Source organism: Callospermophilus lateralis, unplaced genomic scaffold (genome assembly GCF_048772815.1).
Source record: "Callospermophilus lateralis isolate mCalLat2 unplaced genomic scaffold, mCalLat2.hap1 Scaffold_86, whole genome shotgun sequence".
Lineage (NCBI taxonomy): Eukaryota > Metazoa > Chordata > Mammalia > Rodentia > Sciuridae > Callospermophilus > Callospermophilus lateralis.
This window is the reverse complement of record NW_027516693.1, coordinates 2,137,086-2,209,174: the sequence shown is the minus strand read 5'-3', so window position 1 is coordinate 2,209,174 and position 72,089 is coordinate 2,137,086. Positions and strand designations below refer to the sequence as shown.

Genomic DNA, 72,089 nt, shown 5'->3' with positions numbered 1-72,089 from the left:
CCCTGCTACATTTTTGTGTGATTACTTCCTTGCATACCATATAATTTTCTTGTTTTTTTAAATCTTGGTCTCCTCCACTTCCCACTGGAGTATAAGCTCCAAAAGAACCAGGATTCTTGTCTGTTTTTTTGGCTGATGTGTTCCCAGCATCTAGATGGTGCCAGCTCAATAAATATTTGTAGAGTAAATGAATCCATTAGCACACTTGGAGTGTTTGCTGGTATGTGTGAACCCTGCATGTGCCCATCCGACACGACTGCTCAAACATCTTAGGAAGGCCGAGGCGCGAGCTGTTCCTTTTGCTTTCTCAAGTGTCTGGAGGAAGTGCTGCTGGTTCTGTTGGCTGCCAAATGTTAATAATTAAAGCAAACAGTGTATCAGAGCTAAATATTTCTTGGGCTGTTTCTCTCCCAATGGCTTCTGGTAGGAAGAAACTAGTATGAGATGGGTCAAGAATGAGGCCATGGCTGGGTGTGGTGGCGCAAGTCTGTAATCCAGGCAACTCCAGAGGCCGAGGCAGGAGGATTGTGAGTTCAAAGCCAGACTCAGCAACTTAGTGAGACCCTGTCTCAAAATAAAAAATAAAATAGGGCTGGGGATGTGCCTCGGTGGTTAAATACCCCTGGGTTTAATCTCTGGCACCAAAGGCAAAAAAAAAAAAAAAAAAAAAAAGAAAAAGGAGGACATTATACAAAGATGTTGCATTTTAGGTTGTTTTGTTTTTGTTTTTGTTTTTGTTTTTTTGTTGTTCCTAGGGTTCTTCCTCTCTAAGTTCCTAAGTTTTCAGAGAATGGAAGGTTTTGAGAGAGCATGTAGTAGAAATCATGGTGGTATTTTGGTGGGGGCAGGTCCTTGGAGTGAGTCAATGATGACCTACTGAAAAGAAGCATTCATGGGCACCTAGGGGGAAGTAAATACAGGTGAGGATACAGGGCCAGGCCCATAGTAGGAGCCTTAGGCAAGGAGTTGCAGCAAAGCCTGAGACCTCTGCTATTTTCATGGGTTGCTTCCAAACAATGAGGCCATAGATTTCTCTTCCAGTCTTTCCATTGAGGAATGTCTACTGAGTCTTTCTTGTATCCATAACCTGATGGGGTTTAGGAAGATCTGGCAGAGGTTGCAGTGTCGATGGATCAGAACTTGGGAAGTGGCTAGATCCAACATTCCACGCTTTACTTGATCTGTACCTCATATCAATCCAGTCCGTAGCTCAGAGGGCCTGGCCAAAGGGGGAAGCGCTTAAGTTAGGGAGCCCTGGTGTGAGTCACTGCACACGGGCTCCAGCAGGCTTCTGTAGCTGCTGCTGAGGGAGTTTGGACATTTATCTCCCTCCAGCAAGGCTTCTGCTGTGGCTTGAATATGGTTTGTCCCAGGGAAACCCCATGTGGAATGTAATTGCCCACGTAATGGTATGGCAAGGTGGTGAGTTAGGTCACGGGGAATCTACCCTCATGGAAGCATTTGTGTAGTTCCTGAGCAAGGGGGTCATGATCATGAGTGTTGGTTGTTGTAAAGTGGGTCAGCTCCTCTGTTTCCTTCTTCTCCTGCACTTTCTGCCTTTCTGACACGCATGGAACTGCATGGTGCCCTTGCCAGAAGCCAAGCAGATGCTGGTAACATGCCCTTGAACTTCTAGAACCATGTACCAAAAAACCCTCTTTCCTTTATAAGTTACCCAGTTTCAGGTATTCTATTATAGCAAACAGAAAATGGACTAAGACAGTTTCTAACTTGGCCTTAATACTATACAAAGTTACTTTGTAGTTGCTCTTCTGAATAACTGCTTCTTGATTTTAGAGAAAAAGGAGAGGCCCAGAGAGGGCAAAGTACTTGTCTAAAGTTGCACTGTTATTAAAATGTAAGCCTGGGACCTGTACTCTCCTTGAAAATCCAGTTTTTTGTCCATACTGCCCTTCAGGTCAGAATAATATCCACCCTATTTTCCTCTGGGACCTACCAATAAACTGTTCTTATGAATGAAAAAAAAGGGATTTTTTTAATCACCCCGTAGTCAATTATTACTAAAGTTGCCTCTGCAACTTAGAGGATGCTCAGAGGTCAGAGATGAGAATATGGGCTGTCTCGTGGGGGTAAAAAGTATGAGTTATTGTGTTTTTTTTACATATTCTAAATTCAAATTCCAAGACTGACATTTAAAGCATCTCTCCAAAGCCAAGTTCGGTGTAGTTCTCTGGTTGTAAATAGCAAAATTGACCTTCCCTCCTAGACTCACACTCTAAATTATTCTGAAGATTCTTCCTCCACACCACTCCAGACAACCCACCTGAAGCCGTCTCCAGGACACTCTTGCTGATTTACAACCGCAATATTGCTAAAAGGGAATGGAAAAAAGCCAGGCTGAGTTTCTGTTAGACAGAATTACTGGCATGAAATACCAACATCGCTCTGACCTGGCTATGACTGACTGGCTGGCCGTGTGGCTGCACCCCCATCCCCACCCCATTGCACTGAAATAGGTCATTTGTTGGAAAACTGAGGAAGCCTTGTTCCCCAATTCTGGTCCCCCAAAGAACCAAGGAGGAAGGCTATGATGGCGCTATGTAGCGTGTGCTTGCATGTAGCTCCCGACAGCCGGCCTTGGACTAGGAAGCCTCTGCTTGTTGGGTTTCCATGTCAGTGGTTTGTCTTTGATGAGTGTCTGTGACTGCTGTGTGTGGAGCCCTTCTGCTTCCTGCCTTTCCAGAAGGAATAAAGTCTACGAGGCAGAATGCAAGCCGTGAGCTCCAGCTGTCACTGGTTAAGATGCAATGATTAGCTGTGAATTAGCCATTTGGCTGAGGCAAAATATTATCTAAATGAAGGCGATCTCCTTCCCTTGTATTTATTCCCTCCCAGAACCTTGATCCAAGCTATCCATGCATCAAGGAAATATTTATTGATACCCTCCCCATTTTGCCCCAAATGCAGAGCTCAGTAAGATGTAAAAACCTTACAAGTTACTGAAGACTTAAGTTGGGGAAAAAAGGTATTTGTTCATCAAGAGTAGAAAACTCAGATGACTGTGGGGGCTCAGTGGGTAGTGTGAATGGATGAATGAAACTGTTTTATCATAGCATCTTAAGGTATATCCCCCCCCCCTCAAAGACATATCTTTCTTAAGTCAGGGGTAGTGGCATATGCCTATAATCCAAGTGATTGAGAGGCTAAGGCAGGAGGATTGCAAGTCTGAGGACAGCCTCAGCAACTTAGGGTCTCACCAAGTTGCTTCGGGTTTCACTATCTCAAAAAAATAAAAAGGGCTCAGTGGTAAAGCATCCCTGGGTTCAATCCCTGGTATTTAAAGCAAAAAAAAAAATATCCTCCTTGTATATTTAACATACAGGAATGTTCTTTCCTCAAGAATCAGAGCTTGCTGATCTATCTTTAGTTTTCATATTTTTTTTATAGAAAGTAGAGTATCTTCAATTTGTCCATACAATAAGCTGAGTGCCTGGACAGATGGCAACCAACACATGGTTTTAGTGTGAAGAGACAATTGGAAGTGAATAAGGAGTTGATGGGACTGTCTAGCTGGAGCACTTGTGGGCTGCTGGATGGGAACAGCTGCTTACTGTGTGACCCACTGCTTTGTGGCCAAGTGAGGACAGGGGCCCAGTGACACACTGTCTTCACAATCTTCTGAAGCATGAAGCTTCACCATACAAGTCATGTGCCACCTTACCATTTCTTCCTTTTATATTTCTTTACATTTTTCTTGTACTTCTGCTTCCCTCAAGTGGATAGGATGCTTGTCCCTGAAACCTAAACTGTTTCCCCCCATTTGTGTGCTTCCAGCTCTTTGCAAGTGGCTACTTACTATATCATCAGAGGACAGAGGACACCCTTCCTGTGGGCTGGTCAAACTTGGGCAGAATGTAATGCATTCATGCCTGAGTATTGATTTTTTTTAACCAGAGATTAAACCCATGGGTGCTTAACCCCTGAGCCACATCTCCAGCCCTTTTTTTTATTTAGAGACAAGGTCTTGCTGAGATGCTTAGGGCCTCATTAAGTTGCTGAGGCTGGCTTTGAACTTAGGTCCTTCTGCCTCAGCCTCCCTAACTGCCAGAATTACAGACATGCTCCACTGAGCCTGGCTATGAGTATTTATTATTAAGGAAAGCAGAGGAAATTTGCCAAATGACATGCAGGCTTCATACAGATAACCATGAAAAGGTCTCTAAGGTAGATTGCAAAATGGTCATATATTCCTCTTTGCTATCCTCCTACCAAAAAGTCTATTCTCCATTCCTTGATTCTGAATTTGACTCTGTGCCTTTGTTCAACCTCTAGCAAACATGATACAGGTAGAGACTTAAAGGCATTTGCACACTGAGGTTCACACACTCCTGCTGCACTAGATCCATGGGATCACCATGAAAATAAGCTCAAATCAACCCATTAGGAGGCCACCCAGAGGAGAATACACTTCAGATAGCCTGTTAACCCCAGACATGTGAGTGACACTTGGTCTAGACCAATCGTGGCTCAAAGGAGACCTCCAGAGGAACCACTCAACAGAATATAGTCCAAATTGCCAACCCACACACTCACAAACTAGTAGATGTAATTGTTTGAAATCAAATGAAAACTACAACATGCTACCCTGTCAATCCGACTGAAGGTCAGATTCTGCCCACTGCTATCCGTGTGCCCCATGCTGAGCAAGTGATGACCACACAGCAGTAGAGACCAGAGACACCCTGCATAAGGATACTGTCCCAGTTTCCTCTTCCTACACACCTGTTTGCCTCTGATTAAAAGGACTAGGAATCACTAAACAGGAAATTCAAGGTAGGAACTGTGCTGGTTATTGATTTCCAAGTCAGATTCTTCAGATTGAGCCTATTGGGGAATTGTCATAAATAGAGTACAAATATTAAAGGAGAAGAGATAGCCTGAAGGCATACTGTGTACAAGCCAGGCATTGGTGTCCATCTCAATTTAAGTAGCCCCTTTGTTTCCTAAGTCTTCCAGAATTGGGTGGTCTGCATAGGCAGCAAGCTCAAACTCTTCTTGCTCTTGCCTCCTTCTCTGATCTAATTCCCTTGTCCTCAAGACTTTTGCACCCCATCTTTCGGCAAACAAATCAGGTTTCCTGAAGTGAATGGAGCCTTAAGGTACGACCCAGCATGGAAACTTGTGAGTCGATTTCTTTTTAGTGAAAGGCAGAGAGGTCAAAGTGGGAAGAGTATTCACATGATGTTTTCTTGGATAAATACTGGCTGATTTGAGATTTGTGTTTTGATTAATACAACAAAATTTAATTACTTCTTTAGGTACAGTTCTAGATGTTATGAACACAAAAAATTAGTATTAAGTTCCTATAGTAAGAGCCCCACAGCCTAAAGAGCATCAGAATGGAGAGACTAACCAAATGGATGTGGGGAGTCAGGGAAAACTCCATCAATAAGTCACATACAAAATGAGACTTGAAGAAAAGTGGAATATCAATAGGCAGATCTGGAGTCATGGAAGAGCACGACGGGGTTGGAAGTCAGTAAATACTCTGTCTTGTCAAAGCATGGGGTATATTTACATAATGAGGGATGCCTCCTTAATATCGGTCTCAGTGCTATGGTCTAAACGTCCTCCAAAAGTCATGTGTTGGACTTCCTCTTAGTAGTCTACCAAATATCAATTCTAAGAGGTGGTACCTTTAGGGTGGATTAATGCAATCCTTGTGGGAGTCAGGTCACTGTCGCAGGAGTGTGTGACTTATGAAAGGATGTGATTGGTCCCCCTTTTGCTCTCTCTCTCACACTTTCTTGCTTTTCTGTCATGGGATAACCTAGCAAGGAGACCCTGACCAGATTCTAGACCCTTGATTTTGAACTTCTAAGCCTCCACAACTGGAAGCCTATATGCTATGTTCCAGTTATTGGGGGTTTTTTGTTTTATTTTTTATAAATTACTCAGTCTGTGGTATTCTGTTTTAGGCAGCCTAAATGAACCAAGACACTAGGAAGTTTAAAAATTGGAAATCTTACAGGTGATGGGAACCATTGAAGGATTTTAAACAGAAGAGGAAACCATTCTGATTTGTAATTCTTGAAGGTAACAAACTGCCACTCGAGTGTTTGGCATTGAAGGTGGGACAGTCAGCTTGGAGCTATTATAGCAGTCCAGAAGAATGGATGAACTGAAATGACAGTGGATGGACAGGACAGGATAAGTTTCATATGCTTGCAAATCTGAGTGGATAAGAGCTGGTGATGACTGGAGGTTGGGACTTGACTGAAGAGAAGAAGGAAGCTAAATTTGAGATGTCTTGTTTAGACATTCAGTTGAAGTAATTTAATGGAGTAGATCTCTACAAGTGGGTGAACTCTGTTAAATAAAATGATTCATTTTCAATATTACAATTCGCCATATCTGTGAATATGCAGTGGGTATTATGAAGGCGAGGAGTGGCCAGTGAATAGAAAAGATAATGGTTTAAAATAGTATAAAAGTGAATGCCAGCAGACTCAAGGACTTTTGGGAACTCCAACTAAAAATAGCAGTCTGGGCTGGACTGGCTGGATTGGCAAGCTCATGCGCTGTGGCTAGGTGGGGGCGCCATGGCTGTGAGCAGGCTGGGTGGATCCCCAGATGACCTTGGCCTATAGTTAGCTCTCACAATCAGCTGTGGCTGATTTCCAAAGCAGCAGCAATAGCAGCTGACCGCTTGTAAGTATATTTCCTTCTCTGTAAAGAAAAAGTGCTCAGGAGCCATAAATTTCCCAAGTGACTATTGCTTCTGGTTTGACTAAGGGCTTCCATGACTGAAAATATCCCTTTGTTTTCTATAAGATCATTAAAAATTTAATCACCTTTTTCTTGAGTCAAAATACCTTGAACCTCTGGGGTAACAGGAGAATCAAAGTGTAAGTTCTATCCCTGGGAAATATGTCAAAGAAATGCCTGCTTACATGCTTTAGTTCATTAGAGTATCTTTCCCACATCTACACAGCACAATAAAAGTAAATTAGAATACAAGAATTCAAAGGCAGGGAAGGAGCATAACTCTAAGAATAAGAAGTAAATGCCTCCTTTGGGGATCTGAGGTCAGAATACAAGATTTCACTAACTTGAGACTTTCAGATAAAAAAATTTTTTTGCAATCACCTAGAATTCAGGGCAAAATATCTGATGATAAGTTTGCTTTAGTATATGATATCTAGGGAAAATACTGAGAGACTGGGGAAAAAAAAAAAACTATTCTGTCTGTGAACTGAACTTTACATACTGTACTTTGTCTCAGAAACACTAGAGGGCGTGAGTCAGAGGCAGAAAGCTACAAAGGAAACCAGAGGAAGGCATTTTTGCATTTCACACTGGCACAACATTTTACTTAGTTAGACACTAATATTTATACTGGTGATCAAGTGACTTTATAGTGAAAATTCAGTATTAAAAACTTTATGATCTCTATGACCTGTTCAGAATCTTCAACAGTAAAGGACAACCATTTCTCTCTGACTAGAATCTATGTTCTGTCCATTTTAAACATTTTGAAAACCAATACAATACAGGCTCTGTGAGTCTTTAATTTTAGAGGATATATTATTTGGATGAATAACCTTTCACAGATATTGGATTTTTTTTTAACACAGCACAGTGGTCATACTTACAGTTCTTGTAGTGAATAGTAATGACACCAGGCATTTCAGACCCTTATAGGAATAAATTATACTCGCTATAGATAACCTGGATCCAAAGACCTCCCCTCTCCATTTTCTCCAGTATCCCCATGTACTACCTCTACATCAAAGCACCAGTGTGAATCCAGAAACACTTAAGTTACCTGTCCTAATACCATGCACATGTCAATGAGAACTGATATTTAATTTTCTTGTTTAAACTCCCAGTTCCTCAGTACCTTTGTGCCTCTTGAAAATGCCAAAAGAATTAATGAAGGCAAGTCTCCTCACTAACTTTTTTAATGAACATTAAAAAAGGTACACCATTGGCATACCTTGCTTGTCTGGCTTGCACCCATTCTTCTGTTGATGGGAATATGTTCATTGGCTCTCCTGCCACGGACATTCATCACCCGCTGCTCTGCATTCTTGAGGATCAAATGACATGGGATGTGCTGTATGTGAGGAGCAATATTTGAACATTCCTTTGATGTTGTGCCTTGTGACACTCAATGTTTAAATCCAAGCTTTTGCCATTTGACCAAATGCCAAATGTGCTAGTCTGAATAGCTATCATCTTACATATAGCTGGATGGAAAAATAGGATCAAACCACTGGGAAAAATTTCAAAACTATTTTGGAGAACTAATTAAAACAAAGCTTTGATTAATTGGAAAGTTAGTTGAGCAAGATTTTCTAGCTAATTATGAGCTAGGGAATGACACTGTAAAAAATCCATTTAATACATACTGAGGATCATCTGTATACATATGGTATTAAGTGTTGAAAGAAGGACAAAGGTTCATGTAGTCCTTCTATTCAAAGTGTCTTCTGGTTCTCTTCTATCAGGTTCTATTAGCTTCCAGGTTTTTAAAATGTTTGCTTTTTGTTGTAATTGTTACAAAGATGTGACTATACAGAATATATATACTTTGAATTCATTTTTCTTCATTTAAACACTGTAATAATTTAACCTATGTGTCATTCTGATAGGAGTTAAACATTCCCTTGTTTGCTTAAAATTTGGGTTGTTTCTACTGTTTTCTCCTCCATTATTTTTTATTTCCTATTGCAAACTTTCAAATATAGAACTATTAAACCTAAGAGGATAATTTTAAATGTTCATTATCAATATTCATTGCAATTGCTTTCCAAGGGCATTTACCATTTACACACTCATGAACATGTTAGCCTGTAAATTTCTCCTTACTCTCTCCGTCATCATCCATCACTTGTTTATTTATATATTTTTGCTTATGTGATAAAGTACTTTTTTGAGGTGGGGGGATCAAATTTATACCTGTTATCTTGCATTCACACAATAACCTTGCAAAGCCAATACAAATGAATGAATAGATACCAGGAAAGACTAAGTGACTTGTCCAAGTCCATACAAGTACTATCAGAACTGGAACTTGATCTTGCTTCTTCTAAGTCTACATCTTTTCCACTGTCCTACAGCTGCCCCCTCAAGTAACATGCTGTATCAAGGGTAATGAGACCTTTAAGATAAGCTTGAAGGGGTTCAGTAGTTGGTCTGTATCAAGATAAATAAAAAGGTCAGTGGCACATGCCTGTAATCCCAGGAGCTAGGGAGGCTGAGGCAGGAGAATCACAAGTTGAAAGCCAGCCTCAGCAACTTAGCGAGGCCCTAAGAAATTCAGTGAGGCCCTGTTTCTAAATAAAATATGAAACAGGGCTGGGGGTTTGGCTCAGTGGTTCATTCAGTGCCTCTGAGTTCAATCCCCAGACCAAAAAAAAAAAAAAAAAGTAGATGAGTGGGACCATAACCAAAACTTTCCCCCAAAAGAGCAAATAATTTTGATTAATTAGCTCATGTTGTTTCACCCTCCCACATGCACATTAAAAAAATTTAAAAAGAAACAAAGCATGTTATTCAATAATGCTGGAGAGTTGGAGTATTTTAACTAAACTCAGATATACGTGAGTAACTCCAGTTGGAAGTTGTTCATGCATATCTGAAGGCAGAATGTCTTCTGATATGCAGAAGACATTCTGTCCTATTAAACACAAGGAAATTCATAGTTAAAATTCCATTCCTAGCTCCCCAGCCATGATGGGAATGATCCGAGTCATAAAACATGATGGACAGGGCTGCCACCAGGCCCAATAATCTGTTGGTATTGTACAGTAGGGTGGTCCGGCCACAGTAAATCAAGGTCTCACCTTCATTTTTCAAAAAGGCAAATGGATTCAAGGTGTGTACATCATTCTTGACAGTGGGAAGACAGACAGGTTTTGCAAGAGGCTAGAGCAGGGCGTGTGGAGTAAATGACAAACACCTTTCAGTTGGAGGGTGTTTGGACTCTCCAGGTGTTCATTTGGAAGGTCATTTTGGGAAAATAATTTGGGACCAGATGCTGCCACTTTATTTGCAGAAAGGAGAAAGGAAAACCCAATTTGGAGGCCACAGTTGTGTAAAACAGCAGGATCTGCCAAACACTGGCTCCACAGAATGTGGCTTTGGGGGAAAGCAGTCTGTGCTTCATCTGAAAGCTCCTGGTGTTTAGAAGGCCCCAGGTGAGCTGGGCAGGAGGCTGAATAACGGGCACTGGCAAAACTCAGGGATGGGCTCACCTCCCTCACCATAAAATACCATTACATAATCAGACTACTCCTTAATGGAGATTAAAAGCAAAACAAAGCAACAACAAATCCCTAGTATTTGTTTTTCAAAGATGTGACTCTGAACAAAGATAGTAGGAAGAATGGCGAGTTACATCACCCTGTTCCTCTTAGATAATTGCAAAGAAGGCTGCTTTTTTTCAAGTGTTCAGACCATCTCCTCTGGAGACTTTTACAGGGCTGTGAAACTGCTCTGGGGCATCCTTCAGTGCTGAGATGATGATTTGGATTTGCCCTGCCTTTAAGGAGGAAAGCTAGAGGAAGCAGGATTTATCTGCAGAGAAGTGAACATCTCCCCAGGTCTCTTGTTTTATAGCTAGATTTTAAATTTAATGAGTGACAATCCTGAAAAACAATAACACTAAGCAGGTTGGAAGCAGTTTCAATTTCAAAGTCCTGTAATGATGTCTCCACCTCACCAATGTATTTTCACAGCTATTTGCCTGAAAACCCAGGCAATAAATGAATGCATTGTTAAGAGCTCTGCCTGAATTTGGACTCATTTTGCAGGCAGCATTAGAAAGAAAGCATGCTGAGTCGAGTTCTGGGGTATTTCCCCCAGTCTAATCTGCATGGTCATTCTCTCTGACATGACTGGAGTGTTTTCGGTCACCTCCAAACACTGCATGCTGTGATAACATTCATTTCCAAGGCTCCTACCCAATATGACACTCAGGAATGGGGAATTCAAGTGGGGTTGGTCAAGGTGGCTCTTCCACCCAGCCCTGCCCTGGTCTGGATGTGGAGCTGGGGAGAAGCTGACCCACGTTTGCCCTGTTGTATTTGGAAGGCTTTTCTTTAGGTATTTAACTTGTGGGTGGTCCTTGCATCTCCTACTACATTCCAAATATTTTCAAAACTTTCTGAGTGGTAGTAGCTCAAACAAATGAGCACACCATCCTGCCTGATAGGAGGAGGAGGTGAGTGCCCACCTCTTCCTTCACACCCTGCTTCTCTTTCAAGTCAGTTTGAATAAGGCAGAATTTGTGAATCTGAAGTCCTAAGATTCAGGCCACAGTAGATTTTTTTTATAGCCCATGTGGTTTAATGTCCAGTGGTTTCCAAGTTTTTTTAATTTTTTACCTGTTGTTGGACCTTTTATTTATTTATATGTGGTGCTAAGAATCAAACTTGGTGCCTCACACATGTTAGGCAAGCACTCCACCACTGAGTCCCAACCCCAGCCCAGTTTCCAAGCATTTTAGATAGTTCATCAGAATCGGTGAACAATTTTAAATGGATACTCCAAATCCTTGTTATTCATTTATAAATTATATACCTATGCTATTGAACCAACATTTCTAGTAATTAAAAAGAGAAACATTTTAAAGATGAAATGAATTTAATAATTATTTTCTTGATGGCAGAAAAAACAATTGGTGTTTTTACTGTCCTATTAAGTTTGTATGCTCATTTTGAATTTATGTGGGACTGAACTGAACAAGGACCATTTGAAAAACTGTCTTTAACACTTTATGATATGAATCATGAGTCTGTTTCCAAGTTCAGTTTTGTAAGAAAAGAACAGAATGAGGGAAATAGAGAGGAGACACAGCTCCACAGGCACAGGTTTAATCAAGGCACTTGCAGAGGGAGGTCCAGTGGAGGCTGGGGCCAGTCTGCCTACAGCTTGGGGTAGACATAGGAGTGTCTATGTCTACCCCAAGCTGTAGATAGAAGGATTTTGGTGGTTAGCCTAGGGAAGTTATTAGGGAAGGATCCTTGTGGAATAGCCTGGGGTGTTTTCAGGATTTCCTTTCTTACAATGATAGAGTAGGGGGTTCTTTGCATGATAATGGAGTATTGATGTGGTTAGGTAAGGCTGAGAATGACCCAGAAGTGACTCTTATCCTGAAATGGAGGATATGTTTCAAACAGTGATGCTTGTGTCAATTTCTTCCTAACAAGTTTATTTTTATACCTGGTTTTAATGACTAGCATAGCTCAAGACAATGCTACAGAGAGAATGCAGGAAGGGCCTTGTTGGTTGTATTGACAAATTGTGACTCATTTTTTTTTTAGTCACATCTATGTTTTGTAGAGATTTTGTTGAATGTTTACTGATTTCCATCTGCCTTGGCATCAATCAAATGATCTTATAATCTAATAAAAAAGTGTTTTTCTTAAGTGGTGTCTCCCACTGGCCAAACCTGGAGAAAACCAGAAGACAAAGATGTCCTGTCCACAGCTGGGAGGGCTGAGGCAGGAGTACCTCGAGCTCAAAGGCAGCCTCAGCAACTTAGTGAAGACTTAAGCAACTGATTGAGGGCTTGTTTCTAAATAAAATATGAAAAATGGCTGAGGATGTGGCTCATTGGTAAACACCCCTGGGTTCAATCCCTGGTACCAAAAAGAAATCTGGTCCATTCAAAGACATTTAGCATTTAGATAATGGATATGTTCAAAGCTCTTTGAAATCATATATTTGCAATATTTTTAAATAATTTAGAAAAATACCATTTCCCATATTTCAATCTCAGAATTTTTAAGAAATGAAATCATTTTCAGAAAAAAATTTATACAGGGGGTGGAAACAGTTCTAAATACCTGCTTCAAAGTGTTCTCTCCATAGCATGCATTTCTTTTTTAAAAGCCATCGCTATCTCTCTCACTCATCCAGTGTTAATGTTACTTGGCTGGACAGACTTGGTGTCATTTTTGCAGAGATACCTGCTGGGTTGCATATTCCAATAGCTTCTAGTCACCATGTAAATTTCAGAGACATGCTCTTTATCCAGTAATGTGGCAGAAGGAGGTGCTCACTTGATGACCTGATCTGGTTTGTTTCTGTCAGTACGAGAACACTTTAGGAACAGCTTGGACACATTTTGAGGGAAACAAATGAATCCATCTAAGTTTCTGCCAGTAACACCTGGTGGGCTGGCTCAAGGAGATGGAGAAGAGTTTAACAGAGACAGTTACCAATGCCTGGGTGCAGTTCAGTAAGCCAGCAGTGACAGGGAAGGAGGAACAAGGAGCCCTTACTTCTCTCCCGAAGCCTGGCCCCAGCCTAGGGTGAGAGCTCTTATTCCACAATGGGAGCACGATGGTGGCTGTAGTGGCAGAGGGCCATCTTGATCTACTCAGGCTCCCGTGAGAGCTCAGACGCCAGAAGCCCATTTTCCGACAGTTCTGAAATCCAAGGTTAAGGTGCTGGCCATCTTCTCCCTGTGTCTTCACATGGTCACCTCTGTATTTGTCTCTGGGTCCATATTTCCTCTTCTTAAAAGGCCACCAGTCTAATTGATCTTCCTTGAGCCTAATTACCTCCTTAAAGGCCCTTTCCCAGATTCAGTCATGTTCTGAGATATGGGGGGTTACAATGTAACGTGTGAGTGGGATGGGGTGCAATTTAGCCCATGACTGGACACTGTCAACCTGTGGCCTGTAGGGAGGGTGCCCAAGCAGTCACACCTTAACAGCTGCTGCTTCTGATCTGCCTGGCAGTGGCTGGTCTGCCAGTACCTTTCACTGGCCACACCTAAATGGTGGGAGCCCGAGACAAGCCAGCCTGTTTGCTGCCACCCTGAGAGATGGTCAGCCTGCTGGGGTCTGGAGAGGAAAAGGAAGAAACATACAGGAATAATATTTTACAAAGTCACTGTGCTGAACTTAGAAAATAGAGATTTACAACTGTTAGGATTTAACAAAGAAGAAAACAAAACTAATGGTCAGAATGGGGTGGCTAGTTTTGTAGGTTGCACAGGGTCGTTAGTTTTGGAAACTGCTGTTACTAGGTTCAGCTCTGTGTGTTGTAACAGTGTGAACATCATGCATAGAATTAGTCCTTGTGAGAATTAGAAGTCTTCCCTCTGGGCAGACAAATGAGAAAACGTGCCTTCCACCAGGCTGAGCAGTCTTTTGGGTGCATACTTTGGTGGATTCCCTATTCATCTTCATAGGCCAAATGTGTATGACCTGAGGTAGCAACACTTTGTGACCTCAGGTTGACAGTCCACACTCCACAGTCTTCAGTACCCCAGCCCCCAGGGTCACAAGCAATTGAAGGATACATTTCAATGTTGTGTCTGCCATATTCTTGCCATGCTCTGAAAACTGGAGGAAGAAAATTATTAAGCCATAGCAAAATTAAAACCTGTCACTTAAATCATTCAAGCCTTATCTGGCTAGTAGTTTCTGGATGAACTTAAATAAGTGTTTAGTGGATCTTCCTCCTAGAGGGAGTAACTAATTTAGATCACTTGTTAACACTTTGGGCAACTCTATTTTCAAAAAAAATGTTTTAGTTGTAGATGGACACAATATTTTTATTTTTATTTATTTATTTTTATGTGGTGCTGAGGATCGAATCCAGAACCTTATGCCTGCTAAGCAAGTATTCTACCACGGAGCTACATTCCCAGCCTGGGTCATTCTATTTTAAGAGTTTAGGATTATTGGCAAACACGAGTATAAGCACTGGGTCTAAGCATTGGGTTGTCTTTATCCATCCAGTAGCCTGTGGGTTATGGTGAGGAAGCTGCACACTGTATAGCTTCAGGGGTACCGGGCCATTCTACAGTCATTGTAGACCTGTATGGCCTCTCTGACAACTCTCTGGTAGATAGTAGTGAAACTTTCAAAGAGCAGGTGTCTCCTCCATCTCCAACTGATGGGAAGTTGCAGTGTGAGTAAGTGGCAGGCTAGGTACCTAGGTGAGGCACTGGGGATGGTGCTGGGGAAAGGGAAGGACCTGGTGAAGATTAGCACATGGCCCTAACTCCTCAATAATGTGAAGGAGATAGATGGGCACCTTAGTCCCAGTTTTAAAATAACACTCAGATGTACTGCCTTCCCCATATCCCCTCCCTGGCTCTGTTGGTGAGCCAAGAATGGAAGGTTGGCAAGGAGAATGAGCTGCCACCTACTCCAGCAGTGGCCACATTAGAATACAGAGGCTTTGGGTTTGAAGGGATGAGATTGTGAGACACCCACAATTGCCACTGCCAGGCCAGGAGAGGGAGGAGAATTACTGAGGTCCAGGGACGTGGGGTGGATGGTAAGCAGTGGCTGCACCAGCAGCAACCTGGCCTGGTCCATGGTTGCTGCAGCCATTGGTGGAAGCCATGAAACAATATCCAAGGAACCAGAGATCTGTGCCATAAACTGCATCCTGCCTTAGATAAACCCAGCTCCTTTTCAGAACAGAGAAGAGCAAATGAAATTCTATGTGAAAGCCATTGATACTGGTTGTACTCTAGGCCTGGCACCTTCCCTTCCCTTTCCCTTTCTTTGAGGGCCAGTCTTCTGTCAGCTGTCACTCACTGCTCATCTTTGCCAATATTTACCCTCCAACTCCCCGGTCTCTAATGACTGCACCCCATATGCCAGGTGGAGGTGTTCATTGTAAAAGATAGAGACAGACAGATGCAGAGATTTCCTCTAATCTTACGGTGATAAACACTTTGAAAACATTTTGGCATTACCTTGTAAACCTAAAGCCAGGCCTGTCCAATGATCTAGCAGTCATACTTCAGGGCATGTCCCCTACAGGAAAACATGCATAGTTGTCCCAGTAGACACATGAAGACATGTTCATCACAGTCAAAGACCAGAAAGAGAACACGTTTATCAACTATAAAGTGGTATACAATGGATTACTGTGTGACAAAACAGATAGGTTATAGATATGCCAAAATGTGAATAAATGTTAAAGATTGAGCAAAAGAAGTCGGATGTAACAAATATTTAATGCATGATTTTATTTTTGTACAGTTTAAGTATGGGCAAACTAAAGTATATTTTAGGGATTCATATTTTAGTGGTAAATCATGAAAAAGGCAAGAAAATGAATACTGTGAAGACTGCAGAGTAGAACTTCCTGAATGAAAGGAGGGTTTTATGATTTTGAAGAGACACCCATGCGGAGTGGTCTGTGGAGGTGCCCCTGTTTGATTCTTGACTTGGGTGTGAGTCAGAAGGGTGTTCATTTGGTAAAGGTACATCTGTTTTATGCACTTTTCAAAGCTTATTATGTTTCACAAATTTGAAATAGTTAGCATGAAACTGCTCACTGCCTGTTAATTCTCAGGAAGATTAGGTATGGAGATGAAACTTACAGGATAAATAGGGGTTCTCTTGGTAGGGGAGAATATTCTAGGAGAGAGACAACAAAGTGCAAAAGTCCAGAGCAGAGAACTCTTCTGAGGTCTTAAGAGTTCATGATGGGATATGACTGGGGATTAGGCTTCAAAGGCAGTAAAAATGAGTCATGGGGGAGCCACGCACTTAGACTTGGTGGGGCTTGTCTCAGGATTTGAAACAAGGGAATGAAATTATAAGAATTGGAGAGCCCACAGGAACACATAGCAAAGAGGTCATTGAAATATGACTTCTTCAGCAGGGTCATTTGACTTGAGAACAGGAAGTTCCCTGTCCCCCCTATAGTATCGGCCAGTGCTATAAACTAAAAGTGGCCAAGTGGAAATGCAATGGGTGAGGTATGGATTAGGTTGGGAAATCCACAATTTCCCCATTCTAAGAGGTTGTAGCTCTTTTCATTCTCAAAAACTCAAAAGAATTTATTTTAGAGACATAAAAATTAACTTGGTTTTCCAGGTTGTTTTTCACCCTTCCTATCCCTCCAATGTAATGAGGTATAATTGACAAATAAAAGTTGCATATATTTTAAAAATAAATAATTCATGGTTAACAAGATAGTTCAACTGGAATGTTGATGCTCTATGAGACTAGATGGGTTTCTCTTGGAAGGTGCTTGAAAAACTACCAGGAAAATCAGGTATTTCTGCAGAATCAGTTTCTAAAGCATATCGAACAGAGATGGCAACTTCCAGCTGACATCTTAGAAACCTCATTTTGTCCTTAATTTAATACACACCAAAGCTGGTGGCTGAGAACTTATTTGCCCTCAGGGGACAGATTTAGAAAGTGGTTTATTTTATCTTCTTTTCCTTCCATACTTTTTCTTACTTTTATTTATTTTTCTTTCTGTGTCTTTTCTACTTCCTTTCTCTTTCTCCTTCATGCCATCTGCTCATTTCTATCTCCTTTCTGGTTTTCCACTGCCACAGCCTTCCTGATTGTCAATTTTACCATGCTCCATGTGACAACGGGAAAGCTGACTGCATGAGCCAAAATTATAAGATCACAAGAAACCTCGTGTTTTGGAGGGTACCTGCCCTCTTAGGGCCAAATCTCTCCTGCTCCTTGTTACACCCTGACTGCTTCAGGAGACAGAATAGAAGGAGAGCAGCTTCCTCACACTTGAGGCCACACAGTGGGAGATAGCAGATTCTGAGCAGGGTGAGCCAGGCTAGGCATCTTGCACAGGAATGTGTGTGACGTGGTTACATGTAGAGATACTACCCTGCAATCTATCAGATCATAATGGAATGAAATTAGAAGTCAATAATAAAATAAAATATAGAATCTACTATAACACCTGGAGACTAAATAATATGCTATTGAATGATGAATGGATAGCAGAATAAATCAAGGATAAAATAAAAAATACTTAGAAGTAAGTGAGAATACCATACAACATAGCAAAATCTCTGGAATACTATGAAGGCAGTGCTAAGAGGAAAGTTCATTGCATTGAGTTCATTTATTAAAATATTAGAAAGTCAATGAATAAATAACCTAAGATTACATCTCAAAGCCCTAGAAAATGAACAAATTTACACCAAAATCAGTAGAAGACAGGAAATAATTAAAATCAGAGCTAGAATCAATGAAATTGAAAAAAAAGAAATAATTCAAAAAAATGACAAAACAAAAAGATGGTTTTTTGAAAAAATAAATAAAATTGATAAATGCTTAGCCAAGCTAATGAAGAGAGAGAGAAAACTCAAATTACTAAAATTCATGATAAAAAATGAAATCACAATGGATACTACTGAAATACAGAAGATAATTAGAAACTATTTTGAAAATTTATATTCCAGTAAAATAAAAAATCCCCCAAACATCAACAAATTTCTAGAGACACTTGACCTAACCAAACTGAATCAGGAGACATACACAATTTAAACAGATCAATTTCAAGCAACAAAATAGAAGACATCATCAAAAGTCTACCAACCAAGAAAAGCCCAGGACCAGACAGATTTTCAGCAGAGTTCTACAAGACCTTCAAAGAATAATTATCACCAATACTCCTCAAATTATTCCATGAAATAGAGTGAGTTTGAAAGCGTCCTTTCTTTTCTACCAGACAAGTATCACCCAGATACCAAAACCAGACACATCAAGGAAAGAAAACTTCAGACTAATATCACTGATGAACACAGATGCAAAAATTCTCAATAAAATACTGGCAAATCATTCAAAAACTTATTAAAAAGATAGTGCACCACAATCAGATGGGGTTCATCCCAAAGATGCAAGGTTGGTTCGACATACAGAAATCAATAAGCGTAATTTATCACATCATTAGACTTAAAGACAAGAATTATATAATCATCTCAATAGATGCAGAAAAAGCATTTGACAAAGGACAGCACCCCTTCATGTTCAAAACACTAGAAAAATTAGGGATAGTAGGAATATACCTCAACTTTGTAAAAGCTTGCTAAGCTCAAGGCCAACAACATTCTAAATGGAGAAAAACTGAAAGCATTCCCTCTAAAAACTGGAGCAAGACAAGAATATCCTCTTTCACCACTTCTATTTAACATAGTTCTGGAAACTCTAGTCAGAGCAATTAGACAGATAAAAGAAATTAAAGGGATACAATTAGGAAAATAATTCAAACTCTCACTATTTGCCAATGACATGATTCTATATTTAGAAGATCCAAAAAATTTCACCAGAAAACTTCTAGAACTAACAAATGAATTCAGCAAAGTATCAGAGTACAAAATCAACACCCATAAATCAAATGCATCTCTATACATCAGTGCTGAATCACTGAAAGAGAAATTAGGAAAATTATCCCACTCGCAATAGCCTCAAAATAAAATAAAATACTTGGGAGCCAATCTAACAAAAGAGGTGAAACACCTCTACAGTAAAAGATATAGAACACCAAAGAAAGATATTGAAGAAGACCTTAGAAGATGGAAAGATCTCCCATGCTTGTGGATAGGCAGATTTAATATTGTCAAATGACCATACTACCAAAAGTGTAATACAGATTTAATACAATCCCTATCAAAATCATAATGACATTCTTATAGAATTAGAAAAAGCAATTATGAAATTGATTTGGAAAAATAAGAGACCTAGAATAACCAAAGTATTCCTTAGAAAGAAAAGTGAATCGGGAGGATGACTATTCCAGACCTTAAACTATACTACAGAGGCATTGTAACAAAAACAACATGGTATTGGGACCAAAAAAGACACATGGACCAAGAAGACACAGAGAAAACCCACATACAGACAATTATCTTATACTGGATAAAAATATCAATAACATACATTGGAAAGCGGGCATGGTGGCACACACCTGTAATCCCAGAAGCTCAGGATGCTGAGACAGGAAGATAGTGAGTTCAAAGCCAGCTTCAGCAATGCCGAGGTGCTAAGCAAGTTGGTGAGACCCTGTCTCTACATAAAATACAAATTAGGGCTGGGGATGTGGCTCAGTGGTCGAGTGCCCCTGAGTTCAATCCCTGGTATCCGCCCCCCGCAAAAAAAATACATTGGAGAAAAGATTGCCTCTTCAAGAAATGGTGCTGGGAGAATTAGAAAGCCATATGTAACAAAATGAAATTGAACCCCATCTCTCACCCTGCACAAAACTCAATTCAAAGTGGATCAAACCCTTAGGCACTGGAAGAGAGTCTCTGCGCCTAACAGAATAAAAAGTAGGCCCCCAAATCTTCACCATGTTGGCTTAGGAACTGACTTCCCTAACAAGACTTATAAAGTGCAAGAAGTAAAACGAAGCATAAATAAATGGTTAGAAATGATGGTGGAATGCGATGGTCATCATTATCTAAAGTACATGTATGAAGACATGAATTGGTGTGAATATACTTTGTATACAACCAGAGATATGAAAAATTTGTGCTCTATATGTGTAATATGAGTTGTAATGTATTCTGCTGTCATATATGAATAAAAAATTCATAATAAAAAAGAAAAAGAATAAATACATCGGGTGGATTCAAACTAAAAACTGCTTCTCAGCAAAGGAAATGACCAATAATGTGAAGAGAGCCTACAGAATGGAAGAAAATCTTTACCACATGCAGATAAAGCATTAATCTCCAAAATATAAGAACTAAAAAAAAAAACAACACCAAAAAAACAAATAACCCAATCAATGAATGAGCTAAAGAACTGAACAGTCTTCTTTTCTTCACAAAAGAAGAAATATAATGGATCAACAAATATATGAAAAAATGTTTAACATCTCCAGCAATTAGAGAAATGCAAATCAAAACTACTCTCATTTCACTCCAGTCAGAATGGCATTTATCAAGAATATAAGCAACCATAAATGTTGGTTAGGATGTGTGGGAAAAGGTACATGCACACGTTGCTGGTGGGACTGCAAAGTGGTGCAACCATTGTGGAAAGCAGTATGGAGATTCCTTGGAAAACTTGGAATGGAACTACTATTTGATTCAGCTATCCCACTCCTCAGTTTATACCCAAAGGATTTAAAATTGGCATACTATAGTGGCATAGCCACATCAGTGTTTATAGCAGCTCAATTCACAATAGCTGAACTATGGAACCCACCTAGGTGCCCTTCAACAGATGAATGAATAAAGAAATTGTGGTAAATATACACTCTGGAATATTACTCAGCCTTAAAGAAGAATGAAATTATGGCATTTGCAGGTAAATGGATAGAGCTAGAGAATATCATGCTAAGCAAAATAAGCCAGTTCCCAAAAACCAAAGGCTAAATGTCTTCTCTATGCGTGGATGCTAATTTGCAATGCAGTGGGGCTAGGGAAAAATAGAGGTACCTTGGATTAGGCAGAGGGGAGTGAAAGGAGGTGGGATATGGGGGTAGGAAGAATAGTACAATGAATTGGACATTATTACCCTATATACACACATGATTATGCACTTACACAACCAGTGTGATTCTACATTATGTACAACCAGAAGGATGATAAGTTACACTCCGTTTATATAAAATGTGTCAAAATGCATTCTGAACAAAATTAGAACAAAAACAACAAAAAAGCTAAAACAAACAAACAAACAAAAAACCCAAAACAAAAAGGCTGTCGGACTTGTGGCCTGTATCTCTCTCTTTTTTATTGTTATTATTTTTTATTTGAGGAGCTGAATATGAAAGTGAAAGAAGGATCTGGAATACTTGTGCTGTTGTAGAACAGCAAGGACTTTTGAAACTATGAAATGTCACTGACATCTATAATCAAATACAAGCAATAAAATTTAAGAACTAAAAAATACTCAAAAGAAATAACTGCTTAGGCCTACCTCCTGAGCTAGGAGGATTTGGTCTGTGGAAACAGGGAGGGCCAGCAACTTGTCCCAGCACAAAAGAAAATAGACTCTGAGGTAGATAACTGATCATACATAGCTGACCAGACAAGTACACAGTTTTGGAAGACAACTTAATTTACCATTGCTTTGAAAACATATGCAATTACCTTAATAAAAGACTTTTAATAACAGTGAATCATCTCATATGTACTAAAGTAGAAATAACTGTGTTTTTATGAATCAGGAATTTCATAGTTTCAAAATTGGTTTTCTTTACACTTGAACACTTGTAGTGATGATGTAAAGTGTGGCACTGCTTGGATCCAAATCTTCCCTCATGCTTTTTGTTTGTTTGTTTGTTTGTTTGTGTGTGTCCATACATCAATTAAAATTATAAAACCTATATTCAAAGGTACAAAAAAGGCACATTCTCCTAACCGCAAACTGGTCCGGCAAAAATAAAGAGCACAGAAGATGTGATGCTGAGACAAGTTGGAGCTATTGGTTACTGGCTCTTAGGTCTTTGGTGAAGTTACCTTTAAAAGTGCCAAGTCATTTTTACTTTTCAAATTTACCTAAGAGAGAGAGAGAGAGAGAGAGAGAGAGAGAGAGAGAGCTAGTAGCCAATCGTTTCGCTTCTATTCATATCTCAGCTTATGTTTGAAGAGAAATCCTTACTTTTAGCTTTTGCCATTTAGTTGCAATAGCAACATATTTTTTTTTTTTTTCGGTTTGCCAGATCGCAGGCATAATTCTCATTCTAAAGCACTATCATTAGTATAAAGGAAGGACAAAACATTCGGTGACTCCCCTCCCCCACCCCCCTCCCCCAGCCCCAATGCTACCTAACACTAAATCTAGAACATCAAGTTAGTTTTTTTTTCTTCCTGAAAAAAGGCAAAAAAGACTTTACATTGCATCATACAGCAGATATCCTACATCAGTCAAACTATCAGAGGAAACTGTCGGAATACAGCCTTACAAACGCTTTAACCCTACTAAAAGTTCCCCAGTCAGAAAATGTGTTTCACACAAAACAGTTTTTCCCTTCTTGCATTTCACTACCTTACACATTATGTGAACAATCATTAAAAACACCTACTACATATTTAAAAAAGCCAAAATTTCAGCAACTTTAATTGACTACCTTTTAAAAGCCCTATGCTGCTGTTTTACAAGGCATAATAGACCAGCTCATTTGGTCAAAGCATTCTACATCATTAGTTTGAACTAACTTTTACTGAAACAGCTACAGCATCAAAAGAGTTAAGGCAAATTGGAATTCATAGAAAAGGATAAGACACTTCACACTATGTTGAAAGAAAAACGGAAAGCTAAGGAAAGAGACGTGACGGCAACACTGAGTTACAGCAACACTTGCACAGCAAGCATGGAACACCATGGGTGAAGTCGGACTAGTTAAACTTCAGAAAGCCCATTTCATACAGCTCAAAAAAACACAAATTAAACACAAAATGAACAAAACCTCAAAAATCCGGTCATGCACTTGAATAAGTCTTCATGGTCTTTGTGCATACCCAGGAAATTGAAGTTTTCTTTTTTTTTTCTTTTTTGCATCATAACATTTGATAAAAATCTTTTTTGTTTTTTTTTTTTCTTTTTTTTGTTTTGTTTTTTACTAAAATAAACCTGTTCAGGGGAACAGCTACTAGATGAATTTAAGGGTTTTATGCACCTTATAGAACTTATAGCAAAAATAGTTTTAGTTGATTTCATTATAAATAACGTTTTCAAGAACCTGTGCAAAACTGTCAATAATTTCCTAAAGCACAATTGATCAGAAAAATCCATGATTGTTCAGCCTTCACACCCTTCTTAATGTAAGAACACCCTTCTGTACATCTGCAAGAGAAAGATAAAAGACAAGTACTTTTGTGGTCTCGATATAATACACCATAGAGCTTATAATCTTATTTAAAGAGAGATGTATTAGAAAAAGGCTGTGCTCATCACTGATGTTTCACGGAGAGATGCAAACTCTGGACCTGATGTTCACTTTCAATGTTTTGAATCTGCCTTTCAATCTGGGACTTGCAAAGTACTTTCCTCTCTAAGGGAATCAGAGCCAAATACATATGGGTCTCCAAAGATCAAGGGTGACTTTATAAAAACCAACAATACATATTGTCACTAGGGCAATCCAGAAACCAGGTTCCATATAGATATTTTACTATAATATACATGGTAAAGTAAAAAAAAAATGGTACTTGTGGGAATACAATCTTTTAATCTAAGGATACTGACACTAGCAATATCTTGGCTCTGAGTTTTGACTAATCTTGTAATGCTTGATAAAGCAACATCTGATGCTAAATTGCCTTTAGTTTTGAGTACTAGAGAATACAGTATAGGATACTTATATAATAAGTTTGATACATGATGTTCTATGATGTTATAGATCTTACTTTTTTTGAGGGTTCGAGGAGTGTGTATATATGTGTTTGATTTCAATATAAAGTGTTATTCTTTTTGCATAGAACAGTGAATCCGCAAACTAACAAAATCATTGATTTTAACATTTTAACAAGATTGGATGCCCTGGCTATAATGAAATCAAGTATGATCGATCTGAGTTATTCTAAGCATCATTTTGATAAGGGAACCACAGACTGCCTGATTGGCGCCTTGGTAATGGAGACCTTTCTCTCATACCTCACAGTTACTTATTGGGTTGAAAGGAATATGGAGAATGGTCATTAGACATCTCTACAGCCACCTGCTGCTGACCACTCGCCTCCTACAACAAAGCAGAGCAGATGAAATGTGTTAGTGGTAAAATCTTAACTCTGCTACTTGGGTCTAAGTCAAAGGCATACACCTGAAAATAAGCAGTTTTTAAAATGAATTTCTTAATATTATGCAGAGCTTTTTAGGTCATTCCCTCAAGTAGCTGAAATGGCTGATAGACACCAAGCACCTCGCATCCGAATCTTTGACTTCTCTATTCTGATCAAGCTACATTTATCAAACAAATTTCTTAATCTGTTTTTCCCTGGGGTCAGATGTGATTTAGAATTCATCATTTTCAAGGTTCAGAATCTGAGACATGGTATGAAATATGCTGTATATCATATAATACCCTCAAGTAGGGCTTAGGGATGTCCCTCATAATCAAACATATCAGTAATTCTGTATAGAACCGAGTGCATAAACACAGTAACTGGGACAAATGTATCACCTTGTCTCAGTTCAAGTTGGGTTTTTTGAAAGGTCAGAATTTTTGCTAAGAAGTTAGTCACAAAGAGAATTTTTATTTTCAAAGTTTTTGGAGGGTTTCAATATTGCTGATAAGGAATTGTGGGCTCCGATAACTGCGGTTCCCACAATCGCACAATGAAAGGCAAATAATAAGAAGGCATGATTCTTTGGCCCTTTTTGGAAATGGGAGCCTTTGGGTTCTGCCCAGTGCCTACTGGGAAAGAGCAAGTGAGCTGAGTATTTTCCTTGGAATTTTAAGGATACTCTGACGGAAAATGCTGTTTCCTGTCCAATCATAATCAGATGCCAGACTTCTTCCATACCAGCTCCAGTGACAAGAACCAAGAGTTATTTAGCTACACTAACAGCCTCTATAAAAATAGGTATGGCTTCTCTCCCATGTCTGCTACATCAGCTTTCCTTTTTCATTTACTATCTGAATTATGACTGACTTCTTTTTGTGAGTATCACCATTGATACAATCTTTAGGACTAGGATTACAAACTCCAATTTTATCTCATTTTAGGGGTGACAAGATAGAGCTCTGGAGGGGTGAAAAAGGTGCTACAAGCTTGGAAAATATTTCTAGGAGTTCTTGGGAATGTGGCCTGGATGTTGTTATCCTAATTTGTAACAATTATATTTTATAGTCCCAAATAACATATTCCCTCTAAAGTCAATCCTTTTATGCAAATATTTGACTTTTGATAGATTTTGCTTTCAGTTTTACTTAATTCACCCATTTTTGAAACTACCTATTGCCAGAATGGCCATTTAATACTCTGCACCAACCTTGACAGGAACCGCCGTCGTCTGCATGTGTGTATACTGTGGCAAGTAGGCTCCTTGCATAGCTGACGTTGCAGGCATGTACTGAAAAGGAGGAGGAGGTCAGGATGGACAATGGAAAACCATGAAAAATGGGGATTACTCAGGGAATTTTGAGCTGGATATAAAATATATGAAGTTCTCCAAGAAGAAATTTAAATACGCTACCCTCAAAGGTTTATTAGTCCATGTAAATATGTCATATGGAAGGAATTTGTCAAACTATAAATTCCATGTTGTCTTTGGATTTCCTAACAAAGAAACACACAGGTGAAGATCATTAAAGTCTGTCATCGTCAATAATTCAATATCACTAATGCATCATTCTAGATGATCTTTTCTCAGAAGACCTTGTTATCATCTAGCAACTCCCTGAGTTGTTACCTAGTACTGTTTCTACAGGTGGAGACCTAAATGTGGATGACTTATTGGACCTATCATTGAAGATTAGGCCAGGGAATCCTGATTTCCTGATGCTGAAGTCACTAACTCTTAAAGGCAGGAGGAATTTCTGGTCCATCTCAGGCTGTGTCTGGCTCTGGCTTAGTCTGCACAAGAAGTTGCTGCTGGTTTTGAGTGTAAGAGGGGAAAATGCACCACCCTTTGTTCTTTTGAGCCACTATAGATACAGGCTGCATCAAACTCCTGTGGGCATCTCTTACAATTTAAACTATAAACAAACCAACATGGATCTAGTACCAGGTCAACCTCATTACTCTACCAAGTCCCCTGGACTCTAGTGAAATAAGTCACGAATATCATGATTCAGTGCTCTCAAATTCTAAAACAGAAGGAATAGGTGAGGGAATATTTCCTATTTTTGCTACCATGTGTCACCTTCATCCTTTGCTGCATGAAATGGTACTTCATGATATACCAGTGACATTAGTTGAAGAAGCTAGATGTGGCCATGTGTGAGTGCTAAATTTTGCAAAGGGGAAACCTAGAGAACAGATTTTCAGTTTTTCACTTAATCAAGAAATATCTGAGTTTCTTCTTTTTGGAAGGCAATGTGGGGTGGGGCTGGGGCCAGGCATAATAACTGTCATCATCGAACCTGTGATTCTATAGGGTAGGCACAGGGGTGCATTAATTGACCCTCCTCTATTTGCAGAGACACATGATATTAATTTGCCACCTACTGTTCCGGTGCTGCCTGGTGAAAGATGACTCATCTGCTGGGCCAGAGGGCTGATCATAGATGCAGGCTGTAGTGACATGGTATGCTCCATTGAGGGAGTTAACACGGCACCCTGTGGATGGGAGACAGAAGCAACAAAGGATAAAATGAGAGTAGTTAAGATTCTATAATTACCTTTTGCAAAGGAAATCCCTTTGTGAGTAATGTGAAGCAAAAATAACATCTTTCAGACTGGCAAGGGGTATCAATAATAAATAAGGTTCAGAAGTCTTAATAGATTGCTTTTCTTGAGACTTTGTAAGAGTGTTAGGGGAAATGGTATTTTGATATTCACTTCACAAAAATTCCTGCATTAACCACTACCCTCACTTAACTGGGAAGCTAGTCCAGCAGGAGGAGCTATAATAGCAAGCACAGATTACAGACTCTCCTTGGCTGGCAAAGGTATAAAATGCTTAAAAAAGACAGGTGATGTTTTCTGTAGCTGCAAAAGAATAGGACCAATAATAATCATCTGTTTAAAAATGTTCTATAAAGAGAGCCCTTTGTTTCAAGATTAAATTGTTGGGATCAAGAGCATTCTTCACTCACTCGGTGGTTCTCAGAACTTTTTGTGATTCTGGTGCCAAAAGAGGGAACATTAACCAACCAATTCCAAGTTCTTCCATTTCATTTAAAAAATATTGGTCAGTAAAAATCAAAATTTTTAAAAAAATTTGGGGTACTGGAGATTGGACCTAGGTATGCTTTACACTGAGCTAAATTCCTGGCCCATTTTATTTAAGACAGGATCTCACTAAATTGTTGAGGCTGGTTTGCAACTTGCAATCCTCCAGCCTCAACCTCTGAGCTGCTGGAATTACAGGTGTGTGCTACTGCTCTGGACTAAATTAAATATATTTAAGAAAACAGGGAAGAAAAAAAATCACTTATAATCCAGCCTCTCCCATAACAACCACAATGTGCCCCTTCCTGCCTCTGCATGTTTCTCCATAGTTGCAATCAGAGAACATGAAGAATTTCACATCTTGGGTTTTTACTTTTAACTTAGCATTGCACTAAAAAAATTAACAGATTGCACAGTTGTCACTGTCATCATTTTTAATGCTTGGATCATGGTTCACTGACCATCTACATCAAAATTAGTTATTTTTGGACTTTAATTGTTCAATTTTTTCTATAAACTGTGGATTTTATCATTCCTCTTTTGCATTTCGCCAATTACCTGATGGAGCAAGTATTCTAACATACTCCACAAGTACTAATGTACATTCTGGCATCATTGTAACTGATATCCTTTAAATAAGTTATTTGTTTTACTGATAATCTAATTATTGATATGCACAGTTGTGGGCAGAGGTATGTGCGCAGGCAGGCAATTTGGATCTGGGTGGGAAACGGTAATGAATTCTCAGCAACGTTCTATATACATTCCTCATGTCTCCTGAAAGATGATAAACTAAAATATGTGCAATCTTTGTCTCTAAAAGTTGTCAAAGGGGGAAAAAAGATACATTCTACTTCTAATGTGCATTATCAAAAGCACAGAGTAAGATGAACATGACTCAGAAGTCCAGAAAATGGGGAAGGAGTTTCCTGATCTTTTTGCTCATGTACACATAATACACATCACAAATCCACACATGGCCATGAATATGTGCACGTATGTGTCCCAGTATGAAATGTGTATATACCACATAATACATGTGCATTCATAAGCATCAAAGATGTATTTTCCTGTGTTATAAATATCAACCTGTTTTATTAGCTTCCTAAAGGTCATCTCAAGCATTTCTTGTTCAAAACTAGTTATGCCTGGATTGCTATTTCATACATACAGTCATATAGTACAGTGCCCACTTTAGGAGAGGTATTCTGAGATGAATTTCCATCTCATCTTAAGACCAAGAGCCAAGTTCTCTTCCTAAGCAACAGATCTATGTTTATCTCACAAACTCTTTAAACTGATTATCAGGATCCCCATTCTGCACTTGTCACCAGAAAGCTGAGGTCCAAATCTATGGCTTTCTTAACAGTAAGCATGCAGGTCAGTGTAGGCATGCTTAGCTTTGTGATTTCATCTGAAGAATAGCTCATTTAGAAAAAGTAGTACTAGATACACATTAGATCAACAAGTGTTCAAGTCACCAAAGAAATCACATTTGTTATTTATCAGAGTGCATTATACTACACTGTACCTGATTTCCAAAGAGGCGAATAACACAGATGAAAATCTCCATCTTTACTTTAGGGTTGCATTAAACAGAGTAAAAACATGAGTGTGGTTTTATCAAATATTGTAAAACATTGTGACTCAAATATCCCCCCAGAACTGATGTGAGCAAGAAATTGTGTACTGCCCTCCAACGGAGTATGTTTTAAATTCTTATGAACAAATTTATTTAATGCTTACTACTGATTCATTTTAAACTTGTGCACTTTCATATTCCATGCTTAAAATTTCCCAAGTCCCTTATCACCTTTGGCAAGGGGTTTTAACCTGAAGAGTACACACATGGCTTACTTGCAGGCAGAACATTAGGCCACTGAGGTGAACAACTTACGGGTTGCTGCAGGATATATGGTTGAGGTTGCATCCAAGAAGGACTTTGCACCTAGAAAAGGGAGAATTTTAAAGAAACAATGATTTCCATTGTAATTATTGCCTAGTTCTCTTTTAATTGTGTTAAAAATCTACAGAAGGAAAATAAGGAAACAATACTATCAATGAGTAAAAAGATTATAAGGCAGTTAGCATTCTTGGCAAACTGGTCACTCTGAATGGGATGAAATAATTATTTAGAACCAATTTCTATTGGCCCACTCAAGAAGTATTTGTTGAGTATCAGGCAACAAAGAGAAAAAGATGAATAAGACATGGGACCCACCCTCAATAAATTTACTGTCTAAAGCAGAGAAGTTAAGTATGTAAAACATCTCAAATTAGTGAAAAGTGTTACAATCAATGTATGAACTAGGTGCTTTAGGATATGGATGAAAGAGGATTAATTCTAGAGCATCTGATTAGAAACTAACCCTCAAAGTATGGGCTGACTTAATAAAATAACCAAATTCAATCTCTCTTTGATATTCAGGACATTAGGTTTCAAAAATCTTACATAGTAGTTAATAATTTCTACTTAGTGAGGAAAACAAATATCTGAAATTCAGATTGAAGAAATTAAACTTTAGTAACTATATCTGACATCTACAGTTAAAAGGGCATCCACACAGAAAAAAGACCCTCTGAACTGAGAAATAAGATGTGAGGGTCAGGCTTGTGGCAGGAATTCTGGCTTGTGTCGTTTGCCACTTGGGAGAGGGATACATCAGTCCCTTTTTGATGCCCAGGGATTTCCAGAGTCTATGTAGTTAAAAAATGTTTCAGTTTCCAATTCTTAACACAACCTTCTTGTATCCTGTCCCCTAGTTTTAACTTCAGAGATTATACAGAGAGAATATGGGGAAGAGTCATGGGGGAAGAATGCATTGTGATTTACCTTGATAGCAGAGCCCCAATACTTGTTTTCTCTGGTTTCCTTTGCCACCTAAGGCAGACCAAAGTTAAGTGCTTCTGCCTTGTTAACATTTCAGTTATCTGGAGTGCAGCCTTTCCCCGTTGGGGTACTGGTGGTTTCTTGCAGATGCTAATAATTTCTCAAATCCAACTACATAAGCATACGGTGATTTAGTAGGGAAAGGCCCACTCCAACAGGAGTGGTGGGCCCTCCCTGGATAAATCACAGGGAGGCAAGCAGTTCCCTGTACATCCCAATGTGGGCCAAATGCACTCAGTTTTGATATGCTTCGGTCTTTATAATCTAGTCAGGTACAGCATTATGAGGTTAAGGGCTGTGAATCCTAATCCAATTTTCTCTCTTAAGCATCAAGCCAGCTATGGTCGATTTCTATTCCTCAATGTTCCCTAATTAGAAAATGGGAATAATAACCTATGCTTTTTAAACTCTTTGCCACTGGTTCTTAACCATCTTGGGGTCACAGATCCCCTTGAAAACCTAATAAAGAAAGAGACTGCCCCCACCCCCACTAATTGCACACACACAAGTGATATTCTGCAGCACAGGTCACTTAAAGCTCATTCACTGGCCCTACCTGGTCCCTGAACGTATGGGGTTAAGAATCCGTCTGAGATGTTATGGCACTGAGTGTCAGGGAAAGGGAATGGAATTCCACAGGTATCTTAGTATACAGAATGCCCAGGAGAGGAAATCAGGCCTTTGAAATGATAATGTTGTTTCCAGTTAGCTATATCAAATTTATTACCAAACTGGCCTTCTAATTTTTTATTCTATGAAATGATTCTGAAATGCACATTGATTTCATATTAAAGAAGGGAAAAGGTAGTGGAGAAAAACCATAATAGCTGAAATATCTATAGCAGCATATGTTGAAATTAATATGTGCAATCTTTCATTTGCCTAAGAATAAGCTTATACATGCCCCTATTTTTAATGATATATAAATGATAGATTTCTAAGTTCAGATAGTTCAAAATTATCTCTTAACATCAGACATAGTAATTATTAGGGAAAATGCAAGGAAAATATAGAAATCTTAAGTACTACACAATTAAAGAGGCATTAAGTGACTTCTATACCCAGCAGGTTGAACAACCATGGTAAGTATAAACGACTCTCAGAGAACAAAGAAAAGGGAAAATGACTGACAATCAGGGGAAGGAACATACAATAATCTAAAGGCTGAGAGAGGTGGTGATGACTACGTTAAAATTTCAGTCTTAGGGCTGGGGATGTAGCTTAGTGGTAGAGTTCTTGCCTCGCATGTGCAATCCCCAGCAACACAAAAAGACAACAAAACCCCAACAACCCCTTCAGTTTTAGTGCATCTAGTCACTTTTTTTGTTATTCAAAGCTACTTTTATGTTTTTTAGACAGAACCAGCTTTGACATTGGCTTAGGTTAACCAATGTATTCTTTAAGAAGTATAACTAATATATTTTTATTATAAGCCAGCTACTGATGATAATAGTAATCACAGCTAATATTTCGAGTGCTCATTAACACTTTTCATAGACTCAGTCCTGTAACTTTTCCAAACCTATGAGACAAACTATTATTATACCCATTTTAAAGATGAAGAATCTGAGGTTACAGAAGTCAAATAACACAGCTGTTACATTAGATATTGTAGTCCTCTAAGATCAGAAATCAGGACTACAACATCTAATTCAATTGTTGTTAAAACAAGAATACACCAAAGTTTAGTTTAGTCCCATAGAATACCAATAGTCAAGAGAAGAGAACTCTCTCTCTCTCTGCAACTGAACTCCATTAGAAGCTACTGTCTGGACTGGGCAGTCAACATCTGGAGGGGCTCTGATGCAGGGGAGAGGGCACGTGCACTCTTGGGGTCATGTAAAAGAAGAGCTATCCCTGAAGTATAATCAGATTGACCTTATGATAGTGCTTAATAGATTTCCTCAGTTGGGAATTTAAGGTAAAGCCTCTGCACAAAATAACATATATAAAATAGAGCTGCCTCTATTTTTTTTTCTTTCTTTTGGTGGGCAGACCCCAAATCTCATCTGCACTGTTTACTGAATGTAACCTAACTGACACACCTTCGTGTATAAGCATATTTACTTCTTTTATTAGTTTCTGCTGACAAAGAAATAAAAGCAAGATACACACCTATTCTGTATTTTACCTAATGGCATTTCTCTTAAATTTCAGTTTTTGGGACACCTGGCATCTAAAAGCTGGGCGGATAGTGGAGGAAGTATGTGGGTTTGTCTCAGTTCTAAATTGCCATGTTTCCAAGGACAGATAATGGGCAACCATTTCCCTGGCTTTATATATTTTCCTAAACATAAAAGCAAATTAGTCTACCAAATCAAAAGCAGCTTATTCTAAATTGGGTACCCAAAAGCTGCATAAAATGAGTTAAATTTCATTATAAATATTCAGATTTTTAAGACACATTAAAAAATGCAGCAGAGATTCACGATCATAAGTTGTTGCACTACTGACAAATCCTAAAGGTACAAACCTGGTAGGAAGATACAGGAGATGCAATATAGGGTGTAAAAGAAGTTTGAGTGATCATTCAGTTTGTAGCAATACTGTATGGTGAAGGATAAAATCTAGAATAAACACAAAAGCCTGTATTAAGTAATCCTTTAAGTGGAATAATTCATGGAAAAATGATATTTTCCACCTTTAATTTCCCTCAAGCCATTACGCATTTATCATAACAACATACCCGTTCTGTATAGCAGCTGTGGTCGGGTCGTAAGGGAGTGTCATTCCAGCCTACAGGAAAGAGAAGGACATAAACGTTCAGCTGGAAAGGCATGATTTGATAATGCTATTTCTTAGACATTGCAACATAAGACAGTAACAGTAACATTTGATAAAATTTTTTTTTTGCTATAGCCAAGCATAATTGTAAGCTCAGTAAGAGAATTAAGCTCTAGACCTGTTGCTTGTCCCATATGGTAGCCATTAGCCACATGTAGCTATTTAAAATTAAATAGAAAAATTCAATCTCTCTAGCAAAACAGATACATTTCAAGTGTACACATGGCCACAAGTGGCTAGTGATTATCACTGGATGGTCCAGATTCTAGAACATTTTCTCCAGACATTCTGGGACCTGTATGCTATTTTTAAAAATTATGTTAACAATTCATTGAAAAGAAATATAGAGAAGTGGAGGCCCAATAATTTATTAAGAAATTGAAGGTTAAAAAAAAACTATTCAAAAGAACAAGATTAAATAAACATACACCCCCCCCCCCAAAAAAAAACCCTCAATGACAAATACATTTATTTTAATGTTATTTAGAATACTTTTTGAATATAATAAATGTAAACCCTTCTAAATGGTCATACCTAAACCATGGCATAAAAGACCTTCAAAACACTCTTGCAGTTCCATAGCAATTTAGAGCCTCCTACTTAGGCAGCTTGCTGGGGAACACAGCTGTTTGTACCATCTATGTGGAGAACTGTCACTTTGTGAGCACCCCCCCACACACACACAGAGGGAAGGGTCTCAGTCTGAGCATTACTTGAATGAAAACGTGGTGGCAGAAAGGTGTGACCCAGGCAGCTGAAGGGAGATGCCTGTGTGACCTTTCGGAGCTGCCCACGACTGCATACCCACACTGAAGTTAAGAAAGGACTTACAAGTCTCACCTCTCCTTCTCGGTGCCATAGTCTTCCATTAGGGATGTATTTGTTTGGGTTCTGTCTCTTCTTCTGTCCTCCATCCGCAAATTTGCAAAATAAAGGTTCTGTAGGAGCTGAGTGATCGGGCAAAAATATTACAAAACCACAACCGTGCGCACGCACAGGTGACAAGCGTAACGGGATTTCTTTTTTAGTGGGAGCAGCGTGAGAGCTGGAAGGGAACTAATAGAACACTGCAAGGCAGAAGCTTCTTCAGACCCTTAGAAAATCAGCCACTGGTGAAAGATCTTAGTATAGAATAATACATTGGTTATTATTTCCAAACCAGGGCATCATGAAAACATCTGAAGGGCCATTTTGTTGAAGAAGCAAAGGAATCTTCCCATTCACTTTGGTGCTTTTTTTTTTTTTAAACGGGCACTTCTTTGCCTTCTGGCTTCTCTACAATTCTGCCTTTAAACAGTCACCCAAATAATCTTCAAATGAAAATAGGATTGTGCCACCCTGCACTCCTCCAGCTGCAAATGCCTCTGGAGCTTTCCATTAACATTCCTCAGAGGGACCTCCACTCCTCCTGGTGGAAAACAAGTCCCCCCTTTGTAGCACATACCCCTATTTGTAATTGCAGCATTTCTAAGTCTGTGTTCCCTGATGCCTGCTTTTCCTTCCTGTGTGCTCCGTCATCACTGCATCCCCAGTGTCTAAGCAAAGGGCACTTGGTAAGTGCTTCTTACCTAGAGGCTGAATCAATGAATGGATACACACAGACCTCATTTGTTCCTGGGACACAGGAGTGAAGTCTGTCATCGTGAGAAAGCTTCCAACACCTGCCCGTCCCATTTAAAGACTTTTCTGTACCTGAACCATTCCACTTGGCGAGTTTTTTTTTTTCTTTTTTTTTTTTAACCAAGTGTCCGTCTCACAAAAATGAGACAAAGGGAAACCCAAGCAACAAATGTAGAAAAGATGCAGAGATTCTTTGAAAGGAGACACATTCATTAGAACTAAGAGACATAATAACAAACCATAGGCAGCACAATAGGCCACCCCTGACTTCCTTTTTCAATTTGCTTTTCTGAGATAAAAGCAGCAGCGCATTCCTGGAAGTTGTGCATTTTTCTGCATGCGTCTTGTTAATATAATAAAGGCACTCACACCTTCCCGACTGGTTCCCACATTCCATCCTTTGTCTACTGTAGAACCATGATTACTACTTTCAAGTTCTGTTTCAAACTTAAATAACCATGAAGAGAAAAATATTACTTGTGGAAAATTTACTCCTTTCTCCTTTGCCGCTTATTATCCTAATTCATCTCTTATTTTATATCACTATTATCCACCCGTTTATGACAGGGTAGAGGCAATAGTGTCTCTCAACATTTCTCTGCCAAAACACAAAACACCGAACTGTATGTGATTCCATCTCGGTGAGCTGTCTAGGCTGTTGGCTGCTATGCTTTTCCCTTCCTGGGTTGAACCACTCCTGAAGGATGGGTTGGAATGGGAGTCATTTCTGAATGGCAACTGTACTCTGGGTATGCTTCGGTTTGGATATGATTTCCTAAATAAATAGTTCACATGTTGGAAGCTTGGTCCCTAGTGTGGCAATGTTTAGGTGAAGCACACAGGAAGGTCCTTAGGTCAAACCTAAGAAGGAGTGGAGGTAGTTCTTGCAGGATCCTGTGTTCTTACAAGAGCAAGCCCAAACCCTGAATTGCTCTCTGGCTTGGTCTTGTAATAATGCTCACGTAGAGATACAACCTATCATGTGGCTCTCACAAGAGGCAAGCTGATACTGGCACTATACCTTTGAATCCCTAGAACTATAAGCTAAATAAACCTCTTTATTAAGTCATCCAGCCTCACACATTTTGTTATAGTAATGAAAAAATGGACTAATACAGGTAGTAGTTGTTCAAAGTAAAAATGTTAGGTGTCTGGTGAGAATTTTAGTGTTCCTTTGTTTACCTTCTTGTCTCCAATACCTCCACCTGAGCTTTCCTGAATATGGAACTTCCATAGAAGGCAAACTGGGTATGATAGAAGATGGACTGCAGCCAAATCCCAGAATACAAATGAACCATACTACTTGTCTTTTCAAAAAAATTGTGTTTTTAGAAATTGTACCTTTACCAATTACAGACAGTGAACAGATACAATGAAGCAAGAAAGTTTTATAATCACTGATATTAATTCTACTACAGGGTCATTAAGGGACAGGTAGAAACTAGGCCTGAGAAATAGCATCCAAGTAGGAAGGAATAAAGGACAAAATCTTCTGCAAATAAGGACTTTTTATACCTGGAATCTTTCAAAGGTACTCACCTTTGTGGGCAAATGCTACTTAAAATTCTAGCACTGAAACTCTCCTCAGGCTCCTGGGTCAATGTGAAAGCGTGTTAAGTGCAGGCCTGAAATGCAGGTTGTGTGTGTGTGTGTGTGTGTGTGTGTGTGTGTGTGTGTGTGTGTGTGGTGGGTGGTGGTGGCCTCACTTAACAATGATGGACAGAACAAGAACTCAGATGAAGAAAGGCAAGATCTCACTCTCTGCACATCTAGAAAGGGCCTCATAGTAGAATGTTTTCTCCAATGATATTTAAGGTTATAAGGTCTTGCTTCCATATATTCCTGTAGGGCAAAGGAGTATAATAAACTCTGTGGAGCTGGCACTTTGTGGCAGACACTTTTATCTAGAGGGTTTATAAAAACTAGCACCTAGACTGAAATTTAACTAATTTTTATAAAGCGCTTCCTGTGCTCAGTGATTGATACAAACTGTTTTCCTCAATTAGTATAATTCTTTCCAGGGAAAGAAGGTGACCAGGTTGCTCATTCTGGAAGCTTCCCTTGGGCTGTCTCGGCGGGCAGGTGTGAATGAAGGCAGTTTGGTAGCAAGACCCTGATGCATGTTGAAGCTCACTTGTTAAATAAATGGCCAATGTTGCTATTTGGATGTAATGTGCTTCTAATGTGCTTTCATCTAGATTCTGTCCTGTCAGAAAAAAGCAGATCTCAGGTAAGAATGAAGTCTGCTAAAATATGTGGTAAGGGCATGTTTGCAAATACATATGGTATTTAAAATAAAACACACACACACACACACACACACAGAGAGAGAGAGAGAGAGAGAGAGAGAGAGAGAGAGAGAGAAACACATGGAACAAGATGTAGTTGAATCTTTCAAATATGAATTATATTTACCACCTGATTTTTGTGCTGCCATTAAGATATGTTATTTTCCTCTAAAAGCAAAAAGGTAAGTAGTAGAAACTGTGTACTGGCAGTAATTTCTTAGGCCAAACAAATTTCTTGTTTTTAAAGAATGTAACCAGTGGAAATGACCCAGTTTTTACATGTTGCTGGCTCCTTGTTTCAGTGAACTAGGAGTGCCCAAGTCTTGCTTGTGAAGCAATATAAAATTCTAACAGCTTTTTTCTTTTATCAAAATTCTCTCTGGTCTCCTTATCAGTTGAAGTTTTAATGCCCTACTATGTGGCAGGGACACAAGAGCCAGTGGTACAGTGGCAGATCTGAGTTGTTGCCTCCAGGGGGCATGCAATTTAATGGGGAAGAGAATATTTCCAATCTTATGAAAACTCATTTAGTCATTTACAGGACAAAGTACTGTTTTTAGAGAGATTTGTTCTAAATAGAAATGTTATGTGGAAGCAAAGTACTGACGTGGGGACAGAGGCTGTCTGTCTTTCACAATCACTGCTCCATTGACTTGGAGAGTGTGGCGAGAAAGAATGCATGCCTGGAATTTAATGTTTCTCTGTGTGCTCTGGAAAAGCAAATTAGGTGAAGACTTACAGGTGTTGTAGGTGGCAAATGGGCTTAATTTATTTTATCTGACACCATGATGCTAAGCAAGGGTAAGAGGATTTCAGTTAGATTTTTGCACAGAAAAACAAAACACCCAGTTCTGTACCATGAAGCCACTTATTTTTCAGTGTGTGCAAGCTTGTTAAAAATTGAGAGATCTTTGGTTAATTAGTCTCTCCTGTGATTCCTTCAAAATGAAGGGATGTCTTCAGTTTGCTTCTGGGAGCCTAATGTGCAGGCTACAGGCTGAAGGGAGATGGTGTGGGATGTTGGCATATTCTACAGAGGGGTCCTCCAGCTAGCCTCTTTGGTTGTGTTTTAGAAGGCAGATACTGAGAACAGGAAGTGCCATAAAAGCTAGTAATAGGGCTATGAGCGAAGCTTGGGCATATTTACTTTGCAAAATTAGTGTGTGACAATCTCTCTTTTTTTATTTTGGTGGTGGTGCAGGGGATTGAACCCAGGGCCTTGTGCATGTGAGGTAAGCACTCTACCAACTGAACTATATACCCAGCACCAGTGATAATCTCTTATGTGGTCATTTTTCTATATTAGCAACTCTTTATTGTTCAAAACAATAACTGCAAAGAGTTCTAACATGATTTGTGATTTGAGACACATTCCTGAAATTAAAGTGATATAAAAAGTATATAATCTACCCCAAATTGATTATTTTGCTAATTATGCACAGTGTTCTAGGCTGAATTTCCCCTTAATAAGGGTAAATCTCAGATGTCTCATGAGGTATGTCAGGTTCTTTTACTCATCAACTGATAGAGAAGTTATTTTCTTCCTCATCAGAACCAACAGGAACATGCATCCTCAAAGCCTGACAACCATGGTGTGACCGTGACCTTGCACACTTGTGAGAAGCCCAAGGCAACACCTCAGATGCAAACACTGATCATAGGTAGTATCCGCTGAAGAGCCATCTATGATCATGGCATTACTGGACTCTTCAATATGCCCTCAACCAAACTTGAGAGAGGGATGATATTTTACAAATGCCTGATTGCACATCTCTGCAGTTTCCTTAACCTGTCTTTTGAGCTCAGACTCTACAGTGATTTGGGCTCAGATGTTGAAATGGACCTTTCCTCAGCCTGTCCTATGTGAGGTCTTAGTATTGTCATGTCTGATGATGAAATGCACAAACAGATGGAATGACCTCTCTTTCCAAAGTACCATTTTTTGTAGTTAGGCAGTATTTTATCTCAATTAACATTCTGCAAAATGTAAACTGCCCTCGATAGAAGTTTCTCCCATCAATTTTGGAAAACCATATCACTCAGCAACCATCATTAGCTTTCGTACTGAGGCATTTTTAAAGTAAAATTATCACAAACAATATGTAAGGAACTACCTGGTAAAAATTTCAACCTAAGGAACCAATAAATATTAATTTATTAAGATTAATTTTTTATGTGAACAACACCATTTCCTGTTTTAGCCCCTCTGTCCTATCCAATGGGCACAGCTATACTTTCTGTGAACACTTCTCCCCGGGGGGCTTTGATGGAATTTGGTCTCTCCTCCTTTACTATGCCTTACACAGTGTTGCTGGCTACCATTCAGGTTGAGAAGAGTACCGTTTGCAATTTTTTCATATCAGCTTCATTTCTGCATGGTTCAATTTTGGTTCTTTCACCTCTCTTCCCAACCCACCAAAGAAGGGTCACTAAAAGAACAATGTGACAATAGTAAAATCATGTTAAATAGAAAACAAAAACTCAATATCCTCTATTGCCCCCCATAAATATTTTAATATTCTATTTTCACTGCTTTTCCAAGTCATTTATTTTTCACATTTGTGATGACAGATACTTTTCTTCTACCATTTCTGTTGTGGATCTTTCCCTATCTTTTTATACAGTCATTTGTCAATGGTTACATAGTATTCCATTTGAAAAGGAGTCATGCTACTAGGAATTGAACTCAGGGGCACTTTGTCACTGAGCTACACTCCCAGTTCTTTTTTTTTTTTTTACTTTGAGATAGGGTCTTGCTAAGTTGCTGAGGCTGGCCTTGAATCTGAGATCCTTCTGCATCAGCCTCCTGAGTCTCTGGGACTGCAGGCATGTGCTATTGTACCCAGTTTTCTTTATTCTTATAACACTTTATGGACATTTCTGTATCTTATTTATCTTTTTAAAATCACTGTCAATCTGATCGTACTGCATGATGGCCAGGGCACTAGCTTCAGGGTTAGTGTCCCTGAGTTTGAAATTTATGAGCTAGTGACTCTGCAAATTATTTAATGTCTCTGGTTTCAAAATCAATGAAATGTGGATAATAGTACCTACTTCAAAGTATTGAAATTATTAACATAAAAAGTGCTTAGAATAAGTAAGGCAGGAGGATCACAAGTTCAAGGCCAGCCTGGGAAAATCAGGAAGACTCTACCTCAAAATTAAAAATAAAAAGGGTTAGGGTGTAACTTAGTAGTAGAAAGCCCCCAAGTTCAATTTCTAGTGCCCCTCCTCCCCCCAAATGCTTACAGTGTCTCAATGAGTTTTCAGCTATTCTTTTTATTGCTGCATCAATTGGCGGAGCTCAAGTTTTGAATGTTGGCTCCTCTCAACACTTTTGAATTATTAAGATCAACTGTTAGTTGAGGGACTTGTGGTTCAGAAGGTTCAGAAGTTTTTAGGAATTGGCCTGCCCTCCACAGGATTTGATTCTGAGGCATCTAGCAGGCTGGCTAGGTTGCTTCTCTTCGAATGAAGAAATGCGCAAGTTACAGTTAATGATGAAATTACTGCCAAACACCATTTAGAAAACCCCCACATCTACCACCAAGATCCTTGTGCTTTGATAAAATTCCTCCATTATTTATTGCTCCTCACTGGCAGAGTCTGATAAAGCTCAGAGATGCTCTTGGTGAGCTGGGTGTGGTCGATGGTAATAGCAGCTCCCTGAGGGCAGCCCATCACAAACCTGGCATGGCACTCATGTCCCCTGGGGGTGACACACTGCTAATCTCTCCTTGTGGTCCCTTATCACTATTTAAAACAAGCTTTCTCTCTGTGGTACAGAATATGGCTGAGGTTTGGGTCTGCTAGACAGCCCCTGCCCCACTGGCCACCCAGAACTCTTTGGCACTTTTGCTCCCCTGGCAATGATTCCTTGTTAGAGCAGCCCTTGAAGGGCACCTCTCACCACATGAACATGAGACCCTGCTCTCTTGCGACAGTGGGTGAGGAGGGAGATGTGACAAGACTACAGTTCAGGAGGTATGATCGCATCGTCCTACAGGTACCAGGGGCACAGCACATGTCTTCATGTGTATAGCTGTCTCTCAGGATCTGCTAGGGTCTAGTTCTAGTGTGTGCCACAGACAGGCTGCGTACGATAGGTTAGCATTAACGCAAATTTCTCAATAAAACCCAAAATGCATTTAACTTGGTTTTTAACTTGGCAGTTGAGTGGCCTTCTCTGCTTTGGCCTGGATCAGTCTTCTCTTCTTTCTCCCTTATGCATATCTTCTGCTCTACTTTAAATCATTACTTGATGATGTTTAACACTCCAGTCAGTATAGATACCATATAAGTAGCTGGTACCCTGTATTGTTCAGGGAATAATGATTGGGAAAAAAGTCTGGATGTGTTCAGTACAGAAGCAATTTTTTTTTCCTGAATATTTTCAATCCATAGTTGGCTAAACTGGTGTGTATGGAACCATAAAGAGGGCTGACTATATTTTGTCTTGAGAGCTGCCAGAATTTTCTGTTTGTACAGAGTAGCAATGCTTAAGATGAATATTAAGGGAACAGATGGACAACAGAAACCTCTGAAACATCTCTAGGCCTTTTCCCAAAATTGTAATTCTTCCTTCACACATTACCTGTTCTGTCTCCTGGCATGGGAACATGCCCTGATAAGATTGCTATAGAGAGAGCCTTGAACTGTGGGCGAGAGTGTCTGTCAAGCTTGGGTGGGCACATGCCCAATCTGAAAAGTCAAAGGAACACAGACAGCAGATGCAGAACAGGCTCAAGACTGGACGCGGCCTGCCAGCCGTCACATCCGCACTTCACTGGAGCGCCATCAAGACGCAGGCCAGATCTGAGCACTGCGGCAGAGTGTACACCAGCAGGACACTGAGAATCCAACAAGCTCCTGCAGGCGCCGGGACAGGACACTTAGAAACATACTCCGCCTTTAGCACACAGACTACTCCTGACTCCACTAATGCCATGAAGAGGTTCCCAGACATGGCAGTCACACCATCTCCTGCAGTGCTGAATCACTGTGGGCCTTTGTCTTGAGGAAGTGGGAGCAGTGACATGTGGGGCAGATGGAGTGATGAGGCTGTTCTCAGCTCTGGGAGAGTCCCAGCTAATACACCACACCCACCGGTCTTCCCAGAGACTGTTCTCTCTTACAGGAAGGTACTGGAAGTGCATTTTTAGACAAATACCTGAATCATCATGGCGACCCTGTTATTTCTGCCTGGGGCCACGTTTCCTAGTTTGGACACTGATTCTATGTAACTAAAATTTCCAGCCTTGTTTCTAACAGTCACTGTTTCGAAAACTGGTACATATTATTTCCTCACAATGGAATTTTTAATTGAGCAAGTATTAAGTAGTTATTGAAAATCTCTATGGAATGAACCTAAGTTGTGTGAGAAAGCAGCTGTGGGTCGCTTCATCCTGGCTGGGAACTTTTTAAGCAAATCTGACTTATTGCAAACCATCCCTGACTCAAAACCAAGGCAAATCAAAATAAAGAACAATGCTCCAACATTTTCAGGGAACAAAGAGGGATTGGGTGAGGAAAGAGGAGACATCTTATGAACAATCCTTTTCTTCAACAAACTGTAATGTACATTTAAAGAAGCATCTGCTCTAAGAGAAGACAAAGCCTCTTTCAAATAAGGTAACACCAGACATAAAAGCACCAGATTTTCAAAAAGCCTTTCGGAAACAGACTGCATTAAAAGTTGTGGTATGGAACCTTAGATTTTTCGTAGAAGTGTAAAAATGCACAACACGTTGTGCACCATGCCTCAGGTTGGGTGGCAGGGTGTGTACGGCTGCCATGCTGAAACCCAGCCATGTCACCTGAGTATGAAAGGTGTATTGGCAGGAAGGTGGGTGATGTAGAAGTGACTACTCATGTGTGCAGCTGATCTCCTTCCACTTAGTCTTCTGGAGACCTCCTTGAGTTCACTGTTCAGTTTATTTTCAGAAAGTGTCTTTGGGGACTGTGTGTAAGGCGGCTTCCTTTTTTTAGTTGTAGTTGGACAGGATACCTTTATTTTAATGTGGTGCTGAGGATTGAATCCAGAGCTTTACCTGTGCTAGGCGAGTGCTCTACCATTGAGCCATAACCCCAGCCCGTGGGTTTCCTTTTTTTTTAGGGGCATGTTTCTGACCTAGGTACTAACTGGGGAACTGATTGCCTCCACCAGTGAATCATGTTCAGCAGATCCTCTCCAAGGACTCCAGCACATCAGGACAAGAGCCATGTTGGGATGTGACTCGCGTCTCGGGAAAGTGGGTTTCTTTTCTATACTTGGCTCCAATGTCATAGGCGAAGTGCCAAACATGCAAGAATCCAAGTACTCTGACAGGAACCATCCCGGGTAATTCTGCTTATGCCTGCTAGACAACATGCATCATTAAATAAACCATCCTCTGACTATATTTATGAAATGATATGTCTGCCTAGTAATGAGCCTATATTATTTAAACATTCAAGTGGAGGCTCATTCAATTTACTCTTTTTTTAAGATAGAGAGGGGGGAGAGAGAGAGAGAGAGAGAGAGAGAGAGAGAATTTTAATATTTTATTTTTTAGTTATCGGCGGACACAACATCCTTGTATGCACGTGGTGCTGAGGATCGAACCCGGGCTGCACGCACGCCAGGCGAGCGCGCTACCACTTGAGCCACATCCCCAGCCCTCAATTTACTCTTGCCTGCCAATATTTTTGTTTTTCATCTACTTGTGCTGATCCTACTCACATGTAGTCCATGGAGAAACTTAAGCTATGAAGCAGTCATTCAAGTAATAAGAGAGAAGAAGACAGTATCTAATAAACTGACAAACATTCAAAGATAATTCTCATGTTGTGTGTACAGGAAAAAAAATAAATCTAGAGAAGTTGAAAACTATTTCAAATTCTTTGTGGATACTGGGGACTTGTTTTGGGGAAAAGGTGAATTCCAAAAGAGAGTGCTTCCAAGTTTTGCAATGTACATTTCAAATTTACCCTAAAGGCAGTTCAACCTCACTGATGTGCAGAAGGTATCCAAAGTATTCCTCAAAATAGCCATAATTATTGAGATGATATCTACATGAAAATGCTCTATGAAACTACACGGTAACTTCTGCTGGTACAGGGTAATGCACAAAATTAAACCTAAAACACACCTCCCACCCCTAAGAACTTGCAACCTAGTTGGGAACTAAGACTAAAGCACAGCGCAGATCATTAAGCATTTAGAAATAGCATGAAATTGGGATTGGGGTTATGGCTCACCTAGCACATGCAAGGCCCTGGTTTGGTCCTCAGAACAACATAAAAATAAATAAAGTTATTGTATCCAACTATAACTACTATATATATATATATATATATATATATATATATATATATATGTGTGTGTGTGTGTGTGTGTGTGTGTGTGTGTGTGTGTGTGTGTGTAGTTGTATATAGATAGATAGATAGTAGTTAAAAAAAATATATATATATTTTTTTTAGAGCATGAAATTAAGACCTGATTCAGAACATAGGGAATGGCTTGAGTGTAAAATTGTACAGTGATACAATCTATATGGAATTTGTTTCTTGGGTCCCACTGCCACTTGGCAGAACTTGGAAGAAACTGCTCTCTACCAGCTACAGTGGTGTATAGGTTCCTACCATCATTGACATGTGGTTTGGAAATTGAAGTATTTTTTTTTTTCTCCTTGAAAGGACATGGCCAGCAATCTGTGAACCCACTTCAAAGAAAACAGTCAATGGATACTGTTAAGTTCTTTGGAGAAAATAAGAAACCTGTCCAACCTCAATCTGTGGCAGCTGGAGATCTACTTCACTCAAGAAACTGGGAGATCTATCTAGATTGATTCAACATCAAAATTAATGTGTTCTGGAGACTTTTTCTCCTTCAACTTTCCTTGTTGCCTGCAAGAAGGAACTGAGAAAATGAAGTTCTCACAAGTAAGTGGATGAGCAGCCCTTCAAAGGGACTAATGCTTTGGGGTCCCCAGTGTGCAGGGGATGACTCAGGGGAAGTAGAGAAAAGCCAGGGGGCACAGGGGATTAACTTGGAGGGTCTGACCTGCAGGGATCAGGTTCACACAAGGCTCTCTTGCTTTTGCGTGGAGGTTAAAAACATCCCTTTCACTTTCCTTTTCTTTCAATCAAGGATTGTCAATGGGAAAACAATATTAACTTAACAAAAAGGAAGCTCTTTCACGGGGGTTGAGTTCCTGGGAACAGCATCTTCCAGATCTTGTACTTTATGCTCTAAACTGGTGCCTGCAGGCAGTTCACCTTCAGATATATCCATAGAAACAGTGCGCTGTCAGGTTTTAGTACTACAAGATCAAATGTAGCCTGTGGTATTGCACAGACTTACAAATTAGTTCCTCTATGAAATGAAACTCAACTGGATACAGAAAATTAAAGTGAATCCCTAATTGTCATCATCAGTCATCCAGCTAAAGATGGAACCTTGGAACTAGGGGAGGATAAATACTGAACACTAGGAGCCCTAGAGAAACTAATCACTTCAATGACTCCTGGTTGGAATTCATCTAACTTTAAAATACCTCAGTGCTTCTTGGAAAGGCCTGAGTGAAAAACCAGGGCACATGTTCCATAGGGCCTTTGGGCTTGTTCCCTAGAAGTGGGGCCTGACGATCTTTCTGTTAGGTTCAACTCACTGGATCTACTTAACTTCAGTTTTACATATTTTTACATATAAAATGTGGTGAGGTAGCTGGTTAGCTGTGAGGTGGGGGCAAAGTCAAGGTTTGTCAAATGGAGAGCTCTGTTCTTATAGGTTGCTCACCTCCAGAGATTCCTCCTTTGTTCATAGGGGAGCTCCAGGGCAGGGTCCCCACATGAGTATTACAATAAATCTAATTGATACATGGCTACTCTCCTTAGAAGACTCTGATGAGTAGGTGGCCAGACTAGCATGGTTAAAGACCCTCCAAACCTCTACCCAGCCCAGCAAGAGACCCAACTTTTACCCTAGGGCACGACCTAAAGCAAGGCAGGAAAGTGAGGCTGTTTTGAATGACAGACCTAAGGACTGAAGATGACTTGCTGATCTGAGATACAGACTGGGAAGCAGAACTGAGATGTGTCATGCTAACTAAGATGATTAAAATTACAGAGGACAAAAGATGCTGGAGAGTAGATGTTTTCTTTTTGTTCCCATTTTAAAAATTCTATAGCTCCTCCTTCCAAGCAAGGTAAGGTAGTTCCTAAATTTTGAATTTCTCCCTGCTGTCAGGCATCTTGTTAGAGGCTGGCTGCAAATCAAAAGGCATCTCAATTTTCCTACCATATGCTACCTTGTAAGGAGGTAGTACTGTCTTAGTGTTATAATGCTGTGGAATTTATTCAAAACCAACAAACACTGGTTATTGTTAAGCACAGTTCAGGCGTTGTGCTGGGCAGGCACATAAAAAAGATGAGAAAACAGTTTTTGACTTCTAGGAGCTTCCAGTTTAGTGGGATTGACACATGTTAAATGCAGATGAGCATCCTCAGGGTGCTTTGCAGACAGAATCTAACTCAAGTATGTTAAAGGAGACCCCTGTAGGGAGAAGGCAGGCTGTGAACAATCTTGAAGGGTGACGCAGAGACATGCAGGTTAAAGAGAACCAAAGGGGTCTGAGGTATTGGAAACTATAGAAAGACTGAAAAGAGAAATGATGCAATGTGATGCACTAGGAGTAGTACCTGTAGTTCAGTATTGGAAGAAAATAAATAGAAGGCAGGTAATGGATGAAGAAGGACTCTAGTCACCTTTGGCTTGCAATGTCATTCTTGGAATCCTGTATCTTTTCTTCTGGGAGAGGGAGAGGACATGATTTTTAGCACAAAAGTGATGCTGAAGTATATATACATTTTAAGTCTCTCTAGCTGCAGTCAAGAAGATGATTATGTGTGAGAGATGACACAGGTGGCTGGGGGGATCCAGTCCTGGATTTTCAGCTGGAGTATCTGGGTGGATACTGATTCCACTAACTTTAGTGAGAGAGAGCACTGATCTAGTTTTGGAGAGAATGAACCTAAGGTGACTGAGGCCAGGCAGCCTGATTCTCAGGAGAAAATTTAGGACAAGAGATGAGTATCTGAGAGTCTCTTAAGATAAACAGTAACCAAAAACTTTAGACTAGATACACTCTGTCAGCCAAAAATGAAATTCAGGGGAACACCAACAATTAAGAGCAGATAAAAGAAACAAGAGTCCACAAAGGAGAAAGAGTACAAGATGGGAAGAAAAGAGAGATTAAGGGACAGCACATTTCAAAGTTCATGCAACAGATAAGACACAGCAAAGAAGAAGCCAGGAAAGTCCCCAAGTTTGATAATCACAAAGTAAATATTAGGATTTGCACTGTGTTGTCTCTCTGACCCCACCCCAAACAAAACAAAACAACAAAAAACATTAGAGTCCTAACCCCATAATGCTTCATAATTCACAGTGTGACCTCCTTTTCAAAGTTACAATGAGGTCATTAGTTAGGTTGGGCCTTAATCCAAGCATGGCTGGTGTTCTGGGAAGAAGGGGAAGTTTGAATCCAGAGGCAGACACACTCAGAGGGAAGCAAACGCTGTGAGGTCACCATGTATGAGTCAAGGAGAGAGGCCCGGAATGGATTCTTTCCCCGAAGGCCTCAGGAGGAATCAACCCTGCCATACCCTGACCTTCAATTTCTGGTCTTCGGAACTCTGCGACACTAAATTTTGGTTGTTTAAGCCACTCAATTTATGGTGTTTTGTTGTGGTTGTCCTAGCAAACAAATATAAGAAGTTTATCAAGAAGAATTTCAATTGCAAACTTAAGGGGAAGACTGGAGAGAGCTGAGGTGTGAATAGGACGTGAGGAAGTGAAGACCACACTTCAAAAATGCTTACATGAGAATGAGTTAGAGAGGAGCACTGCTAAGTTTTAGTTTGAAGATCACAGACTTGAGCGATTTCAAACACAAATGGATATCTTTTTCCAGAAAATTCCTGGCATAAAGTAGTTCGCACATACGTTCACTGAACTCTGTGATGTTAAAAACGTCTATTGTAGTCATGCTCACAATTTTTTTGTTTCTGGTATTGTTTGTGAATTTCCTCTCACTTTCTCACTGCTAGTCTTGCCAGAGATCTGCTATTTTATTAATAAAAAAATTAAAGTTTTTGTTAGAAAAAAGTAATTACAAGTAAAATACAGAGATGGTAATTATAGAACAGAGAGGCAATGAGAGGCAGAGCAAGGCCCTGATGGAACAGGATTTCAAAGACAGCTCTGAAACCTTTGTCCTTAGGACCTTGGGGAAGGAGAGGAGAAAGAGTGGGTGTAAGTGTGGATCCCTATATTGAAAAGATGTAGTCAGCTAATGATCTCAATGCTATTCACCGGCCTAGAGCTAGCTAGGGGACTGTACATGTTGGTAAAAGGGAGGAATACTGCTGGGAGAGGCAGAGAGAAGCCAAGTGGGGACCAGTGGTACTGAGGGTCTGGTTCAAATGAAGATGTGTAAAATGCCATGGTGTCATTCCTTATTGCCCAGGTATAACAGGATCAGTAGGGTGGATTATTGTAGGATCAATGCCAGTTCATGGTTCTTCCAAGCAGATGTGACCAAGGGTTGCTGTACAATAAATCTGAGGATGTCACTAAAGAAATGGTTTTAGTGCTCAGAAGTGGAGACCAGGTTCTGTAGGAATGAGAAATGGGTAAAGAGAAACCCATAACAACAGTGAAAATGAAAGGGTGTCTTTGTATCTCAGATCAGGTGTCCTGGGAGTGAGACTGAGTGATACTGAATGGGATGTTGGCTAGAAAAGTTCCTGAGTGTAGTGTTCTTGATAAGGACAACAGAGCAGGACAACAGGGGGAAGGGGCTAATGTGGAGTGGACATAAAGACTGTGGGGATTGAAGTCCAGGTACTGCTGGGATGGGAAGGTGTCACGCTCCTCAAAGGACATGTCCTAAGGGTGGGAAGTCTATTTTAAGGATGGCCATCCGGTAGAATGAAGGCTGGTGCATTAGAGGGTTGGATTTTGCAATGCTTTACAAGTCAGAGAGCTCCTTACCTCTGGGTCCACTTCAATTAATGCTTGGACAACCCGTGCCCAGCAAAAGCTGAATTTTTGAGTCTTATTTGTTGATATAGATATAAATTTTAAAAAGCAAAATGAGAGTTGTTGTTCTTACTATAAGAAGCATCATGTACTAAAGTTATACATATTACATAAATGACTACTGATAAAATTTTGGAGAACATACCAGAAACTCCTGGTGGTGTCTTGATGAATTTTCCATTAAAATGACCAATTACAGCTTCGCATTTTTCTGTAGATTCCATCCTATTTATGAAAACAAAGTACATAAGTATGTAGCAGTCTCTTAGCTTTCATTTTGTTTTGTGCATGCACAAACATTCTTTTAGGCTTTTTGGATACAAATGAAATCAGGCAAAAATATATGTATATAATAGTTTATACTTTTATCTGTTGCTTTTACAGTTCTCCAGAGAAATAACTGAAACTATAGAGTATGTTCTAAATCATATAAGAAAGAAATTATATTGAGTGTTTTAATATCAAATATATAAATTCATTCTGATTGTTGAAAAATTGAGAAAAGCAATGTATAAAAGCTTTCTTAGTCATGATATTGAGTTAAAAGCAACAGTTTAAAATACTAGTATATTTGCTACTTGTTAGAATATTGATTATTTTAAACATGGTCTTCCCTTTTAAGTATTCATAAAATGACAGACTAAAGAGTTGTGATAATAGCTAGTGACAATCAGAGGATGTGTCTCACATGACTTTTACATTTTCTCCAGGTTTAAAATTAAATTAGTGAAGTCAATTATATACTTCTTTGTCATCTTGGCTTTGGAGGAGTTAATTAAAGGCCGAAGCCTAACTTCATAACTTGTTTTATATCTACAGGTGGCTAAAAACATTTGAGAAACATTTCTGAGTATTTAAATTACTTTGACTTATATTTCTTCGATAGAAGAAACACAGAATAATCTACTTAAAATACACCATATTCCTGAACTACCCAGAGAATTACACCTCAGTTCTAATGGATAGTGACAATGTGAAAAACAGCAGCATTTAATTGGGCTCAGTCTTTGGATAGGTATCCCTGGTCTGCTTTCAGAAGAATATCCACGGAAGTGAGGAGATGTTGTCGAGCCAATTGGTGTCCCACCCAGATCACCAATGAAGTGTGCACTTGAGATGCTGGCCCTGATGACTTGCTTTTTACTGATATATTAGCTTTATTATAAAATTGTCTGGCCTAACAGAACAATGGACTAAAAGCCAGAAGAACTAATTAATGGCCCTTGCCCACTAGTGGATGATGGAAAAGTCCCTCTGTGCCTCAGTTTTCTCATATATAAAGTAATATGTAATAATAATGCTTTATTCATAACACAGGTCTGTGGCAGGATGTGACTGTCTTCTATATGAAAGTAAAATGTCAGCATTTTTTCTTCCAAAGTCTAAGTTAACAATTTAAAACACATAGATATTGTTATTACAGAAGACTAACAAGTTCCTAAATAATGTATCAGGTAAATTCAGCTTTTTTTTAAATGGGCTTTAGGATTAGAATTTATCTGGAAATCAAAGCTCTTTCTGTTTTATATATTTTCTCTAGAAACCAAATTAATGATTACACTAAGGTATCCTTTCTGGGGAGGAAGAGATAAAATGGAGGAATAAGATACTTTAGTTATATCTGGAGCACTTATTTCTTAAAAAACTAAAGTGAGAATTATAAGATATTTAAATTTATGTGGTAGTTAGGTGTTAAATCCTTTTCTTTCATAAATGTTTGAAAAATCTAATTAACTCACTTTATTGATGATGAATCACATTTCTGTCTAAAGAGAAAAAAAAATACTGATTTATCTATGAAATTTAGGAGACTGGTTGTCAATTTAAAAAAATTTATTTTCTTAAAAATTAATTTAATCAGAACATAAGACACAAACACTTTCAGAATTATTGATCATATAATACTTCTTTGCCTTGAGCCAGCAAATATGTGTGCTCAGTTTCAAGAATACTAATGAAATTGCAAAAGATTTTTTTAAAAATTACATGTAAATTTACACTGGTGCCCATAAGCTTGGCTTAAATTTGCTTGATTATTTTTTTTAATTTGTAGGATAACTCAACAGAGCTTCTGCTGGTGTAATAAAGGGAGGGCAACATGCTTACCTAGCAAAGCCAACACCGTGACTTGTACCACTGGAATCACGTAGTATTCTTGTAGAAATAACTTGTCCAAAGGGTTTGAGCATATTTTCAAGTTCTTGCTCATCCATGGACAGGGACAAATTAGAAATATACAGGTTGGTAGGATCCTGTTCCTGTTGCTAAAGCAGAACAGAGAATTGTCTATCAATTTCTAGGAGAAGGTGAGATATTTATGTTAACATATCTAATTGTATGTAGGCACCCTCTTTGCTCACATCCTTTTAAAGTATTATCTAGTGAAACCATGGGATCCGTGGAACACTAAAATCACCTTGGACACTTGAAAACAGTGTCCACACGTTGGACAGTGTGTACAGGTCTGACCTAGTTCCAGAGCCCTTCTCGGCAGAGGTGGAAGTGGCATCATGTTGGAAAGGGTGATGCTGAGTTGAAGGGGTGCCCTTCAGAAACCACAGCTCACAGCTCTTTTCAATGTTTCCAAAAATAACCAACCTCTCTTCCATTGCTATTTTTAGGAGTTCATTTCAGGCAGGAGGCTATTACTGCTAATAATTCAATTTAGAGATACATGAGAAAGATTTCTGGATCAAGTCACGTGGATTCCAGTATAGGCTTTCCCCAATCTGCCCTATGGCAAAGTCCATATGACTTTCAAGTAGTGATCAGCAATGGAAAAAGAAGAGCTCCTAACTTAATCCAAAAGAGAAACTCAAAAGCCATATAAAATGGTGAACTCTGGGCAGATCAAATTTTAGAATCTTTTAAAAGCTGAACTCAAGAGTAGATGGAGAGAGAAGGTGTGCTAACTCCGTGCTATACAAAGAGTGATACAGGGGCCGGTAATACTGTTAGGAATTATCTGGGAGCTATTCAAAATGCAGAGTCTCAGGCCCTACTTCAGACATGCAGAATCAAAAGCTGCATTTTAACAAGATACTCAAGTGACTCATAAGCATATGAAAACCTGAGAAGCAGTACTCTTAGATAATTTTCCATCCGACTTTAGTTTGTTGGGGGTAGAATCAGCTAGAATCAGATATGATTGCCAGTAAATGCAACGTTATGAGGAGTAGGGTATGTCAATCACCAGGAAAAAAGTTTACCTGACAACTAGAATATTTTCTGACCAGATCAAAACTCACTTCTGCAAATACGAGATTAGTGTAACCTTAATTTAAAATTAGCCTTTCCATTCCCTCTAAAATCTGGAACAAAACATGGATGCCCTCTCTCACCACTTCTGTTCAACATAGTTCTCGAATCACTGGCCAGAGCAATTAGACAGATGAAAGAAATTAAAGGCATAAAAATAGGAAAAGAAGAACTCAAATTATCACTATTTGCGGATGACATGATTCTATACCTAGCAGACCCAAAAGGGTCTACAAAGAAACTATTAGAGCTAATAAATGAATTCAGCAAAGTGGCAGGATATAAAATCAACATGCATAAATCAAAGGCATTCCTGTATATCAGCGACAAATCCTCTGAAATGGAAATGAGGACAACCGGACAACCACCCCATTCACAATATCCTCAAAAAAAATAAAATACTTGGGAATCAACCTAACAAAAGAGGTGAAAGACTTATACAATGAAAACTACAGAACCCTAAAGAGAGAAATAGAAGAAGATCTTAGAAGATGGAAAAATATACCCTGTTCATGGATAGGTAGAACTAACATCATCAAAATGGCGATATTACCAAAAGTTCTCTATAGGTTTAATGCAATGCCAAACAAAATCCCAACGGCATTTCTTGTAGAAATAGAGAAAGCAATTATGAAATTCATATGGAAAAATAAAAGACCCAGAATAGCAAAAACAATGCTAAGCAGGAAGTGTGAATCAGGCGGTATAGCTATACCAGACTTCAAACTATACTACAGAGCAATAGTAACAAAAACAGCATGGTACTGGTACCAAAACAGGTGGGTGGACCAATGGTACAGAATAGAGGACACAGAATCCAATCCACAAAATTACAACTATCTTATATTTGATAAAGGGGCTAAAAGCATGCAATGGAGGAAGGATAGCATCTTCAACAAATGGTGTTGGGAAAACTGGAAATCCATATGCAACAAAATGAAACTGAATCCCTTTCTCTCGCCATGCACAAAAGTTAACTCAAAGTGGATCAAGGAACTTGATATCAAATCAGAGACATGGCGTCTGATAGAAGAAAAAGTTGGCTATGATCTACATACTGTGGGGTCGGGCTCCAAATTCCTCAATAGGCCACCCATAGCACAAGTGTTAATAACTAGAATCAACAAATGGGACTTACTCAAACTAAAAAGTTTTTTCTCAGCAAAAGAAACAATAAGAGAGGTAAATAGGGAGCCTACTCCTGGGAACAAATCTTTACTTCTCACACTTCAGATAGAGCCCTAATATCCAGAGTATACAAAGAACTCAAAAAATTAAACAATAAGATAACAAATAACCCAATCAACAAATGGGCCAAGGACCTGAACAGACATTTCTCAGAGGAGGACATACAATCAATCAACAAGTATATGAAAAAATGCTCACCATCTCTAGCAGTCAGAGAAATGCAAATCAAAACCACCCTAAGATACCATCTCACTCCAGTAAGATTGGCAGCAATTAGGAGGTCAAACAACAACAAGTGCTGGCGAGGATGTGGGGAAAAGGGTACTCTTGTACATTGTTGGTGGGACTGCAAATTGGTGCGGCCAATTTGGAAAGCAGTATGGAGATTTCTTGGAAAGCTTGGAATGGAACCACCATTTGATCCAGCTATTCCCCTACTCGGTCCATTCCGTAAAGACCTAAAAAGAGCACACTATAGGGACACTGCTACATCCATGTTCATAGCAGCACAATTCACAATAGCAAGACTGTGGAACCAACCTAGATGCCATTCAATAGACGAATGGATAAAAAAAAAAAAATGTGGCATTTAAACACAATGGAGTATTACTCTGCATTAAAAAATGACAAAATCATAGAATTTGGAGGGAAATGGATGGCATTAGAGCAGATTATGCTAAGTGAAGCTAGCCAATCCCTTAAAAACAAATGCCAAATGTCTTCTTTGATATAAGGAGAGTAACTAAGAACAGAGTAGGGACGAAGAGCATGAGAAGAAGATTAACATTAAACAGGGATGAGAGGTGGGAGGGAAAGGGAGAGAGAAGGGAAATTGCATGTAAATGGAAGGAGACCCTCAGGGGTATACAAAATTACATACAAGAGGAAGTGAGACAATAATATATACAATGTTCCAAAACAGGCAAAAATCAATAGAAATGGTTTTAGGTACTAAAGTTTTCCAATGCAGACCTCTACCAACCCAGTAAACTGCCCAGTTCCTCTATTAGCCATCTCCCTTTGGCCTTAGTCTCCCCTAAGTTTCTGAGGCTTTCCTGGAGTGCCAGCAAGTATTTGTTAGTATAGAAATCTGGCCCTGCACCAACCAGCATAGAGTTCTTGGTCCTTAGTGTGGGTCTTGAGAGAACCTGCGGCTTCAATGAGCTCAAGGACATTTCCTGTGCCCCTCACACTTCACAGACTCTCACTATAAAATAACTATGACCTAGTCCTGCTTTTTACAGCTTCCAATTAAAAAGGAGAGAGGGAAGCACGTAGTGAAGGCTAGGTGTGTGCAAGTCAAGATGAGAGGACAGCGGTGGTGAGGGACACTTTGTTGAGAGGAAAGGGGAATTGAGGAACCAAAAGAAGGCAAGAGGTTGAAACCAACTGTGAAAGGCTATCCAGGAGTTTGGTTTTATTGTATCATCCCTTGCTGCTTAGACTTTCCCACGTAAGGAATGCTAAGGGCAAGGAGAATGTGTATCCAGAAAGGTCCATGGGCAAAAGCCAAAGCAGCCTTGCCAGGGCTGGAAAATTTCCTTGAAATCCTGTGCTTTATCGTAATATTGCTTTTTTATATTTTTTAAAACAATTTGAGCTTTAACAGAGAAAATATATTTCTGATCTAATATCATGGAGTAACACTGATACCTCAGGAAGATAAACCATGTTTCTCTTATCTTTCACTTTTCTGGAAGGTAAGGAGGGGTAGGAGGAAAGACAAACTGTAGTTTGAAACTTACACGTTGAAAAATTGGGAGGCCTTGGAGACACAGAGCAGGGGAATTAGAGAACCAACATACCTTAGATTTTTGAATCATGTTTAGTCAGATTCAGAAGCAAGTGGAAAACTCCCTAATCATAGGGCATTAAAATACTCTTTATACAAAAATATGGCATTTTAAAAATGTTACTTACAAAATTATGTGTATGTGTATTATAGACTTTTTTTAAAATTATAATCATGAAGATCTCTCAATGACTAATGTTTAAGAGTGCTCATAGGAGAATTTGTTATAAATGAAGTAATTTTTAGAGTGAGGCTACAACGTAGATACTAAGTACTTCCCAAACCTGTGTTTTAGTTTTTTGCATCTATGAAGTTAATAATAAACATGTTTCACATTCTACAAGGTCTTGATTCAAATGGGAAGTTTATCAATGAAGAAAAAAAAATTGCTTAGAATCATGATCCAGAAAGAAATTGGACTTTTAGTTCTTTCTTGGATATAGTGAAAGAGAGTGATCTAAATAGATGTAAATATTTCCTATGACTTTTTTTTGTGTTGTTTTCAACAGCAACAATTCTTGTTAGGTTTCTTCATTTGGGATGACCATTAGTGCTAATATTACTTATATTTCTTTTTCAATACTACCCATAATGTTAGAGTAATTTTAAAGTTAAAAAACAAACTAACCACCAAAAAATGGGGAGAAACTGCCTCTTGGAGCCACAAAAATATATAATCCCAAAGTGTCTGTGTGTTCTTTACCATACATTCATTATGAATAGAACATATAATATTTTCAGTCACTGATGATGTTTTGCACACTGAGGATAATTTAGTCTCCCTAAAATCGGCAACAACCATAACTCTGTTGTATTATGTCTGAATAACAAGTTGCTATGTCTGAAAAATAAATGTATTCTGTCAATTATAGGTGGCTAAACAAAAGTAGGACCAACGGCCTCTTTATGTCCCTAGACATTGAAGGGATTCAAGGGCCTCTCTAACAAGTGGAAAACTAGATCCCACATCAGCCATGAGAGGGATAAATGGGTACTAATGTTCACTTAAATAGAAAAGCGGGGCTTGGAGGTCCCACATGGTGTAAAGCACTCAGTCATCATCTGAAAGAAATTAACAAAAACCTCCCTGTGTGTGTGGAATGGTTCCTAAAATGCAAGAAAGGGACTTGGCAGGAAGAGCAGACATCTGTTTTCTCTTGTACTGAATACCAACCAGCAGATAGCCACTCATGGGCATGTGACGGCAAACTGCTTGGAGAATGGTGGACTAGGGGTGTTGTGAGGACTAAATTCCTGCTCAGTGACTACCCATTTATTGAGAAAAATGTGCAAGCTTCCCATCAGCCAAGTAGCACCCAATGATCTGCTGACCTCCAGCAGGCCTCAGAAGGTACCAAAGGTTTAGAGAAGTCACACTGTTAACAGGTATCACTGATGTTTATTCACATATTACATCTTTGTTTCCAAGTTTAACATAAATAGGCTTTCCAAAAGGCCCAAGGCCATTTCTATTTGAGAAGTTTTATTGGGGTACTCCATGAATATGATTTTTAAATGTTCCTTTCGCCCTTTTACTTTTTGGACTGGGGATTGATCCCAGAGGTGCTTTATATCTAAGCTATATCCCTAGGCCTTTTTAAAACTTTTATTTTGAGACAGGGTCTTGCTAAGTTGCTGAGGATGGCATCGAATTTGCCATTCTCCTGTCTCCCCAATTGTGGGGATAACAGGCAAGAACCACCGGACCTAGCTAAAATCTCTCTCTTAATTCTCAATAACTGCCTAGGCTCAGAAGGAAGTTTTTTCCCCTCTTAAATGATTTTTTTTGATTATTAACAAAACAAAAAAAAAAATATTACCACGTGGGAAGGACCAAGCAAGCCATCAAAAATACATGAATAATAATAATAATAATAATAATAATAATAATAATAATAAAATCCCTGGTCTCTAATGTTTCAATTTGCAGTTTTGAACATCTGTGGGATCCTTTCTGAACTCAATCAACATGTCAAACAACACTGCATTTCCCCCTTCCCTCACCAAAATGGCCCTTATTTTTTTCTGATTATGTTTAATATATGGATTTTCAACACATAGGTGTATCCTGATTTGTCCATTAAAGGAAAGGGGACAGTGACAGGCCCTTGTCATTCAAACACAGGAGCCAGATTAACTTCCTTTAAAAATCCTCTCCCCAAAAGATGCATGCCAAAGACTCCTTTATCAAGACAGAACAAAGAGGCTAAGCCAAACGTGGATTTGCAAAACCCTTGAATTTATGGTACAGAACAAGAGAACTGCTAGCATTATAAAATACATTTTTTAACTATAAAGATATAATAAAAAAGAATTTAGATCAAAGAAACTCAAGTCATTCTACAGGGACCTGAAGAAATTCATACTATGGAAAATGTTGGCACATGGCCAGCATCTCTAATCCTGCACAATGGTCTTCCCCACAGATGATGGAGGAAGGGATCATTTCTCCTAGCCAATTTACAGTATAAAGCCTACCAAGGAGGTCTTTGAACAGAGCTCATTATCGTCCCATGGGGAAGCTGGCATTCAAAGTGCACCATGGATATGACATGTAGTACCAATCTACACCCAGTCCTATGTTGACTAAAAGCATTGCAAAGAATTTTTCAAAATAGTATATATTTAATATAATATGCTGCTTAATATTCAGGCATTGGGAATGATCCTAGGGCAAGTGTTCAGGGGCACTCAAAAATGGCCTTTGCATTTTGTTAACAGGCTGACAAACGGGCCTTTTTCTAACTCTGATTCAGCTGAGGCCATAAAACAAGGGGTGTGTGGTACTTCCACATTACAGAGTGAGAAACCAGGTCATCAGAGAGAGCCTGCAAGGAACTGGCTGAGAACTGGTTTGGGATGCTTATGTGAACACTGCCTCTTGTCTGTCTATAAGAGATTGCACAAGTGGAAATAAGGTGCATGTGCTCTTTATGTGGAAAGAAAGGTGCATGTGCTCTGAGCCTCAATATATGGGCTGTTTCCCTCTCATTATCCAGCCAGCAGCAGGGGCTTCAACAGACCAATCAGCAGGCCTGGTCTGTGTCCCACGGGCTTGCTGGATACAGTGGTCCAAGCCACACTCAAAAGGTGAGTAATCTGGAAGCAGAAATGCTGGTTGAAGGGGGCTACAAGTGTGGCTGGGAAGAAACAATTTGACTGCAGATGGCCGGTAAAGGTGGATCAGAAGTAGGCCCATAGGCAGAGTTGGCTCCAGGTTGTGTTAGATCCACACCAGGAAGGTTGGGGGACGGGGAAGTCCTAGAAGAATGGTGTTGAAGATGGCCTTCCATTATGAGGTGCTGAGGTTTCCAGCCCAAGAACACATATACTCTAGCTTCAAGGGATAATGGGGAAAGATCAGATTGAAAGGAAAGGTGGGGTTGGGTAAACAACTAAGAAAAATGCCAGAAGCATTCCATGAGAGAAAGCATCAGTCTGCTGCCTGGCCAGAGAAATCAACCCCAGATTACCTCTGCTACTCCAACCCTGGAGGGTTAGAAGCTGCAAATAGGGAGCTGAAAGAAGGGGTGGGAGCAGGAGAAGCACTAGCTCTGGAAACAGAAACCACCCATGTTCCCATCCCACCTCAACCATGCTGTTTGGAACAGACCTGAATCAGGTGGAGAGACTCTCATGTTACACAACACTCAGAATTTGTCAAATAAATAGGGATGGATATTGAAACACTGAACACTTAATATAAAGAACAATCTGTTTTTGAAAACCAGATATTCAGCATCAAAAAGTTAACCAAAGGTTAATGTTAAAATACTATTTCATATTATTTTAAATAAGCAAGTTATAATGTATTACATATTAGTCACAACCCAAACCAGTCTTCTAAAATATGACTAAATTGATTATCCTAAAATTCCCTAAGTTATAACTAAATACATTCATTACACATATCTATGTGAGTATATACACATGTAATAAATGATTATGCGGGGACAGAAACCTTCAAGACACTGCTTCCTGGTCACCAGATAATCAATAGAGTTGTCAGCAAATAGTTGTTACATACATAGACTGTGATGTCTTTCTGTAACAGTGACATGCAAGACACAACATCCCTTTTGTGGACTCTCAGCAGCTTTCAAAGCTTCTCCACAAGATTCTAACATTTGACAAATTCTATTTGAAATGTAACTTAAGGCTTTCCCCATATATTGACTTGTCTGAAATATCATTTTGAGGTTGGGCAATGTAAATACACACAGAAGTGCCTGGAAAAGTATTAAAGGATATGTGTGTTTCATGGAGTTTAGACATGAAAAATAAGGAGGCATTCTAACCCACCATCTTCTAAAATCAACCAGAAAGACCTGAAATGAAAGAAGCAAGTAAAGGGACTTTTTTGAAATAAAGAAAAGTCATGGGACCTGCCCTGGATTTTATCCAACCAGAGCTTCACAAAGTAGAACAGACAGAGTGGAGGACAGAAGAGTGGTTTTCTGAATGAACGCCTAAGAGTCCTGCTTACAGAATATTTGCTCACTGTTTACAGATCCAGATTAAACATTGTGGCAATCATGATGCAAAGCTGGTATCTCATATTTACAATACACTTAAAATTTCATTGCATCTCAACAATATTACAGGAAATTACTCTTTATGGAGGACAAATAATCTAAAAGTCATCATTGCTATTTTTTTAATATTTATTTTTTAGTTATAGATGGACACAATATCTTTATTTTATTTTTATGTGGTGCTGAGGATCGAACCCTGTGCCTCACACATGCTAGGTGAGTGCTCTGCCTTTAAGCCACAACCCCAGCCCATGATGCTTACTATTTATAGTTTTGCTTAACTTTTACTCTGGAGTTCAAGAAAATCCAAAGTAAGTGCAACTCAACATAAATCTTTAAAAACATTCTATGGCAAGGTTACCTTAAAATGTGATACCTTCTATTAATTCCTAAAATCTTTATCTATGTTTATTCTTTCATTCAAAGTAAGCCTCGATCCTGGTAGTTGCACGCATGTTCTTCAGTAGCCTGTAACTGCTAAGGTTTAACTTGGCTTTTAGGTCTCAGCAGGTAATTTATTTCTTTCTCAGAGTTTTTATTTTTTAACTTCAATAAACCTTTTCTTATGGACATGGGAGTGCACTTTAGGAAATGATCATTTGCTAATATTTAGAAGTAGCAGAGGATAGTAGAAAATTCCTTTTTTTCAGTATTTTATGAAGCCAGATAATATAACATTGCTGCCTCTTTGAATTGAAAAGAATGCTTAAAATATCAAAGTGCCATATTTTAAGTTTGAAAACAGATCCTACGGTAATTGAAGATCCAAAGATGGGGAAAAAAGTCAGGTATATCTACAGGTATATCTTCATAATTGCATTATTGGTACTTGCTATTAGCCTATAACCTAAAAGTGACATTGACTGAATTGACACTTATGCCCAAGTCTTTGCTGCCCAAATGTAAGCTTGAGTTATACGCTTACAGCTAGTACCTACATGCAATTATGAAGATATACCTTTAGTTAAGTAGATTCTTTTCCTGTCTTTGGATCTTCAATTGCTGTTGTATCTGTTTTCAAACTTGAAACCTGGTAGTTTCAGAAGGTCTGTTACAGAATACAAACATGCCATTTCATGGTTCTTCTCTTTTCTGAATCTTAGTTTTTCTTAATAAAATGATTGTGCCTATTTGAAAGTAGGAAGGAGCACAATTGGAGGTCTCCTCAGCTTTGTAATCATGACTGCATCTGTCTGTGTAACTGAGATCAGGGATGGTCACCCTTCCAGAGTGCATCAAATATAAGGCATCATCATGTCTTTTGAAAAAGGAATTGGGCATCTTAAACTAACTTCAATTTTAAGAGCATAATATGAAAAGAAAGAGACAATAACTGGCTGGTTAACTCAATTCACCTTTCTAAATTATGATATTGTAGATTCTAGGGAAAGACTTGGAGAGAAGCTGTCATAAGAAAAAAATTTTCAAGGTAAACATTATGTCTTACAGTAATTAGTATCTATGTGTACTGTACTAAGCTATTCACTAAGCAAGAAACTTATGGTTTCCATTTTGTAATCCTTGGACATTCAGGAACATTCCTTACCCTGAGAAATTTTTTTAAAATTTATTTACACGTTTTGCAATTTACTATATGAATTGTATGTATTTATAAATCCTCCTTCCCATGGAAAATTATGAGGAATGTATAATAGTTGTCAGAGTACTACTGCTGTGGATGTGGAGACACAGGGTAGATATTTAGCAGGAGCTGTGGCTAGCAGGGACAGAGGGAGCGAGGAATGGTGCAGGAAGAGGCTTCAGGAGCAAAGTGCTTGACTCACCTTGGCCATTTGAGCCTGAACCCCACTAGCCTTCAGGGCCGACACAGTTTTCTGAGCTGCTGCAGGACTGTCGAAGTCAACAAAACCATAACCTGAAATGCAAAACACAGTTTTTATTAAGTCATTATTTTATGATTATGTGAAAAGTAGAAGAATGACTCCACTTTGTCTCCACTCTGACAAAAGAAACGGAAAACCCCATGAGAGGACACAGGTGTTCACAGCCACAGTACAGTGACATCCTTAATTCTTCCTCCTGGTGGTCACTCTGAGCTGGACAAGCCTCCCTTCCCAGTGTGTGTGCCGTGTGGAGAGGAGAACTGGCTTTGTTCCATGCAAGATCTTCTTAGGTGTCCTATAGTTACTATGAAAACAATGACATCTCAGCTGCCAACCAAAGTTAGAAAAGGTGGGGAGGGGGCAGGAAACAACTTCAGAGAAATATTGCTTTTAATGATGTGGTAATGAAGATAAGAGCCATCCCACTGGGCTGACAAATGACAGCAGCAAAAATTATGTTGTTTCTTCTTCTTTATTTTTTTGGTACTGGATTTTCAACTCAGGGATGCTTTACTACCGAGCTACATCTCCAGGCCTGCCCTCGCAACCTTTTATTTTTTTTGACACAGTTCTAAGTTGCTTAGGTCCTTGCTAATTTTCTGAGGTTGGCCTTGAACTTGCAATTCTACTGCTTCAGCCTCCGAAGTTGCTGGGATTACAGGTGTGCGCCTCCATGCCTGGCAAAAATTATGTTTATTCTGTAGAATCTTACTTTCAAAATTAAAAAAAGTACCATGATTAGATACCCAAAATATAAGATAATCTAAACTTTAGTAACTGGCTAAAAGTACTATTTACCTAAAACACAGCTTATTGTATCTCTTCAAAAGAAAGAGGGAAAGAAAACACCTCCAGACACCTAAAATATTTGGAGCAGTTCATGCCCTAAAGTCTAAAACCAAAATGCAACATACACACACAAAAACAAATAACCACCTATAAGAGGTTGTGGTCTAAAGCTTATTTATCCATAGGTTCACATTTTTAACAAGCTGGTCATCTGTTTTCTCAGGCCTCAAGAAATCATAGCAGAAAATTAGGCAAAAAGGGGTTCTGATGAGGATAGGGCTACAAAGCAAGCACATGGATGGAGGCACCTAGCCATGAAAAACCACAACAAGCAATAAAAGAGAAAAGTTGAACAAACAGCAGGACTTCCACAGCATACAAGCAAGCAGCCCCATTAATCTCAACAGATCCTGAGAGCATGGCTGTATTAAAACAGAGAATTGTAGATTTTCATTCAGTCTGATAACTCCATTATACTTAGTACACTGTTTAAAGGAACAGGATTCCAAGTGAAGTACCAGAGTCTCCCTTGGAACTCATATCAATTATTACAAAATTAATTTCAAAGTAAGTACATTTTGAAAAAGGAAAGTACCATGTGGAGGTTGTGTGGAAGTGGAGGTTGTGTGGAAGTGGAGTCAGTCTGTCACTGATTTCCACATATTATGAAGAAATGGTACATAATTGAGATAGCATGGTACTAGTGTCAAAATAGACAAACACACAGCAACATGGTCAAAGATAAAGCCTCAGAAACAGTCCAGTTTGTATCACTGGTACCCAGAATATTGCCTGGTAACAAAATAAGTTGTAATGAAATAGAGTAGACAGACTATCGATTACAGAGAGATGTTTCAGGAGAGATGAATGTTAATGCAGCTTCCTTGTAGTACTTAGAATTGGACTGAAATTATGCCCAATTTGATTTAGACAATAGTGAAACAGCCAGGTTGAGGAAAAGAAGAGGAGGCTGATCGAGGCCAAAGCAGAGGATGCTACTCAACTGCCAGGTTAGAGATCAGGTTAAACGTATTTTGGGTGTTATTGAGAAATTTGCTGTTACTGCTTACTTATCGTATTCTGAGGATGGATGCACATGCATGTGTGCACTCTTCAGCAGGTCATAAATGAACACATGGCCACGACAATCAAATGACATAGCTTCTACGAGTGGATGTTTAAAGTTTTCCACCAATTTTGCTATTTGCAATAAATAGCAATAAGCAGGTCATCTCAATTTCTGCTCCTATCTTAGTTTTTCCTGTTGGTCTGATTATTATATATATCTCCAACCTCTTGATCTGATCTGCCCTCACCCTTTTTGATTACAAGTGTGTATGTTCTGGTCCATGTGCAGCCATGTATGAATGATCAGATACATAATCAATCCTTTGGAAGTTCTGCCCTGAACTGCCACATAGAATGGTGTGGGTAAATCTTCAAATCTCTCTTGTTGGCCAAATTCTGATAGAAACTGAAGCATTAAACAATTGAATTTTCAATAACTAAGGCACGTGTTATTCAGATTTAATATATTCCTTAGCTTAATTTTGTCCAAAGAGGCTCCAAAATATGATTTATGACAAAATGTCCTATGACCTTTTATGAATTTTTATTTCCATGCATATAATTCTCATATTTAATCTCTAAAAATTAATATATAATACAAGCAACATTCATTTATACTAATGCTCTATAATCTCATGTATTAATTTATGTATATCCACCTCTCAATCTATCTATCCTATATTTATCTACCTACCTACCTATCATTGTAAGTTGCTTTGGGTAGCATGCCATCTAACTTTATTATGAGCTAAATTACATGTTATTTCTTATTTGTCTTAACATTATTAACATTTTCCCCCCATAAACTCTCTCATTCTGGTTTCCTATTCTTACCTCTACCTCCTTTCCAAGGTATCTGCTGGCATCAAGTCCTGTGAGGTTTGCTCAAGGCAGAGCGCCCTGCAGGGTCTCATCACCGCCCACACAGTGGCAGTGTCTCCCCAAGCCCAGGTGAAGGAAAGCTCTCCAGTGGACTTATACATAAAGTCAGTTCTGAATTACAACCTCCCTTTCTTTGGAAGCCCCATTAGCCTCTTCACTTATCTGTGGACCCATTCCAAATATTAGGGCTGTGCATTATAAAAATATGGGAGATGTAGCATTAATTTGTACCCATACCCTTTCTAAATCAGGATGGGCACTTAGTAGAGTGTTGACTTCCAGGGAATAGGCTGTCATTGGAGAAGAGTATACAGTGGTGGGTTTGCAACCAAAGGACTCTGGGTCCTCTCCCTCACTTTACTAGGGCAGCTCTGCTTTGCAGCAAACTGAACTGCCTTATAAGATTTCTTGTTAGGCCAGGAAGAAAAGGAGGGGAGGTAGGATAAGGCCAAAACCACTTATCTACTGAAATGTCTCTCTTGGTTTGAAACTGTTGAGATCAGTTTCCTGTTTTATGCCGGCAAGTCTACTTTTCTGTATAAAACCAAAATATTTTGTGTGTGTCTGTTCTCCCAAATAATTTATAAGTGTTCAATAAGACAAATTGTGGCAATTAAGTGTATGTATTTGAGTCTACAAGTTAACTCTCTCTAATTTATTTTAAATGTTTATGGGGTACTACTCTACATAAAGCACAGTCCCAATGCAAAACTGCCTTAATATGCCATGTTGATTAAACATGGGCTTAGATATTTGTCGCAATAGCTCCTTTAAATCTAGGCACTTTGAAGAAGAGACAGAAATACAATGGACCACTTCAAGTCTAGATTAAAGGAAATGGCTGGCTTAAGAGGAGGGTTCATTTATGTTCTTCGCCTTTTTCAAATTGTACTAAGCCACTGCCCCGTCACCACTACTTGAAAAACAAGGGTCTAATTAATGAGGAGATTTGCCTTCTCTGCCTATTCCTGTCAACCTTATTTCAATTCATGGGGTCAGTAGTTAGATTCAAAATCAGCTGACTCCATTCTTTCCTTTTCCTAGAAATCACATGCCTATTGTTAAGATGCTGGATCATTAAAAGTCAGAAGCACAGAGCATCCGAGCTGCCTACTGCAGACGCCTCCTCTTCCAGCTCATGGAGTTGGATGAGCTCATCCTAATTACACGGAAAACTGAAGATCAGTGCATCAAATTAATGCAGCAGCATATTTCAAAGGGGTGCATGACCTCCCCTCCCCATTACAATTTGGTCAGTGAAAATGGTTCTCTCCTCCCTGCTGCCAATATTGTCAACAGGCATTCAGCAGAGAACAATTGGGAGTATTGAAACATGTAATTAAGTACTGCTTAAAACTACTCTATTCTAATTAATAGAGCCAATTTGCACAATATGAAATCTTTTCAGTTCTTTAGTACAGTCCAATGGTCTTCAGTAAGCAGCTCTAATATCCTCAGGCTCAAGAAAGAAAAGCTATTTTCTAAACTCTACTCCCCTTTTAAAAGTGGGGGCTAAATGCCAACTAGTATTTTGCATGTTAACTCTACTGGCGCCAAATCTGGAAATCTGGCAAACTGGAAGTTGCTGTTGAGTTTCCAGCCAAAACCCAAACCAGTGACAAAACAAATGTAAGCAGTGTGATAAAGTCGTGCAAGACAGAAACTGGGTGTCACATGAGATTTGATTTTGAATAAAATGGGGGGTAATCTGGTAACCTAAGATCAGATTCAAAATTCCATCATTTCAAAGTTATGATTTAGCAAATATTCAGCCCTGAAAACATACCTTTGCATTTGTTCGTTGTCTTATCCAAAATTGCCTTTGTGGAAACTATTTTCCCATATCTGAGAAGGAAAGGAAAAATGTTATAAAGAAGAACTCTTATTAATGTCTAAATCTAAAGAACACGCATACTTTTCAAACACCTGCAACTTTAAAGTACAAAAGATTCTTTACTAAGCGGCAAGCTGTGGAAATTCCAAATTCAATACTTAACTAAAAACAGGGAATGGCCAGTCTTCCCTTCGGAATCTTTGGGTTACAGTTTGATGTTTAGCTTTGACGAATGGGTACTTATCTGACAATCTTGATATAAAAACACAGGAAATGTATTCTGTGAAAGTATTTTCTTCTACCAACACTATGTCTATGGTCAAATACAAGTCTGTAGAATTATTAAAGTTCTATGACCTGCACAGCTTTTATGAAATAATAATGGTGGAGAGCTGCTGCATTCTTCTATGCCTGGTGATTCCACAGCCAGTGCTGCATGGATCATCACAGAGGGCTGGTGGGCCTGTGTGTAAGTTTAACACACTTAACGATAATAAAATAGGTCTTTTCATTTTTACTAAAGACTTCTGTCATTATCCATAAATTATTTACTAATGCTACTTCTAACTCTAATAACAATACAGTACACTAATATGTGTGCATGTAACATGTGTGTAAGAAATGGATAATCAAGAACATAAAAAATGCGCCAGGGATTAATCATTCATTTTATGAGGGTGTGTATGAGAAATATGTTCAAATTCCTTAATGTGCTATAGATGTAGGGGGAGATGGAAAAAATGCAGAACACTAAAATTTAGTGCACGCCTACTGAAAATGAAGAAATCGTATAACTTAATTATGTGTATCTCACCTCACACCCTCTGAGAGCACAAACTTTGAGAAAAAACATCATTGACTATGCTTGTCTTCTAAAAAATCAAGGAGAAAAAAATCTTTGATTTTCAAGAAATTTTTTTAAGAAGTATTTTTCAAAGTAAAACTTGGGGAAACACATAACTTACTTCATGTATCTGAATTGCAAGTTTCCTCATTTGTACGTGGTAAATTCCAAAATTCTATTTTTTCCCAAGTTAACTTTAAAACAGTTTCACATTTGGTTTCCTATACCTTTCTCATGATTGATTTTTGAGGACTAAAACAAGTTTTTAAATTTCTAGGAAACCTAAGTATCTGTGCAACATGTTAAACCACCTTGAATATTGTAAACATCTATTTTATACACATTGAAACCAGCTGACATGTATTTATCTGGAAAAAACAAATGGCTTGAGCCACCTCACTCCTCCAGTTAATTTTCCTTATTTTCATTCTGTGTAATCATGTAGTCAGATGATTACTAACTAAGCATGAAAGTAAAGATAATTTAAGGTTCAAATGTCAATTACAACCGAGAGACATAATGGTGCACAAACAACTTCAATTCCCCTGAATGATATCAGGAGGATCTAAATAAATAATGTAAAATAGTACCTGCAGTAAAAAACAGGGAGAAATTATATTAAATTATGCAAACTCACAAGAGTATGACCCTGCAAATATCCAAAGATATGATGTTCCCCAAGGAGAAGAGAGTTATGTAAATTATCAATCACAATATTAAATTGGAAGGGGATGATCTGATAAAGGTTAGGTGTGCTGTGTGGAATATACTCATATGCTCTTGCTAAGAAAAATAACCTGGGTGGTGTTTGAGAGATAAGAGGAAACAATAATTTTAATGTAAACTTTTTAGTTTGTTAATTCAATCTGAATACTAAATCACCTTTAGAACTTAAGGGGGCAACAACCATCTAGTTCTAGTTGGTAAGATACTGACATCATAGTGAGAGTCCTGTCATAACCAAAATTCCTTTTATAGAGAAAAGTAAGGATATTTTAAATTTACAAATAAAAATGTTGATAAACATAGTCTGTGTCAAAAGTTTAAAGCAATTTGCCTGAATCTTGCATATGTCCTTAGCAAACTGAAAGAGAGATAGAAGTGGCTATTTCAGTGAAATTTCTTTGGCAATCTTTCAAAGAAATGAAGAAGCATAACATGAACATTTTGTCAGGCCTCAGGAGTCTTGGTAAATATTCTATAAACAATGGCATTTCAGTATTATCCCCAGTCACAATCACACCAGATGTTACACTTCCAACCCTGAATCCCTGGCACGGAGTAAAAATAAAAGGACAAAATATCTTTCTACTTAGGAAAATAAGGGCAAAAAAAGGCAACTCTTTTGACTATAGTTCAAAGATAGTAGACCAGAGAATTTTCCACTGAATAGAAGTGTATTAAAATGGCAAATAATGGCAATGTGGTTTTATTACATCCTGTTTTTTCAAAACTCAGCTAAACTTGAATTTTGCTTCTTTCACAGATTCAAAGAAAAATCAAAAGAAACATAATCTTTACAATAGTTATTGGAAAGTTTCTATGAGATTGGAAATGTATTCGATGTGAAAAAAAAAATGAGTCACTAAGCCTTCAGACTGCATTCCAAAAGTCTACCAGAGGCACTTCAATCAAGGGTGTGAGAATGTGGCAGCCAGGGCCATTTGGGCTAAAAAGCATGGTACAGAATTATGTTGGTGAATCTAGTGCCCTCCAAATGACCTCCATGTGACCATGGTATTAAGTCATGGAGACATCTATTCACAAATTTAATATTTTTTTTCCAAAAAAGGTAGAAAAAGAAAGAGTCCTGAGTTCCCAGTAAGAATGCTAAATGACCCTATTTCCCAATGTAATGCTTCACTTTCATTTCCAATATCAGAGAAGCCTATTGACCTCCGTGGTGTTATCCTTCTCGCTGCTCATGCATTACTTTCTTTAATCTCTCGGATCAAAGATTGGTCAATAAAAATCATCTCTGCTTTTTTGAGGAGCAAACAAACTGCACTCCATCCTATGATAATTGTAAGTTTCACAAAATTCCAAGAAAGGAATCCCCATGTGTTGTTATTAAATTACCAAAGGTGGGGAAAAACACCCTAAGATTTCTTTGGCAAGTCCATTTAAAATGCACTGCATTTTCTAAGTAAGGTGCATATTACTTCTCCTTGGGATTTTTGTTCTGTGTTTTTTTTTCTTTTTCTCCTTCTTCCTAAAAATTTTAAATAAATTTAGAATCAGTGAAAGTTCTCTTACCAATGACCCTGAACACTGAAGTCCAATTTTTCTACAGAAAAAAATTACATGGAGGTGTCATTTTGAAAAAAGAACATCAATATAAATGACAGCCTCAATATGAACTGCCCTTTGCAATAAAGGAAACATGCCTCGATCCCAAATGAAAAGGACAACTTCTTTGGCGAAAGAGTAGCCCAGTTGTTTTCTCCTTTAAAGTTTGGTCCACTTTGCTAAGTAGTAACAAGTTTTAGTAGAAGCTGGGAATGATATCTAGTTTTTGATAGGACTATGATTAGTCAATTGAAACTAGATGTAATTCATTGACTTATTTCATAATATATTAAGTAATAGCCCCTCCTGCAAGATTCATAGTTCTAAATTATTGCAAAGTTGGCAAATCACTAATTCATTGGGGCATAGTATGCCACAGGAAACCCCATTAAGCACTTAAATATTTATTTCAATTTCCTAATTGCCGATCATAAGGCATACATACTGTTTTCTAAACCATGCTTCTTCCATCCCTGTTTTAAGAGATGGGAAATTAACACAGTACAAGTGAACTCTGTGGGGGGTATTGTGAAGGCATACCATCAGAGGAAAATAATGATCAACTTCAAAGATATGGTAGTAAATACCAATTATGGGCAATAGTTACTTTAAATACTACTAGATATTGTATCAGAAGAAAAGTGTGGGTGAAACTATAAAAACTTAGAAAGGCAGTTAAATACCAAGCAGGAGAATTTATTCCCACAGAGACAGAACACATTTTTCATCAAGTTCATGTTTTCACATATTTTGCTTTCCTTTAACAGGGGCACTATCACTGATCTTTTCTGCTTAAACATGTTCTCAATAACTTTCTAGTGTAATAGCAAATCATTATCTTCCTCCTATCTTATAGAGCTTTATAAAAAAAAATAAAAAGCATTCAGTTTAAAATGACCAGAGGAATAAAAATAAGTTAACACAAGAATTCCTAGCATCTCTAATTTGAAAAAAAAATTGTTCATTAAAACTTTGGGGATAGGGAGAGGGAGCATGGGAGGAATAGATAAAATCTAAATAGGGCAGAGGGGTGGGAATGGAAGGGAGGGGGCATGGGGTTAGAAATAATGGTGGAATGTAATGGTCATTATTTTCCAATGTACATGTATGAAGACTTGAAATGGTGTGAATATGCTTTGTATACAACCAGAGACATGAAAAATTGTGCTCTATATGTGTAATAAGAATTTAGTGCATTCTGCTGTCATATATAAATTTATAGAAATAATTCAAAAGAAAATGAAAAAAAATTGAAATTCTAAAAAAAGTTACTGTTATTTAAAAATAAAAAAAATTAACAGGATTGGCTTTGGAATTATACTTAAGCTACCATTCTGGTTTCACAATTTATTTTATACAGTTCTTAATCTAATTTGGTTTCTTCTGTAAAATTGGAATTTTTTTAAAAAAATCATTCTTTGTTACAGACTAAATATAAATAATACATACAAAATGCCTAGAGCTATTCTAGGCTTAATCTTAAGTTCTCTAAAGAATTAACATTTACTGAGCACTTAACCACTGCCAAGCTTTGTCGTTACCACTTTTCCTATTGCTGCTCATTTAAACTCCAAACTCATCTATAAGGTACACATGTGACAGTCACAGTACTTATCTAAAGTTACAGAGTAAGTGGTAGAGGCAGTATTTAAACCCAGCTCTCTTCCTCAAGAGCTTGAATCTTGATCACCACAGTATATTGCCTATCTAGGTAACAGTAACTTCCAACTTGTCAGCTATCATGTGTTTATCACTGTCTTGCATTGGAAGCACCTGAGGTTTGAAATCTCTTAACTGGGAGTCCAAGGCTGCCTTTGGCCTTCACTGGTGATACATATGGGCAGTCCTTTCAATGCTTCTAACTTTATTCTTTATTGAGTAATATGAGTAGCTACCTCTAAATTCTGGAAATGATCACTAAAGATGATGGATATGAATATGCTAACTAATCATGATATTATAAGGGGCATATTTTAGCCTAAAAAAACCTATTGCACTTTGACTTAGTGATCCAAATGTTTTATGATTACATGGTTTTCAGAATTTACTTCCAAATGCAGACCTCTGAAGTTCCTCACCCCTAAATATTTTGTTCTATCACTAAGAATGTACTTTCATAAAAATTCCCAACCTCAATACATTTAAAATCTCCAAATTCTGTGGTCTGTTACTTCTAGCCAAAGTTCAACTAGTCAATGATTATAATTCATTCTACTCTATAATAAAGAGATTTTTAAAAGTTAACTAATTTCAGAGTAAACTGCTTTTTTTAGGAACAATATGCTACATAGGTTCTTAAGGCTTGGAAAAGCTTATTAAACCATTTGTTTACAAAATGCCATCATGTTAGAGACAAAGGAAATAGGAAGAGGGCATTGAAGACTACTTATTCATCACTAATCTGACTTGATTGCATGTGTATAAGTTAACCAGGATAATTCAATCCTTGTTGACAATAGCATCTCAAACATGTATATTTCGAATAGCTCAATATAAATACTAACTGCAAAGAAATAAACCAAGAAATACTCAATATGATTTTCTTGTGCATAGTTGTTCCAATATCTTCACCCATGCATTCTCACATTAAAAAA

The 72,089-nt window shown here is 38.7% G+C and overlaps 1 non-coding gene and 1 pseudogene across 1 annotated transcript; both read right to left on the bottom strand.

The window, feature by feature from the left end:
* Positions 1-24,330: 24,330 nt before the first annotated feature.
* On the bottom strand, positions 24,331-67,332 carry LOC143386155 (RNA-binding motif, single-stranded-interacting protein 1-like; annotated as a pseudogene).
* LOC143386157 (small nucleolar RNA SNORA3/SNORA45 family) lies at positions 43,205-43,335 on the bottom strand. Its single transcript, XR_013089544.2, has one exon. It is a non-coding gene; the product is annotated as a small nucleolar RNA SNORA3/SNORA45 family (small nucleolar RNA).
* Positions 67,333-72,089: the final 4,757 nt, after the last annotated feature.